Genomic DNA, 61,306 nt, shown 5'->3' with positions numbered 1-61,306 from the left:
CCACTTTTATTACTTTTACAAATAATTGAAAAGGCAAATCTATCCAATGCACCTTTCTCCTCCTGTTTTCCCAAAAATAACCTATGAGGTGGGTTGGGCTGAGAGTGAGTGACTGGCCCAGTCACCTATAGCTAAAACAGGACTTAAAACCCAGGAGTTTGGATAGAGGGTGCTTTAAATCTGACATAGTTGCTCAAGCCTATTTTTCAAACCACCAAGATATTTTCATTATATAATCTTATATAGGCTCATAAGATTTGTGTAATAAATTACCTGACAAACTCTGATCTTTTTATGTAGATTAGATCAGTGACTTAGTTATCTGATCAGTGATTTAGTTTCCTTGAACATAGCCAATATCTATTATACAGCCTGTAAAATTAGACATACCGTGACTAACACCACCTGTTCCAACATTATTATTCTGTTTTGTGTTTTTATTATTTTTAACTTTCTATCTGGACCATAATAAACTCTACATTTGGATTTTGTTCTCCTTTTTTCAGTTCTTCAGAACACATTTCCCATGAAATCCATGCCAATACAGATAGTCCTCACTAATTGAGTGCCTTGTCCAGAATCTTCAAAGTTATGATGGCGTTGAAAAAATAATTTTATAACTAATGCCCACATTTATGACTTTCACCGCATTGCTTTGTCACATGATTACCATTACAACCAATACAATTTTTTCTGTGCCTTGGTTTTTTTCCCCATTGCAGAGTGGAGAAATTAGGGATTACAGAGAGATGCCAGGGAAGGGATTTCAAGAAAAATCAATTCTTTGGTTCTTAAATACACATTTGAATGATAAACCCCTAGTAAAACAAAAACAAAATCCCAATACTTCAACATTTACTTTTTTCGAAAGTGTTTCACTTCTACTCTAAATCATTATTACAAATAAAATTAAATAATTCCAAGATTTAGTAACCTAGTAATTATAAAAATTTAACTACAGTAATTTCTAAAATACAATTCTTAAACACACAGTTCATGTAAAAGAACTTAGCAAAAACATTTACACAAACGGATTTTTATTTATTTTCTTTTGCATACACATAGCTTATATACAGGTCAGTAACATAAAATTACTGCTGGAGTTTGTACAGCAGACACCTATATTAGCACAGCCAATTTGAAGTGAATTTAAGTGTGACTAGAAACACAATAAATTCCATCTTTATTATAAAATGTTTCTTAATGAGCTGCAATCAGTAATAGTACTAATACACTGTTAAAAACCTCAACAGTTGCAACTGATCTATATATTTTTTAGCTTTTAACTAGAATTATTTTATAGAAATTTTTGGTAATATTGAATGCACAGTTTACCTCTTGATAGTTCAGGATTTATTATGTGAAATACACTAACAATATACAGCTTCTATTCCAGCATAAAAAATAACATTATACTTCAAAATATGACAAAGATGTTTCATCAGATTAAGTAATTGGATTCAGCTATATAGCCTTGTTTATTCTTTACATAAACGAAATAAAAAGAAAGAAATCACTGCACATAATAGAAAGGATAAGATGAAGTATCTTAATTTTTGTTACAGTAGCATTCCTTATTCTTGGCAAATAAGCGTTTCCATCGCAAATCTGTTCTCAAAATGACGAATTATCCGGCAATTACCTGCTTCACGCTTGTGAATGCCTATTATGGAAGAATGAACAAAATATTGAGTTATTTTATAAAGAAACTGTATACATTGTCTTGTATGGAAAAATATGCACTGAAAAAACACAATGTATATTTTGTTAAGTATGCAGAGCAGCTCTCCCATTTAAGGTCTAAATTAGTCTCTTGAATACAAGAAAAGAAACTGTGCAAAGAAACAGTGACTTTATTCTGTTCTGAAATGACAGGCCATATGGGAGTTTAGGTAATCCTCATTTGATGATCACTCATTCAGTGACCATTTGAAGTTGTAATGGAGCTGAATAATTGGTGTTTACAACCAGCCCTAAAAGTTTTGGCCATCACAGCATTCCATAGTCATATAGTTGCAATTTGGGTATTTGGCAATCAGTTGACACAACAGTTGAGGTGTCCTGCAGTGACATGACCACCATTTGTGACCTTTCCTGCCATCTTGCCACAAGCAAAGTCCATGGAGAAGCCAGCAGAGAAGGTTATAAGTTGCTTCTCTCAAGGAGCTCCGCTATGAGATCCCAGGGATCTTTCACTCTGTAGTATGTGCTCACACACTACAGCACTCCCTCCCACATACATAGCTGTACTCAGTCAGCACCTCAATACCTTGACCCCAGTCCACACGTACTCATACAATGTCACAGAATCTCCTATTATTAACAATGGGAAGACAGATGAGCCTAAACAAAAGCATTATAGGTTTTCTTAAAATAAAAAAAAAGCACTGTTCTCAGCAGGAAGTATATCCAAACTTTTCCATCTGCTATCTTCACTGGTTTCTTATTTTAAGTGTCTATTGAAATTTGTAGAAAGATACAAAGTTTAAGTTTGTATTATGAAGACGTTCTATCAGTTTCCATTCACTGCATAGATTCACTGGACAAAAGGTGGACAAAAGATGCATGAACTTATATCTGTGTCTAATTGGGTATAAGCCTCATGGAGCACTGTGGACTCTGCTTTGAAGTTGCATAGCACATCCTTCAGACACCCTATCTCCGAGAGAGAGAGATATCAAATAAATAGCTTGATTAAAATAATTTAAATAAGTAATCAAATCTTTTAATTTCAAGTTTCTTCACTATACTGTCCTAAGAAATACTGTAAAATAAGGCATTCTATCTAAATATACTGGACATGTTCAAACTTCTAATGAAATACTTTTAAATACGTTTAAATGTCCTTAATGTTAGTAAGTTAACCACATGCTTAATTTATCGTAGTAGTACATAACGTTAGGTTTGCCAAACGTTTGTGCGGAAAATGTACAAAAATGTTTTAATATATGAAAGTAATATTAGTAAAATTAATACACCATTACACTAAATAATTTAGCCACAGGTATAGCATCATTTCTTCGTATAACAGTATATTCATAATTTATTAGGAACCATTTTTTTCCAACCAGAACATTGTGCTAAGCATAGAATTACTGACATTGCAATCTGATATGAAATATTCAAAGGCAAAAAAAATCTGTTTTAAAGCTTTGCATATATTAAATATGCACATCTCTAACATTAAAAATTAGGTGCTATAAGAGGCATGGATATTTTTATGGACATTTTTATAATATAGGTAAATCCTCATGTAAAATCTGATTAGCTACCTTTTCATGTTATAATGGTACACCAAGTTCTAGCCTCCCCAGAATCACATGATCACATTTGGTGATTTACTCACAATTATGATGCTGCAACATCCCATGGACATGTGATCACCACCTGTGACCATCTCTGCTGGCTTTCAACATGCAGTCAATCGGAAAGCCAGCAAGAGGTTGCAAGTGGTAAATGCAGGATGCTGCAATCACACAGAACTCGCCAAATTCCAGCAACTGTTGTCACAGATCATCATGGTCACACAATGTCATGCCTTATGACCATATCGCTTAGTGATGGTGTTCCTGATCCCAATTAGCATTGGTAAGAGAAGACTGCATGTACCAGATTTTATTACAATGCAGCAAAATATATACAGACTGAAATATTAGTTTTGCATAGTTTCATGTGGCAACAAAACATTAATTATGGCTATCTTTATCATGTCATCTATGTTTATACCATACCTTTCAGTACTTCCTTGCGCTGCAATTTGTAAGTCTCTTTATCACGACAAAGGCGATAAATGAAAAAACCCAGTTGATCCACATTTTCAATGCGGTCAGTGACTATCATCTGCTCATGAATCAAGTATGACTGTGGCAAGTATGTTCCAGCCTACATGAATTAATAAAATCATAGAAGAGTTTAAAAAATATTAAATCTGTTTTATCCATTTTCATTTAACTTCTTTGTTATTAATTCAATTTATGTTATATCTACAATTGTGCCTCTGAAGAATATGGATCTTAAGAAACAGAAAGGAAGTAGCCTACTTCCTACTTTTTCAAGAGATCATAATTTAAATCATGGACTAAAAACCAATAGTCCCCCTACACAAGTCAGTAAAATATTCTTTACCAGAGAAGTTTGTCTTTTAAAAAATACTTCCAGGATGCCAACTGTTTTTTAAAATCCAAATGGCATACCATTAAGCTATTCAAGATCAACATTTTGGGTATGCTGCTGCTACATGGTACTCAAATGTGTAAGAAGATGTCCAACCTGTACTCTTTCCAAGCTGTTTCTAAAAATAGCAAAATAAAGGGCTCAGCTCAGGGCCATGGCAAAACTACAATGCTTAGGGTCTCAAGCAAGATAAATTCTTTGGGGTGATCCCTGTGGTTCATCTTAGCCACAGGGCTAAGATGAATAGATTTGTACCACCTTGCAAAGATAAATTGTCAATATTAGCTTTACATTACATTATATTAACATTATTTATTTTAGGCCTCACAAAAATCTGAGCAGAACTCAAAAGGAAGGTCTGTAATTTAGATCATCTAGTCAGTCAAGGCCCAAATCACCCATGTCTATAATAAAATTCTCCCATCTTCCTTGACTCTCCCTGAGTATTTTTTCTTTTATAATCATGCATGCTTCACATGAGAGACTTTTTTTCCTCTAGCCCAATTATGTACCCAACAGGATGACAATTTAAAGTTATTTCAATTATTTAAATGAAAATCTTATTTATTATTTCAAATACAAATATGGAATCTATATTCAATATTTTATTAAATGTCCACTCTACACACAATGGCAATTAAAACATACAAATCCATTTATTACAAACTCTCCCCATTACAAGGAGAGTACTGATTTCCTTTAAAGTGACCAATTTCTCAATGGCACTGGCAAAATTATTAGCTATAACTTTACCCCTTGGGAAGCAGCTGGTGCCTTTTTTATAGTTTTGGTCACCTTTTATGTAATTTATGTATATTAATTTTTTAAACTTGTCTGTTTGATATTTGTCTGATCATAAGTAAAGAACAAATTGCAAAGGTCTGGTTTTGTTCGGAGGGATTATTACTAAATGGGTTTAGTGTAAGGTAGTAAAAACATTAATGTAAATACCATAATGGGATAAAACTAGGTTCACAGTCATTCTAATCAACTGAGACATAAATTAGCTTAATAAAAATAAGGATTACTGAATACATTAAAAAAAACAATTTTAATCTTACTTTGATGTTGATCAGCAGTTCTAAGAAGTTTTTAGGTGGCATAACAACTGACGTATTCAGAGGAATGACATAGCACTTATTCAGGCTGAGGTCAAGATAAGCTGTAAGTCTCTAATAAAGAAATGTTATGAATCTCTTAATAGTATTAGAATATGTAACACTGTATATAACTTAGTGTAGTATACTGCTCCTTTCAAAGACAAAAATTTAAATACTTTACATATCATTTATTCTATTTCAGTCTCTCTAGTTATTAAAACATTATTTTCTGATAACAAGGGGAAAAAAAGAAATTAGCTTAAGGAAAGTATTCCAGAATAGTTTTCTACCTTATATGTTCCGGATACATTTAAAACAGATCAAAATAATACATGATAGGTATACCACAGAATAACAGAGTTGGAAGGAACTTTGGAGATCTTCTAATCCAATACCCTGGTCAAGCAGGAGACCCTAGAGGAGACAGACAAAGGTCTAGTCCAGTGGTTCCCAACCTTTTTTTGGCCATGCCCCACCTAAGCATCTTTAAAATCCTGATCCCCCCCCATATGACATATAATTCTTACTATTCAAAAAGTGAACTCCTACTCATGCGGAGGAAGCCTAAAAGGCCATTAACTTGGTTTAAACAAGGTTCCAATTGCCCCCATTAAAAATCAAATTGTCCCCCTGTGGGGCATGGGCCCCACGTTGGGAACCACTGGTCTAGTCTCTTCTTAAAAACCTCTAGTCATGGAACACCCACACCTTCTGGAGGCAGACTATTACACTGATAAATTCTTCTATAAGGAAATTTTCCCTAAGTTCTAGGTTGCTTCTCTCCTTAATTAATTTCCATTTGTTGTATCTTGTCCTGCCTTCTGGTACTTTGGATAATAGCTTGACTCCCTCTTCTTTGTGGCAACTCCTCAAATATTGGAACACTGCTATTATGTCACCCCCTAGACATTTTTTCACTAGACATACCCGATTCCTGCAACTGTTCTTCATATGTTTTAGTCTACAGCTTATTGTCCTCCATGTACATGTACATTGAGTGCGGTTTGTCAGCCAGTTAAAAATCTATCTTGTGGTGATGCTGTCTATCCCACATTTTTCTAACTTACTAAGAAGTAGGCTGTGGTCTATTCTGTCAAATATCTTACTGAAATTCAAAAATACTATGTCCACAGCATTCTGCTGGTCCACTAATTTAGTCACTTTTTCAAATAATGAAATAAGATTTGTTCGGCATGATATGTTTATGACAAACCCATGTTGACTTGGTTAAAACTTTGCTTGCTTCTAGGTGTTCTCAGATCTGTTGCTTGATTATCTTTTCCAGGTTCTTACCAGGTACTGATATCAGGCTGATTGGTCTGTAGTTTCCTGGATCCATTTTTCCCCTTTTTTGAAGATGAGAACCATGTCAGCTCTTTTTCAGTTTTCTGGTATTTCCCCAATGCTCCAGGATCTTTGAAAGATATGGTTCAGTGGTTCTGAGATCACATCTTCCAGCTTCTTCTGAACTCTGGGATATAATCCATTTGAATTTGAACTCGTCTAGAGTGGATAAGTGTTCTCTTATCGTTTTCTTTCCTACTTTAATTTGTATTCCTAGTCTGTCTTTTACAGTTCTGTTTTTGGTAGATTGGGCTATTTTTATATTTTTTAAATATTATATTAAAATTTTAGTGCAATATATCACAAGTAAAAGGTGGGAAAGAGTGTCCTTTGTAAACTCTAAATAGTATTAAATGTTTCAGCCTAACACTAATCCAGAAAAGGCATATTGTTTTTAGAAGCTTGGATACAAGCAGTCTTTTGCTTGTTCTTACATCATTAAATTATTTCCTCACTTGTAACAACAGAGAATTCAGAACTTTGCAGGCTTTAATAGCAATAGCACTTAGACTAATACCACTTCACAGTGCTTTACAGCCCTCTCTAAGCCTTTTTCAGAGTCAGCAATTGCCCCCAACAATCTGGGTCCTCATTTTACCAACTTTGGAAGGATGAGTCAACCTTGAGCCACTGAGACTCGATCTATCGAACTGCTGGCAATCAGCAGTCAGCAGAATTAGCCTGCAATACTGCATTCTAACCACTGTACCATCATGTCTCGTTATCCAATCTGTACCACCATGTCTCGTTATCCTTCCCTGGACCCAGCTGTTTTAGGAAGTTATCGTCCGGTCTCCTTTGGGTAGAGAGTGCGGTGGCACGTCAATTACCCCAGTACCTGGATGAAACTGTCTATCTAGACCCGTTCCAGTCCGGCTTCCGACCCGGTTACAGTACGGAGACGGCTTTGGTCGCGTTGGTGGATGATCTCTGGAGGGTCAGGGACAAGGGTTATTCATCTGCCCTGGTCCTATTAGACCTCTCAGCGGCTTTTGATACCATCGACCATGGTATCCTGCTGCGCCGGCTGGGGAGTTTGGGAGTGGGAGGCACCGTTTTTCGGTGGTTCTCCTCCTATCTCTCTGGCCGGACGCAGACGGTGTTGGCAGGGGGGCAGAGATCGACCCCGAGGCGCCTCGTGTGGGGTGCCGCAGGGGTCGATTCTCTCGCCTCTCCTGTTCAACATTTATATGAAGCCGCTGGGTGAGATCATCAGTGGCTTTGGGGTGAGGTACCAACTGTATGCTGATGATACGCAACTGTACTTTTCCACCCCAAGCCACCCCAACAAAGCCATCGAAGTACTCTCTCAGTGTCTTGAAGCCGTACGGGTCTGGATGGGGAGGAACAGGCTCAAGCTTAATCCCTCCAAGACGGAGTGGCTGTGGATGCCGGCACCCCGGTACAGTCAGCTGCAGCCACAGCTGACCGTTGGGGGCGAGTCATTGGCCCCAATGGAAAGGGTGCGCAACTTGGGCGTTCTCCTGGATGGGCGGCTGTCTTTCGAAGATCATTTGACGGCTGTCTCCAGGAGAGCTTTTTATCAGGTTCGCCTGATTCACCAGTTGCGCCCCTTTCTGGACCGGGATGCCTTATGCACGGTCACTCATGTTCTTGTTACCTCTCGCTTGGACTACTGCAATGCTCTCTACATGGGGCTCCCCTTGAAGAGCACCCAGAGGCTTCAGTTGGTCCAGAATGCAGCTGCGCGGGTGATAGAGGGAGCGGTTCAGAGCTCCCATGTAACACCCATCCTGCGCAGACTGCACTGGCTGCCTGTTGTCTTCCGGGTGCGCTTCAAGGTATTGGTAACCACCTTTAAAGCGCTCCATGGCTTAGGACCGGGTTACTTACGGGACCGTCTGCTGCCATCTTCTATCTCCCAGCGACCTGTGCGTTCTCACAGAGAGGGACTCCTTAGGGTGCCGTCAGCCAAGCAATGTCGGCTGGCGGCTCCCAGGGGAAGGGCCTTCTCTGTGGGGGCTCCCACCCTGTGGAACGAACTTCCCCCTGGACTTCAACAACTACCTGACTTTCGGACTTTTCGCTGCGAACTTAAGACTTATTTATTCCGTTTTGCTGGACTGGCTTGATTTTTAAAAAATTTTTTAGATGTTTTATGGGTTTGTAATCTTTATTAATTTTAAAGGATTGCTCGTATTTTAATATTCGGCCAAATTGACTAAGTTTTTTAATGTTTGTTTTTAATACTGTATGTGGTGTTGTTGTATTTTATTTTGGCTGTAAACCGCCCTGAATCCTTCGGGAGAAGGGCGGTATACAAATTAAAATATTATTATTATTATTATTATTATTATTATTATTATTATTGTTGTTGTTGTTGTTGTTGTTGTTGTTGTTGTTGTTATTATTATGCAGTCCTTTTACTTTCTCCTTTACTTCTGGGACCTACCCCGGTTTTCTTTGTGCACTTACCAGTATATATACAAATATAACAAAGACACTAGAAATAATCAGTAACTTCAAACAGTAACTTCAAACTCCTTTCCCTCCAATTACAATGTTATTCACAGCATTATTCCTTACCCTCTGAAAATCATGCACAATATCAGCTGGATCACTGTCAGCAAATTCTGGAACTGGCACACTAATGAACTCAACATCCTCCTCCTGAAGGATCTGGATACTCTCTTCAATTATCTGATAACGAGCTGAAGCAAATGTATCTGAATCAGTTAGGGTTAAGCCATCCTCAATATACTTAATTCCACAGAAGTAAACATTTTCCTAAAAAACAAAGGTAATACATATAAGCCAATGCAAAAGAGAGTTCATGAATCTTGTTGCAACATATATCCACCCCCACCTCATCACTGCTAAATCTCAAATCCGGAATACTAGCCACTCTATTCTTAAGCTTATTAGATAATATTATAGTTTATTTCAGAGCAGAATTTATCATCAGAGGAAGATTATTATCTATCATCTGAAAAGAGACATTGTAGTTTGAATTTACAACTTTTCGTACTGGCCAACCATTAAGTAATAATTACTACAAAACCTCAGGTTATGTTCCTACAAATTTCATGCATATTTGTTTAATTATTAAATGAACCACAGTTGACTACATTGGTGTTATTCAGATAAGCATAACCATTTTGGTTTTGGTTCAGACAACACAAAGAACAAAAATTAAAAATGAGAATCCATATTGTGGCTTAGCACAAAGGTAAGCATTCTGTAGGCCACAAAAGATAACTAGGATTTTAAAATTGCATCAGCAAAATTTGCCAACAAAAATGACCTAACTTTCACTGTATTTTTTCAACTTTTAAGAATGAGAAAGGAGGTTCACTGAAAGACAAGCTATTTTCCTCCATTAAGCTATCTCCAAATAGCCAAAATTGCTGCTTTCAATTCAGTTCCAGCCCATTTTTGCCATTTGTGGGATTTTTAAAGGAAAATGGTGGTTAGGAATGATATTATCAACTATCCAGAACATCTGCTGGTAAACAAGGTAAAAACTACCAAGGCCCTTCAGAAATCACCCAGGCCTCCAAGTCAGACCATTTTGTATCCATCAATCTAAAATTGACCAGTTGTTATTTGAAATTCTAGATAGCAGCAGCTGGAAATTCTGGTTGCCTCGGTAGACATGATATTCTGAAATTCAGGTCAACCACTAGCAATAATTACATGGCCAATAGAATGAAATTAAGATGGCGCCGGATAGCTTAATTTAACCAACCAACATTCTTCAGCAAGTCATACATATGCACTTTAACTTTATTGTGGTGAATATTGCCTTTTTTTTACAAATGCACAAGCAAGCTATGAGCAAAATGAATCACAACTTATTTTTAGCTCTAGCCTAGACTAATTGTGTATGAAATCACGAAGAAACAAACTCTATTTTAGCCCAATGTGTTAATACTAGTCCACAGTATTAGTTTGATTATATGCTGTGTACCTAGAAAATTAGATTAACTCCATAAGGATGTTAGATGAAGATGCCACCAGGCTGTTCAGATCGAATACTCAAGACCATAAGTGTCAAACTCGCCACATCATGTTGCCGTCACGTGACATACCGTGACATTTTACCCCTTCATGGAGCTGGGGTGGGAGTGGCCTGTGTGTGATGCATCTGGTCCGCCAATTGACAACCCTGCTCAAGATGATTTTATATCCTGCAGTTAACTTTCCAACATTAACCTGGTTTCCTATAGCTATTGAATTCAAAGCTCTTGTTAAACTGCACAGGTGTTCACAGCAAAGTAATAATACAGAAAAAATAATGCCCTAACAAAGAGCCCAAACTGCTGCATCCAGAGAAGTAAACTTTCTAGACAAGAAAGAAGAGCTAGTTAGCTAGCTGTCCTGAATCTGGCTGACAAAGAGAGGCAGTAGATACCCTTTCTGCTATCGTAACACTTGTTGCCACTTGGGAGAAAAAGGACAGAGGTCCTGGTCACTGTTAATTTCTCCCTTAGGTTTTGTATCTAAGCTTTAAAAATAAAACTGCTTAGAAGTGAAAAATATGCTGCTCCGAGAGTCTGAAGGGAAGGCGAGATAAAACATCACAAATAAATAAAAACACTTTTTTCCTCTGTCTCACTAATAGAAAAATTGAACAGCTTACATTTTACCCATAACTTAAACCAATTTCCATTTTTGAAATACAGTTAATATTTTATTCAGGTTAAAAATATGTTGAGAACATTTCTTCTGGAGACAACTGACAGTACATATCATATATTTGCCATTTGCAACATTTCTAACTAAAATCAATAAGAAACTTCAACAAGTTGAAAAACTTTTACCAATTGAAAACTAAGGAGATAATCTAGTTATCCCAAAAGACTTTGTTTTCACAGCAGGAACACTGGCAAATATTTCCTAATACTAAGCTTAAATCCATATGTATTTATAGAGTTTATCTGGTATTGGAGTTAATTTTCTCAAGTTTAAAAATATTAAAAATGAATTTTATATTAAAACTTAAGCTGATAAGCCAAGTTGGACAATTCCTAGTAAGTTAACAAAAACATTCAAAGCTTGGTCATATATGTATTTTCATCTTACCTGAATTCGAAAATACTTGCACATATAGGTACCGCCAAAGATTACAACACCAAGCATAAAAGCTAATCCAAAACACATACACCAGCACCAAGCTCTTCTCTGTCCAAGAGGCACCACCACTTCTGCTGGATCCTAGAAAGTCACACACAAAAAAGTAATCAATAGTGAGGTATATCCAGCTACATCATGTAGGTATAATGTAATCACCACTTGTGTCCATGCTGTGTGGACAGGCTTCCTTTCTTATCTTCTTTTTCACCTTGAACAAATACCAAATCTTCCACAGAATCCCTGAACTCACTTCTGGAGTGGCAAGTGGAATCCTAAAACAGAAGCTATTCCATCAGCAAAAAGTGGTTTCACTTATTTCTACCAAGGCAACAAATCTAATTATTTTTTCCAGGCAGTTTTTAATTATTAAACAGAAATTTATTAATAGAATAGAATAGAATAGAATAGAATAGAATAGAATAGAATAGAATAGAATTGTTTATTGGCCAAGTGTGATTGGACACACAAGGAATTTGTCTTGGTGCATATGCTCTCAGTGTACATAAAAAAAAAGATACGTTCATCAAGGTACAACATTTACAACACAAATGATGGTCAATATATCAATAGAAATCATAAGGATTACCAGCAACAAAGTTACAGTCATACAGTCATAAATAGAAAGAGATTGGTGATGGGAACGATGAGAAGATTAATAGTAGTGCAGATTTAGTAAATAGTTTGACAGTGTTGAGGGAATTATTTCTTTAGCAGTGATGGCCTTCAGGAAAAAACTGTTCTTGTGTCTAGTTGTTCTGGTGTGCAGTGCTCTATAGCATCGTTTTCAGGGTAGGAGTTGAAACAGTTTATGTCCAGGATATGAGGGATCTGTAAATATTTTCACGGCCCTCTTCTTGATTCGTGCAGTATACAGGTCCTTTATGGAAGGCAGGTTGGTAGCAATTATTTTTTCTGCAGTTCTAATTATCCTCTGAAGTCTGTGTCTTTCTTGTTGGATTGCACAACTGAACCAGACAGTTATAGAGGTGCAAATGACAGACTCAATAATTCCTCTGTAGAACTGAATCAGTAGCTCCTTGGGCAGTTTGAGCTTACTGAGTTAGCGCAGAAAGAACATTCTTTGTTGTCCTTTTTTGATGATGTTTTTGATGTTAGCTGTCCATTTTAGATCTTGTGACATGATAGAACCTAGAAATTTAAAGGTTTCTACTGTTGATACTGTGTTGTCTAGTATTGTGAGAGATGGAAGTATAGAAGGGTTTCTCCTAAAATCTACCACCATTTCTACGGTTTTGAGTGTGTTCAGTTCCAGATTGTTTCAGTCGCACCACAAGGCTAGTTGTTCGACCTTTCGTCTGTATGCGGATTTGTCATTGTCTCGAATGAAACCAATCTCTGTTGTTCATCTGCGAACTTCAGTAGCTTAACAGATGGATCGTTGGAGATGCAGTCATTGGTAGACAGAGAGAAGTGGGGAGAGCACACAGCCTTGGGGGCTCCCTGTGCTAATTGTACAAGTATTTGATGTGATCTTGCTTAGCTTCACCTGCTGCTTCCTGTTTGTTAGGAAGCTTGTGATCCACTTATAAGTCTGTTCCGGTACCCGTAGCTAGTTTAGCTTAGTTAGAAGAGTGTCTGGAATGATGGTATTGAATGCTGAACTAAAGTCTACAAAGAGGACCCTTGCATAGGTCTTTGGAGACTCAAGATGTTAGATTTATTACATTTATTCAATAAATATAAAATAAATTTATTAAATTATTAAACAGAAAGCACTCGTGTGAATGCTGTTCGTTGACTTCAGTTCGGCATTTAATGCAATCATCCCTCAGCATCTAGTAGACAAACTGGGCATTTTAGGCTTTAATACTCCTTTGTACAACTGGATTCTTGATTTTCTTACTGATAAATATGTGCGAGTTGGGAGTAATATTTCTAACACCATTTTCTTGAGCACAGGTTTTCCTTAGGGCTGTGTCCCAAGTCTGTTGTTCATCCTTTTTGACCCATGATATTGTGCTAGATTTACCACTAACCATATTGTGAAGTATGCAGACGATAGAATAGTAGTGGGCCTTATTCAAGATGACAAGGTTACTTACTGCAAGGAGGTAGAGGGTTTAGTGAACTGGTATAATAAAAACAGCCTCATTTTAAACATAGAAGAAACTAAAGAGATTATCAATTTTAGAAAAGGCAGGTTCAGCATACCTCTACATATTAATGAGTCACCTGTGGAGGTAGTTAGTGGCATCAAGTTTTTGGGTGTGCAGTTACTGAGTAGGCTAGCTTTGTCGCTCAAGAGTGAGACACTAGTTAAAAGGGCACAGCAGCTGCATTTTCTACATTGCATGAGAAAAGTTTATCTTCCTTCCCATCCTTACCACTTTCTATAGAGGCATGGTCAAGAACATCCTGTCATATTGCATTATTTTCTGGTTTGAAAGCATTACTGCTTCAGACAGGAAGGTGGTGCAGAGTGGTGAGGATGACAGAAAAGATCATTGGTAGTTCACTTCCTTCTATCCAGAATATAGCACATAAGCAATACTTGAGCAGAGTCCGCAGGATTGTCTGGGACACTATACGTCCTCTTCACAACCAGTTTTCCTTGTTAGCTTCTGGGAGGAAGGTTCGTAGTATCCAAAGCAGAATATCTAGATTCAGTCACAGTTTTCTTCTATATAGCATCAACCTTGGGAATTCTCAAGTTTCCTTTTTCTGCTACATATTCAAAATGGACAGTAATATATATGTATGGTACAAGTATATATTTATATATGTATACAGCCTGTGTATATGTGTGCTATGTGTGTGTTTGGATAGATATACACTTTCTCTTGAGAGAAGGCAAAAAGAATTTCATTTTTAATGTGGGCCAGTGTACTCACAGTAAAAAAAATGACAATAAAAAGTTACCTCTTATCTCTTAAATTGACCATAAAGTTTTCAGCACTTATGAAATCAAAATAATATAATCATAAATGTAGAACAGAAGCACGTAAGTCTTCACAATTATCTTTGAACAGCAACTTAATGTAATTTAATAATCTTGAATAATCCATGTCTTGGTAACTGCTTACTTAGATTAAGATAATGCAGTATATAGAAGGCTGCTCTGAAAGACAACCTGGAAACTTCAGTCAACATAAGAAGGTAAGCAAAAGAAATTACCAGAAGTGCTCAGTATGATTACATTACACCAAGCATGTGTTTAGTTCCAATTTCAACTTAATATATCATTACTAACCAATAAAGTCCTTAATCTTTGGGGGCAACAATATCTGAAGGAATTCAGTCCTCCCACTCAAGCTTGTCAATTTTATGAAGAGACTAGATAATTCCAAAGTCACTTTTAGAATCAATTAACAATAAGTCTGGGTTTCCAATTCACATGAAAACCTACATGCACTTCGATGTCTATATGAAGGCTTACCTGTTACAGACACATTCAGTGTGCACCTGCAGTATCCACAGTGGCTGAGATACTCAAATTATGTGGGCAAGAAATTGGGAGTACTCTAAATAATGGATTTTACTATATAGATCAATCTCAGACATAATGAAAGAATTTTAAAATGTATCAGATGATGTAGATAACATGTACATGTAAGATGTAGATAACATCTTCAAGTCAAGATCAGTTCCTGATATTATAGATGCATCCATTCAAATTACTTGGCATACCATTGCTTCCCTCCAATTGTTTAATTTCCTAGTTAAACTAACAGCTCTGGAATTTCCGGGGTTAGTCCTCGATTTACAACCCCAATTGAGCCCAAAGTTTCTGTTGCTAAGCAAGGCAATTGAGTTTTGCCCCATTTTATGAACTTTCTTGTCACAGCTGTGAAGTGAATCACTGCAGTTAAGTTAGTAATACAGTTAAGTGAATCTGATTTCTCCACTGACTTTGCTTTTCAGGTCATAAAAGGTGAGAGAAATAGAAAGAACAAGAAAGAAAGAGAGAAAGAAAGAAAGAAAGAAAGAGAGAGAGAGAGGAAAGAAAAGAACGAAGGAAGGAAGGAAGGAAGGAAGGAAGGAAGGAAGGAAGGAAGGAAGGGAGGGAAAGATTTCTGTGCCACTCTCTCTCTTGTCATAACAATTACATGAGTCTTTTTGTACTTACTTGCTAGGATAGATGTCTGTGAGCAAAAAAAGTTTTCAAAATTAATGTCACTACTACTACTTTATTTAGAAGTCTATTATCTAATAGACTTTTCAAAATGCCACAACGCATTTATACTTACTTTAAAAGTCATTATTCTTTATTAAAAGATACTGTAAACCAGTAACATGACATATAAAATTGAAAATGTGCTTTTAAAATACACTTTGCATATGAAAATCATAACCATTAAAAAGGATGCCATATAACAATGAAAAAACAAAAAAAACCCTCCCAAAAACATCAGTGGAAACCAGTGTCCTGAATGAACCTGAATCATGTAAGAAGTTTGCTAGATCTCCCAGGTAAGGAGCTCCAATGAGAAAAATCTGCAATCAAGTGAGCAACCCCTGACAAAGAATTGGGACAGCTCTAGGACTGTCATAGTTATGACAAGCACAAAGCTGGGTGCCCAAGGCAGCTTCTGCAGGGACCTGAAGCCTTGCAGTATCACCACCTCTGAATATTCCATTGCTCCTGCCAGCCCTAGCTGGGAATGTTTGCACTACATGGATATACATGGTATACCAACCAAATTCCTGTTCTAACAAGGAGAAAATCTTGAAAATTGGTTCCTGGATCTTGGTCACAAACAGATAGACCTTGAACTGCATTTCTCCCCTGACCATTCAAATCTGTGTTGAATACAAAATACCTACACAACACACCAAAATTAAATTTAAGGCACATGGTCTTATTCACGCAAAGCAGATTAGTCTCTTTGTTCACAAGAATTCTTGGATTGCTGCTCTTTCAGCAACACCATCACCAGGGAGGAAGCAATAGACCAATGTGATTGCCCAAGTACTGATGGACAGGCAAAATCCAAAGAAAAGAGATAGCTATTGCCTGAAGCCTCTTATTGCCATCTGGCCTGTTGTCTCCTGAACAAATCTCTTTCAAAAGTATAGAAGAAATCCTAGGAAATCCTTCCTAGGTTCCAGGAGTAAGTATCATGCCATTTTTAATCTCTTACCCATCAAGACTGACCCACAGTTTTTGGACTAATTTGAACTCCAAATGGTCACTGTTGCGACTCTCTTTACATCAGATGGTATACTTTAGGTTGATGTAAGTTATAGTATCTGGACAAAGGACAACCAAGTGTTTCAATGAATACTTCCTTCACAAACCCACACTTAATCAGCTCACTTAAAGAACTAAAAACTGCATACATATAGCATGCTAAGCTTTGATAGTTTTAACAAATTTGATTTCCCCTTTTGGTTGATAAGCTTTTCAAGGTAGTCCAGACAAGAAGCAAAACAATACTAGCTCTGTATTTATGTAAGGTTAATTAACAGAATCCTGTAAGTCTGAAAGTACTTATCCTGTCTGCTACTTTTACTCTCTCAAAAACTAGGGAGGATCCTTCTGAGACCCTTTCTCCACCCCTCTTTTGAACTCAGATTATTCTTATCAGACCATGTAAACTCCAGATCTTCCTCCTGTCTTCCATGGTCAGTCCCAAGGAACATTACAGGTTAGAATGTTGTATAGTATAAATCCAGCACATCTGGTTAGTTTATGGTTCAATGTACTGCATACATCCAGATAATGGGTTATGTAACAGGTATTGTATGATCAAGTTATACTGGATCTGAACTGAACTGAAAAGAAATGAAATGAAATCCAAAATCACAATCTTCAGACAAGTAAGCCATGCCTGCGTCAGTTTGGATGCCTGGCAACTAGACAAGTGCGCACGATTTTTATTATTGGTTTATTTTTGCCTTCTTCCTTGGGCTCAGGGAGAGTGACTGGAAAAGGTTACCCAGAGAGCCGAACAAAAATACGTTTTGAAATCAATTGCCATTGCCCCTTTTTTGGTATCTGCATCCAGTATCAAAATATGATTTACTTTTTTTCCCTAAATCCCAGGTCAATCTAGTCTTGGGAGTTCCAGGTGATCTCCTAAGTACTAATGTTAGTACTATGTACTAATCAGGCCCAACTATTTAGGTTCAGAGCCCAAGCAAAACCCAGATGTTGTTATGCAAAAGAAAAACGAAACGCCTTAAAAAATGCAAGGCCGAGCCGGTCCTGCGAAACTGAGATAAAATAAATATAAAGAGAGGCCCGCGATGTTTAAAGGCTGCTCACGCGTCAGCCATTTTTGATTCATAAACTGATCTGCCAAAATTGAGGTAATATTTCACTTTCCCACAGTCGCGCTCCGAGGCAACTCTTCGCGCTAACGCACATTAAAAACCCATGAGAAATACACTCGTCTCCAAAGCCCCAGCCGGCTTAAAGCTACTTCCGGAGCCTCACTAGGCCCTTAATTTTGAGCAAACCCCCCTCCACACCCCAGTCCCTTCTTGTTTCGACCCCATCTTTATCCCCCCGGACGATCACATCGTTCTCCACCCAAACTCGTCGCTGCCCTTCTCGATTGCTCTTTCAGGCCGCAGCTTGCAAGATAAGCTGCTGCTCCGCGCCCGGAAAAACTGCTCGTTTCTGCTGCAGGAGCACTGCTGGCGCCAATGCGCCGGACGCCTCCTCACCTTTGTGTCTGGGGACAAGATGAGCACTTGGTTGCTGCAGCTGTTTTTTTCATTCTGTCCCCCTTCCTCCTCCTCCTCCTTCTTGGCTGCGTCTTTCTGCGCCAAGGCCGAGTTAAACGAGACCTTCACCATGGCTGCAGAAAGCCCTCGGCTAAGGCTTCAGAAGGGATACAAAGCGTCAGGCTACTGCGGCGAAGGTCCCCTGCTTCCTTCTCGCCGAGCCCCAGGGGCAGAACCGGGGCAGCTGAAGGTTCTGCGCGGCTTCCCTTTTCCTTCTCTATCGCCCTCAGGTGCCAAGCCTGCCCCACCGAGCAAGGGAAGCCGAGAGGCAGGGGGAGGATTCGCGAGGGCGGGAGCCAGCCAGCCAACTCAGCATCGACGGCCGGATCGAGCAGCCAGCCTCCGCCGCACGGCAAGCGGGAACCAGACTCGATGGGCCAGAAGTCGGAGCTGTTGCGCAGGAAACCAAAAGCTCCGACACAGCGCGAACCTTCTGCGGAAGTTTGCCCGAGGCACAAAAACAAACATGCCCACAACTACTCAGGTTCGCCTTCATTCCGGTTATATCTGAGATAATAACTTAAGAGCACGGTGCTAGATTGTGGCTGTCTGAAACCTGGTGAATGCAGCTGACGTGAACTCGCTGGCTTAGCTCGGAAATTGCTCATAAAGCTTACTTGGTTCCGACCATACTCTGTAATCTTGAGCTACTAGAGGAAATAAGGCAACCATGCATTATGTCACAAAATGTCTCCTAAATGCATTCACCTGAAACCTTTCATTTTACTCCCACGGTCATACCCAGGCTCATACCCCCCTCCAGGGTTTTAATGCAGATATTTACTTCTTCTAAAAGGCACTTTCTGCTATTACAGATGTGCTCATCTTTGGCTAAGTAACTGTCTGAACTGTAAATTAAAGACCAGCCAGTTAGCCCAACTCCTAGTAAAGCCACAGAGGTATAATTTTTGTTTCCCTCTGCATATGTGGGGGTTTTTCTCTTTTTCTGCCTGGAGAGGTTCCCAGTTTTCTTGGCAAAGTTTTTCAGAAGTGGTTTGCCACTGCCTGCTTCCTAGGGCTGAGAGAAAGTGACTGGCCCAAACTAAACCAACTCAAGGACTCCTGGTTTCTAGCCTTGATGCCTTAACCATAAACTGGCTCTCTTGGTCCAGTTTACCCTTCTATAATTCCCTGTGGCCTCCACCTATCTATTAATCAGGTTTGACAGTGCTTAATTTTTGCAAAAACAGCCAAGGGTGCTTTATTCAGATTAGTTTGTGGCCTAGTGCTTGTGCAAATTCAGTAAATCATGATTAAGGTAACAAGGTGTACATTGCAAAGTCAGAGCCAGTCTCTTCATTTGAAAGTGAAGTTTGGCGTTTTTACCCCTATTGATATTATTTTGTGCTCGTTTACCCTGAATTGCACCCACCGCCATTGTTCGATTAGTTGATTTTTATAGTCGGCTTTCCTTTCGTTCTCAGTGGAGAGTTTAAGACGGCTTCTGTCCTTTTAGAAAGTTTTTTTTTTAATCGAGATAATAATTATCCTACTTGAACATCTTTGCTACCAAATTGGCAGTTACCACCGGCAGCTGAGCCCTGAAAAGACTGCCAAAAACAAAAAAGCCTCTCCCACGCAGATTGGCTGCGCGACCGTCTGGCCGAGGAAGGCGGAGTTAAACCGAACGTAACTCAGCGGGACCGGGCATGGAGAAACTGCTGCGTCCAGGGGTCGGAGTTGGGGTGGTGATCACGAGCCTCAGGCACCCTGGTTGCGTCCTAGTAGGCAAGCGGAGAAGTGTCGTCGGGAGGGGCTTCTTCCAGCTTCCCGGAGGACACTTAGAGTTTGGGTGAGTTGGAGGCGTGCCTCGTGACGGTGTCGCGCGGCCCGTTCCTCTTACGCACGTGGAGCTGGCGGAGGGGCTTTGGCTGCTTTTGAGATATTTGGACTCCCAATTTCCGGAATCCCACAGCCAACTTTCCGGGAATGGAAGTCCACACATTTAAAGCTGCAATCTTTGAAAAACACCGGGATAAATAGATGGGGTGCCTTCAGAATGAAGGGAATTGGGAAGGAGACAGTCGTCATCAGTAACAGAATAACAGTTGGAACTAACCTTGGAGGTGTTCTAGTCCAGAGGTCTTCAACCTTGGCAACTTGCAGCCTGGCGGACTTCAACTCCCAGCTGGGGAATTCTGGGAGTTAAAGTCCACCAGGCTGAAAGTTGCCAAGGTTGGAGACCTCTGTTCTAATCCAACCCCCTGCTCAAGCTGGAAACCGTTTTAATTATATCAGGGGTCTCCAACCTTGGCAACTTTAAGATTGAGGAATTCTGGGAGTTGAAGTCCACAAGTCTTTTTTTTTTTTTTTGCCAAATTTTTTTTATTTTTTTATAAACATAATAAAAAAAGATCATTGTGAACAAATTATTGGTCAGGTACATCTTTAAACACATCAAATTTCACCCAAATTTATAATCTAATACAATATATTTCCCGCTTCTTCTTAAATTTAATTATTTATTTGCGCAAATCTAATTTTAAAAATATATATATATATTCCAAATTCAACACATCCTGGAGTTTATTTAAATAAAGTTTAGTCCCCGTGCTTACTTCCCCAAAACATCAATAATAAATCTTCTGCTTACATTTTTTTAAAATTATCTATCTCAATTTTGCATCTACATTATTAATCAGAGGTCAGACCACCTAAAATCTCTTCCTTAACAACTGTCCAGAGATCACATAATTTCTTTCCTTTTCATCGTCCTCTGCCTCTAGATCAGTGCTTCTCAAATAGTGGGGCGGGGCCCCCGGGGGGGCGCGAGGCTCCGTAAAGGGGGGCGCGTTTGACCTCGGCAAACACTGTCATAGCAAGCTAAGCCCCGTGTTTACAATCGCGCGGGGGGGGGCGCGAAAAATGTTTTCTTCTTCCTAGGGGGGCATGACAGAAAATAATTGAGAAGCACTGCTCTAGATCAAGTAACATATATTAAAATTCACATCTAATCTTTTGTGATAATCAACACCAAAAAAAAAGATTAACAATTAAAAGGGGTACTCTCATTATTTCCAACAATTATTTCTCCAATATATTTAATTATTTCCTTAGAAGTTTTAGTCAAGTCATTTTATTACCTTCTCTATTCATAAGAACAAGAAAAGCAAAAAGCAAAAAAGAACAAAAGAAACTTTCCCCAAACATAATACATTTATTTCCCTCTTATCCCAAATTGTTCTAATATCTTTCCCCCCATTTCCCAAAGCATCAATTTATTTTTATTACATTTGTCACTTATATTTTAACATAGATATTAACATTTTCTATTTTAAATTCTTAAGAAAATTCTAAAAGCAGCCGTTAGTTCCTTTCAAAGCGATGTTGTATGCCCACGTAAACAGTACTTTCTTTGGGGGAACAGTCTGCTATTCCATTCTTACAGTCTGCCTCTGCCTTTGGATCCGCGCTTAAATAACAATTTCATCAGATTTATGATCCAAAAGCACACCATCAAAAATTCTCTTCCAAAACTGTTACGCAGTCCCAGCAACGCCAAACATCATGGGAATAGTCACAAGAAAGCTATTCGACTCTTACTAACTTCCTCTACCTCTAGGTGTCTCATCTTGAAACAATTACAGCTCCCAAACAATAAGTGGCCATTTTGGTGACAAAGCTCCTTTGTTCTCAAATGCTTCAGTACATGGAGTTTAATTTTCCAAAAATTTTCTTTAACTGTATTAAAAGTTGAATTAAGTATTTTAAGTCCAACACAACATTTTTTTTCTTTCCTCTTTTTCTTCTATTTTTACTTATCTTCTTTTGAATTGCATTCTCAATTAAAAGTGTTCATTTTATAGTTTCCAACTTATTCCTCCTCCAAGTTTTTATCTCTTATAAGTTCTTTTAATATTCCATAGATTTAGGATAGAGGGAATAGAGACATTTATTTAAAAAACAGTTCAATATTTTCTTTAATACTTTTCTCGTTATTTCTTTAGTTTCCATTATAATCCATTAACACTTCCAGGTTTTCCCAAGCCATTGCTTATTTAAAAGATTTATTTTTCTTTTCCTTGATTAAATAGGGCCCTACTTCCATTCCAAGCCCCCAAAATTAATTCATTTCCAGAGTGTGTATTCATTACATTGATTCCTTCCACTTTCACTTCCTCTTCAATTAGCCACCCAACTAAGGTTTCTCCCAGGGCTTGCGCTTATTTTAAAAAATCTTTCTTCGTGAGCTCACAACTCACCCGACTTCAACAATTTGTCCTTTCCTGTTGATTTCCCTTCTACACGCTCCTGTAGCTGCCACGGCTTTAGTGCAGCTGCCATGGTGGATTTATGGCACTGCATTCCTCCCCGCTGGGTCGGGGGAAAAGTCCGGAGCTATGGGGAGTTTGCTGCCTCCCTGTTCACTCCGGCGGCTCCCCCGTTCTTCGCTGCCCCTTCGAGGCAGCTATGATCCGCTCTGTAAATTGGAAGGACCCCCTGGGCGGGGGGATATCAGTGCAAACCCCGGAGACATTGGGGTTTGCGACCTTCTTGCCCGCGATGCTAGCCATGCCTCTTGAAGTCCACAAGTCTTAAAGTTGCCAAGGTTGGAGACCCCTGCCCTAGACCACCTGGGAATTGGCAACCAATCAGGATACATTTCTTATACAGGAACAGGAAACACTAAGGTGGGGCCCCACAGAGGGTATAAACTCAGGCACTCAGCATCTTGGTCTCTTCTCCTTCCCTCCCTGGTTCTTCACCCAACACCTTGAAGCATGTGATCGCCTTTTCTGCTCAAAGAACTCAAGCCATGTGATTCCTCTCCACCATTAAACCATCTTTCCAAGCAGTCTCCATGTTTCCAGTATCTTTTTCCTCACTTGGAACTGAACCCAGAAGGATATTTCTTCCAACAAAACTTATTAGTGGTAAAGCTTCTAGATTTTGGTTGCACAACATCAAATGACAGTGGTAACAAATAGATATAGTAGACCAATATTTGCTCTTTTTTGTAGGCCAAATCTGGTATTTCTGTTTAATAATTTTATTAAAATGGGGGATTTTGCTATTGGTCTTATTGCAGCACAAAATTGAGGGGAAGGGAAGGAAAGGCTTTGATCTGAATAATGGGTTGTCAGAGCTTTGCTTGACTTTCTAGTGGCAGTAATAGTAACAGAATAACAGTTGAAAGGGACGTCAGAGGTCTTCTCAAGCAGGAGACCCTATACCAGTGATGGCGAACCTTTTTGGCACTGAGTGCCCAAAACGGAACATGCGTGCACGGCATTCCAGAGTGTCGGAAACCCGAAGACCAGCTGGCTGGCATGCGCATGCCCGTTTTCAAGCCATTTTTGGGTCAGAAATGCTGTTTTGGGGCAGAAACCGGGGCGTTTTTTTCGGCATTTTTTGGGCCATTTTCCGAAGACCAGCTGGCCAAAATGTGTGCCAGAAACCACATGCATGCCAGGAACCAGAAAAGCAGATGGTGATGGCGCGCATGCCCCCAGAGAAGGCTATGCGTGCCATAGGTTTGCCATCATGACCCTATACCGTTCAGGCAAATGGCTGTCCAATCCTTTCTTTAAAACCTCCAGGGATGGAGCACCCACAACTTAAGAAAGAAAGCTGCTACACAGATTAATTATTGCCATTGAAAATTTCTCCTTAGTTCTAGATTGGATCTCTCTTTGATAAATCTCCATTCCTTCTTATCCTATCCTCGGGTGTTTTGGAGAATTGGTTGACCCTCTCCTCTCTGCGACAGCCCCTCAAATATTGGAAGACTGCTATCTAGTCACCCCAGTCCTTCTCTGCATTAGGCTAGACATACCCAGCTCCTGCAACCATTGTCTTTCATCCTAGTCTCCTTATCATCTTTGTTGCTGTTCTCTGAACTCTCATTTTTTTTGTATTGTGGTGATCAAAACCAGATGCAGTATTCCAAGTGTGGTTTTACTAATGTAGTATAAAGTGGTATCATCACTTCATGTGACCTTGATACTATACCTTGGTTGATGCAACTTAGGACTGTATTGGCTTTATTCAGCAATTGCAGCACCCTGCTGGCTTATACTTAAGTGGTTATCTACTAGGACACAGAGATCCTGCTCAAAATTACTGCTGTTAAACCAGGTACCACTTGTTCTATACATATGCATTTGGTTTTTCTTGCCTAAATGTAAAACCTTATTTTTGTTATCACCAAATTACATTTTGTTGTATAAGTGTACGTATCTGTCAAGATCCTTCTGGACAGACCTGGACATTCTACGGTCCGTGACTGTCTTTATCCAGTCCATGATAGTGTGGGGCACTGCAGCAGCCCCATTGGTTCAAGCCCTCCACAACAGTCCCAGTTTTGCATGTGGCCCCTTGGGAAAAGTAATTGTCTACCCTGTTTTAAAGTGCTGGCTACTGCACCCCACTTGATGTCATCTGCAAATTTGATGAATTCCCCTTTTATCTCCTCATCTAAATATTTATGAAGATGTTGAAGAGTACTGGGCCTAAGACAGAACTTTGGAGTACTCCACTGTAATTTTCCCTTCATGTACATGTAGTTTCATTGAGGACTACATGTTGAAAGTCATTGGTCAGCCAGCTACGAATCAGTCTGGTGGTGATGATGTCTACCCAGATTTTTCTATATTGCCAAGAAGTAGGCTGTGATCTACTTTGTTAAATTACTGAAGTCCAATGCATTTCGCTGGTCCACTAATTTAGTCACTTTGTCAAAGAATGCAATAAGGTTTGTCTGGCATTCACAGATATGTTGCTTGATTATCTTTTCCAGGATCTTACCAAGTATTGATGTCTGGCTGATTGTTCTGTAGTTTCTTGGATCCATTTTTTTCCTTTTTTTGAAGATAGGGCCATATCAGCTCTTTTCTGGTCCTTTGGCAATTCCCTGGTGCTCCAGGATCTTTGAAAGTAGTTCTGAGATCACATTTGCTGCTTCCTTCAGAACTCTGTAATTCATTTGATCCAGGTGATTTGAAGTCATCTAGAATGGATAGGTGTTGTCTCACCATTTTCTTGCTTATTTGGACTTGCATTCCTATTCTGTCTCCTACAGCGTTGCCTTTGATAGGTTGAACTATTATTTTTCTTCTTGTGTAAAGATCAATGCAAAGAACGAATTCCGCAGTTCTTTCTTCACTGCTGCCTGTCACCTCGCCATCTTCTCCCATTAGTGGACTGATTGATTCCTTCATTTTTTTCTTGTTTTTTACATATTGAAAGAAACTTTATTATTTTTGACATTTGTTGCAAGTCTTAGTTCTTACTTCTGAGCCTTAGCTTTCCTGGTGTCACCTGCAGATTCACGCTATATGCTTTTTATTCTTGTCGTTTTTGTCTTTCAGTTTATGTTTTTTTAATGCAACCATGCTGGTTTTGTCTGGGGCTGATATGTTTTAATGCCTTTTCAGAAGACCAGGAAAGTGGGGGCCTGCCTCACCTCTGAGGGGGAAAATATTCCACAGGGTGGGGCTGTGGAACTCTTCCTTGACTTGCCAGTAACAGTTTCTTTAACTGACAGAGTCTACAACATACCTTCCCTTAACTGACTGTGGGATGGGCTGGTGTAATAAGACAAAGTGTTTCCATAAGTAGCCTAGCCCCATGCCATGTAGGGCTTTATAGGTCACAATCAACACCTTGAATTGGACCTGGAAGCAAATTGGCACCCAGTGCAGCTTGCGAAACAGAGGTATTACATGCACCCCTTGGATACCTAAAATTGCCCATGCAGCTGCATTTTATACCACCTGAATCCTCCATATATCTTTCAAGGATAGCCTTATGTTGTGCATGTTGCAATAGTCCAAATTTGAGTTAAACAGGGCATAAATGATCAAGCAGAGAACCTCTATATACAAGAAAGGGCATAACTGGCACACAGATTGAAGCTGAACAAAGACCTCCCTAGGCACCTGCTCTGACCATCTGACCCCCAGGTTATGTGGGGCAGTGCAACCCCACCTACAACTAAAGATGAAAAACTCCAGCATATAAAGGGGAGTACCCATGGCCAGTCCATGTTACAGGGTTATAAAAGTACAATAAATAAGAAAAACAATCTGAAGCTACTGAAACACCAAATATTTTCCACTAGCTCAACATACAAAAAAGCTTTACACCAGTACATAAAAGTATGCTACACAGAAAATGAATTAATGAAAATAAAGTGCTTCTACTTTATAACCAATTTCTTTGAGAATAAGGGCAAACAAAGCTGACAAAAATATTCAGGCCCTTTGTTCAGAGTAGATGCCTGCTAGTTGTCATATAAACTGGATTCTTGTGATATTTCAAACCAATAGAACCACTCTTGCTTTCTGACTAACTCATATTTCCTTCACTTTTCCTCTGTGCAGTGAAAGTTTGGTAGAATGTGCAAAGAGAGAAACTTTAGAAGAAACTGCTTTGCATCTAACAAATGTGCAGTTTGCTTCAGTTGTAAATGCTGCCAGTTTAAAGGACAATTACCATTATGTCACCATCCTAATGAAAGGAGACATTGATATGAATCATGAATCCGAACCAAAGAATCTGGAACCTGATAAAAATGAAAGTAAGTTTTTAAAAAACTTTGTATCCATGTTGTCTGCATATATGTATGTGAGAATGGTTTTCTGCTTTTTTTGTTTGAACATTTGTGTGTATATGAAAGTGCAAATCATATCCCTTATTTGTTATATTGTGTTTAGGCAAGACTTGGGCTACAAACTTCTCTAATTTATCTTGAAGTAAACTGAATTAATTTCCAGGGTCTAGAATACTGAAAATGTGTCCCATCTTTTGAGTTGTCTACTCAATATTTATCTTTAGATTTCCTGTAACAAAATATGTCAAATTATAAGACTCCAAAATAATTAGGCAGATTGCAACTCTGATAGTATTCTAAAATGTAATAATAAAACAGGAATGCTTAAACCTAGTTTTATGCAGAACAGTTTGTTTCCATCCTTCTGAAGATATCTTGGTAACAAGTACCGTATGAGAAACAAAATGCTGGATTAAAATGCCCATTGACCTAATCCTTCAGGGCTACTGTATTATACAGGGCTGGGCTTGTGCTTATGTGTGTTATTGAGATCAGGGCATACATCATTTTTGCTGGGATAGATTTGATAATTATTAGAGATTGGCATTTACATTTACATGTCATCTGCATGCAATAGGTCTTCTCTGCCTCTTGATAGGTACCTACATTTTAGATGTATGTATTTTTTTTCTTTGTATTTTTAATTTTTTATGCTTTTAATTTTCTTTTTTAAAATTGAACATTATATGCACCACTTGCAGTTGTCACAGCCATAGAGAGCATTGTTTTGTTTCTGGGTTAAAAAATCATTGTCTTTGTATCACAACACTGGGAATTTTAGGCATATGTGAATTTCTTCCTCTATATAAACTCCCATTTCCCAATCTAATGTTACATCATCCTAGCAATCATTGACAGATTAATGTACTTCTTATGCTGAAACATTTGTTCTTTTTTTTGTAGGTTGGGAATGGATAAAATGGGATGAGTTTCCACCAGCCAATAAACTCTTCTGGCCCCTACGCTGCTTAAGAGAACAAAAATATAATCCTTTCAAAGAAGAATTAAATCACCTGAATGGGTACACTGGAAATCTATAAAAGTTATATTTTCTGCATTTAAAAAAATTATCAATAGGCCCCGATGAAGAGACTTTTGTTATCAGTGTTATCAGACTTTTGTTATCAGTTGTACATTTGCTCTAAATACTTGAACCAACCTCTGTCAATAGTGCATGACTGGCAGTAATCATATTCCCTCCAAATGCTGTATTTTGGCACACAGCTTCACATATTTTTCTTTACAATGTATTTTAATACAGTGATGTATCCTAGTATAGGGCTTAATGCATGTTTGTGATACTTATGGTTTTGTTATTGGTCAAAGCAGCTTCAGTAATGTATTCTATATTTTATGTTACTTTGCTCTGTAAGAAAAGATGATTGTATAGTAAAAGGATTATAGTTGACTCCATAATTGATATAATCCAGTCTAATCACAAAAGGTCCATATTTTAAACTCTTCCCATTCTATTCCATTTTGCTCTCTGACTTAGGAGTACCACCATTGGAAAGAAGAAAAATTACTACCAGTTGCAAGCCTTTTTTTATCATGAAACCTGTGAAACTTTTCCAATAATGTGAAAAAACCTTAACATGTTTTTATGTAACTATATAACCAGTGGTGGGATTCAAATCATTTAACAACCGGTTCTTTGCCTTAATGATTTCTTCCGACAACCAGTTCACCAAACTGCTCAGAAAGTTAATAACCGGTTCTCCCGAAGTGGTGCGAACTGGCTGAATCCCACCATTGTATCTAACCCACATTGTGTTTAGTTTTCCATTAGTTATTTTTGTATTATACCCTAAAACAAAATTTGTTCAGCCACATTAATTCAATATATTGTACGAATTTTGCCTCTGGTTAACTGAGTAAACCAGTCAGTAAAAACAAGACCAGGAGCTGACTATGGATCAGATCATGAGCTGCTCGTTGCAAAATTTAGGCTTAAACTGAAGAAAGTAGGGAAAAGCACTAGGCCACTCAGGTATGAACTAAATCATGTCCCTGATGAATATACAGTAGAGGTGACAAATAGATTTAAGGAATTAGATCTGGTAGACAGAGTGCCTGAAGAACTATGGACGGAGGTTCACAACACTGTACAAGAGGTAGCAACTAAAACCATCCCAAAGAAAAAGAAAGGCAAGAAAGCAAAAGGGCTGTTTGAGGAAGATTTGCAAATAGCTGAAGAAAGAAGGGAAGCAAAAGGCAAGGGAGAAAGAGAAAGGTACACCCAGTTAAATGCAGAATTCCAGAGAATAGGGAGGACCAGAGATCTCTTCAGGAAAATTGGAGATATGAAGGGAACGTTTCATGCAAAGATGGGCATGATAAAGGACCAAAATGGCAGGGATCTAACAGAGGCAGAAGAGATTAAGAAGAGGTGGCAAAATTACACAGAAGAACTATCTATACAAGAATGAGCTTAACATCCCTGATAACCACGATGGGGTGGTCACTGACCTTGAGCCAGACATTCTAGAATGTGAAGTCAAATGGGCCTTAGGAAATCTGAGCAAGAAAGCTAGTGGAGGAGACAGTATTCCAGCTGAGCTATTCAAAATCTTAAAAGACGATGCAGTAAAAGTGCTACACTCAATTTGCCAGCAAATTTGGAAAATCAACAGTGGCCACAGGATTGGAAAAGGTCAGTTTACATTCCAATTCCAAAGAAAGGCAATGCCAAAGAATGTTCAAACTATTGCACCATTGTACTCTTCACATGCTAGTAAGGTTATGCTTAAAATCCTACAAGCTAGGCTCCAGCAGTATATGGATCGAGAACTACCAGAAATACAGGCAGGATTTTGAAGAGGTAGAGGAACTAGAGATCAAATTGCCAACATATGCTAGATCATGGAGAAAGCTAGGGAGTTCCAGAAAAACATCTACTTCTGCTTCATTGGCTATGCTAAAGCCTTTGATTGTGTGGATCACAAAAAATTGTGGCAAGTTCTTAAAAAGGGGGGGAGTACCAGACCATCTTTTTTGTCTCTTGAGAAACCTGTATGCGGGTCAAGAAGCAACAGTGAGAACTGGACACAGAACCACTGATTGGTTCAAAATTGGGAAAGTTGGAATTAAGATTGCCAGGAGATATATCAACCTCAGATATGCAGATGATACCATTCTAATGGCAAAAAGTGAAGAGGAACTAAAGAGCCTCTTGATGCGGGTGAAGGAGGAGAGTGCAAAAGTTGGCTTGAAACTCAACATTAAGAAAACTAAGATCATGGCATCCGGCCCTCTCAATTCGACAAATAGATGGGGAAGAAATGGAGGGAGTGACAGATTTTATTTTCCTGGGCTCCAAGATCACCGCAGATGGGAACTGGAGCCAAGAAATTAAAAGACCTTTGCTCCTGGGGAGGAAAGCTACAGCAAATCTAGACAGCGTACTAAAAAGCGAAGACATCAACTTGCCAACAAAAGTGTATTATAGCCAAGGCTATGGTTTTCCCAGTTGCAATGTATGGCTGTGAAAGTTGGACCATAAGAAAGGCTGAGTGCCAAAGGGTCCTTGAGTGGCTCAGACTGCTAAGACAGTCTGTTATTAACAGCAGCTGCTTGCAATTACTGCAGGTTCAAGCCCCACCAGGCCCAAGGTTGTCTCAGCCTTCCATCCTTTATAAGGTAGGTAAAATGAGGACCCAGATTGTTGGGGGAATAAGTTGACTTTGTATATAATATACAAATGGATGAAGACTATTGCTTGACATAGTGTAAGCCGCCCTGAGTCTTCGGAGAAGGGCGGGATATAAATGCAATTTTTTTAAAAAAATTGAGGCCTTTGAACTATGGTGCTGGAGAAGACTCCTGCGAGTCCCTGCAAGGCAAAAAAACCAGTCAGTCCTAGAGGAAATCAACCCTGACTGCTCTTTAGAAGGCCAGATTCTGAAGATGAAACTCAAATCCTTTGGCCACCTAATGAGAAGGAAGGATTCACTGGAGAAGAGCCCAATGCTGGGAAAGATTGAGGGCAAAAGAAGAAGGGGACGACAGAGAATGAGGTGGCTGGATGGAGTCACTGAAGCAATAGGTGTAAGCTTAAATGGATTCCAGAGGATGGTAAAAGACAGGAAGGGCTGGAAAAACGTCCATGGGGTCACCATGGGTCCGACACAACTTTGCAACTAACATCATCATCTCTTTTTGTACATTGGGCTACAATTCCCATGACAAAAAGCCTAGGAAGTAGGAGTGCCAGTAGAGTATTACAAACTAATGCACATGCAAAGTAGCAGGCTGGAGAAGTCTAATCTAAATATTTTTTGATTTTATACAATCTGAAAGATTATTGGATCTAAAGTTAGCAGTCTTTTACTCATAGAATGCTTTAATGGACTTGAAGAATAGAATTTTCTCCCACATCTCTGCTGCTTGAAGATCTATTTGGAAGACTAGAAGACTTACTACAAAAATGTATTAAGGAATTGGTGACAGTTGCTCCTTATAATTCTTTGCTGTTTATAGAAGTGTTACTCTACTCAAAAGCAACAGCTAACTTGCAATTTCATAGATATTTATTTTGTGCAAAAACATTTTTATGAGTAAACACATACCAAAATAAATTATGTAAGAGCATAACACATTTCCAGTACCTACCTCCATCCTATTTCAACAATTATCTGAAATTCTGGGATAAAGTCATATTCATCAAATACAAGAGAATGATTCTCATGAATTTTTAAGTTTCTTCCTTGATACCACAACCTCTATCTGGAATGCAGAATGTGTGTATTCGCTGGTACGATCAAGTGAGTCAGATGCAGACCCTAATCTGAGTCACTACTGCTACTCGAGGAATCTGTTGACATAACCTCTACATCATCCTCGTTCTCCTTATTATGTCCAGGAGGTTCCAGCATAAAGTCATTGCTATGATTAGGAGGAAGCATGTTCATTGATATGTCACTTGATTGCCAGGGATATTGTGGTGCAAGCACATCTGAAGAAAAAAGAAATATACAATTACTTCATGCTCTTATTTATTTTTTAATAATATATTAAAATGACATGGAAGAACCTTCTGACTGACAACCAGAAGTTTACAGTATAAAATTATACATCAATTTTACAAAAATCAAGTAAACTAGCCGTATATTTGTAATTCCCACTGATTTTAGAAGAACATATCTTTTTCCCATTAAACCCTCTGATGCTAAGAGTACCTTGTAAAGGTAGTCCCTGAACTTACAACCATTCATTTGATGAGCGTTCGAAATTACAACAGCACCGAAAATAGACTTATGACAGTTTTTCACATGACCATTGCAGCATCCCCATGGTCACATGATCAAAGAGCTAGCGTGGTCATACTCCACTATCAAGGATGCAGCTGTAGAGGTGGTCAACAGTATTAAGTATCTGGGGGTGCAGATAACTAACAATCTGAACTGGTTTTTCCACGTAATTCTTAGTGAAACGTGCAAACTAGCGTCTGCATTTCCTCCATTGGATGAGGAGAGCACATCTTTTGTCCTGGGCACTTTTTACAGAGGCACAATTGAGTGTTTTAACAAACTGCATCACTGTTTGGTTTGGTGGCAGCAGTGCCTCAGATGGAAAGGTCCATACAGAGAGAGGTAAGGATAGCTGAGAAAATTATAGGAAGTTCACTTCCTGTTATTCAGGATACTACTGATAAGCGCTATGTATTGTATTTTTCGGAGGATAAGACACACCTTTTTCCCCCCAAAAAGAGGGTGAAAATCTGGATGCGTCTTATACTCTGAATGTAGCCCTGCCCAGTTTCTCAAACGGAGGTTTCAAAGACTGAAAAAAGCATCAGAAATGAAGCTACAGAAATGAAGCCTCCAAACAGAGGTTCAGAAAAGAAGCCCCCAAACAGAGCTTCAGAGGCTTTTTTTCTGAAGCTGTTTCAGAGGCTTTCAGAGGCAGAAAGAAGTTTTTTCTGAAACAGAGTTTCAGAGGCACAAAAAAAAAAGCAAGGCACAGCTCACAACCATTGCTAAAATTCACCTCTGGGAACAGCTGATTGGGGGTATTCCGGGAGGCCAATCCACCTGCCAATCAGTTTTCTTCTTATTTTCCTCCCCAAAAACTAAGGTGCGTCTTATACTCTGGTGCGTCTTATACGCTGAAAATTATGGTACTTAGAGCTCAAAGCATTGTTAGAGACCCCACACACCCACTTCACGGTCTGTTGCTCTCCTCTGGGAGGATGTTTCAAAGTATTTCTAGCAAGACTGCCAGATTCTGTAATAGCTTTGTTCCTTATGCCATCCATCTGATGAACTTGCAAGATTCGTTTTTCTCGCTATATACATGTATAGTGTACATCCAAAATAGACTGTTGTTTCTCCATGCCATATATGTGGGTATAATTTTGTATTTATTTAGTACTGTTTATGTAATGTATATTGGAGAGGGTGATTTTGAGAGCTGTATGCAGCGAAATTTCATTTTAATATATGCCGATTAGTGTAAATTCAAAGTGAGAATAAGGTTAGTCTAAGTCTAAAATTCAGACTCTTGGCAACTGACATTTTTTATTATTGCAGTGTCCCAGAGTTATGCGATCACCTTTTGTGACCTGATAAGCAAAGTCAATGGGAAAGCTAGATTCACTTAACATTTACGTTACTAACTTAACAACTGCAGTGATTCACTAAACTGTGGCAAGAAAGGTCATAAAATGTCCTTTTTCAAAACACACAACTCTCATTTAGCAACAGAAATTTTGGACTCAATTAGGTTTGTAAATTGAGGATTCCCATAATTTGTTAATCTAAAAAAATATCAGATTCCTGATTTCAAACCATTCACGTGCTTAGCAGATAAAAATAATTGAACCAACTAATATTCCTGTTAAACTTTTTAACAATTGATCTTCCATTAGGGCACAACTGTTTAATATATACTTTTTCCCTTTGCAAACTGAAAGAATGCTTACTGTGGACAGCAAATGGATAGTATTAAATAACTGGACAAATACCCTCCTCCGTATAAATCAAATGACCTTCTCCAGGCACCAAAACTGGATTTCCCAAAGTAAAACAAATTTCTCTCATAATAAATGCAACTGATATGTATTTCCCATGTACAAGGAAGTATAAACCATTGGCCATAATTTTATTTTCTGCCAGACAGCTCATAAGCTTCCCAATAAACATATCAACTGCCACAATGGGTTCTCCTGCAGCATTCATGTTATCCTCTACCACTTTGAGCCAAGATAGCACAACCTCAGAGCATACAAAATGTCAAGGTGTAGGTAATGGTGAAATGATTTGCCAATGCTAAAGGATGTGGATGCTTTGAGGGAATACTAGTGATTCTGCAAGAACTCATTGGCATTTGCAAGCAATGTGCTTTCAATCTGGGCTTTAGAAGAACTTCAACAAGCTCTCACAATAAACAAGACAGCAAATAAAAGGTATTCTTTATGCTATCTCCCATTTATTTTAATTGGTCAATAAGCTTATTTGCTTTTCTCTCTCACTCATATCAACCCTAGAAATTTCTACTATTTTCCAAGCCACCTATCCATCCTTTTGTTATTTTTGTCTAATTTATTTCTCAGGCTGTTACCTCAAACTACCAGAATCTTGTCTTCTTTAGAAAGTCATGTGCTTAACTCTTCTCACCGTCAGTAAAGCTTTGTTTTTTCCATTTAAAAAAATCACAGGATTAAATTCATCCTTCAGAAGTCTTCTTTCCTCTAAAATTAGCAGTGTATACAATTTCACCAGAAAAGCATCTTAGAGAAAAAGAAGGCAACCTTATTTCCTCCCTATATTTCAACTTCAGTGGTAAAGTGATGCTGATATTCCAAAAAAAACCAGCCCTGACGGTGCAATTGTTAGAATGCAGTATTGCAGACAAATTCTGCCCACAGCCTAGAGTTTGATCCTGATCGAGCTTGAGGTTGACTCGGTCTTCTGAGATTTGTAAAATGACCCAGATTGCTGGGGGAAATATGCCGACATTGTAAACCACCCAGAGAATGCTGTAAAACACTATAGGGTAGTATACAAGTTTCAATGCTGCTAAGTACTAAAACAGCTGAAGACATCCTGATCTTATTCCTCTCTACTGCATTTCATAACATCACTTGTTTTTCAATTACAGACCAGCTTTGATTTAAAAGTAAGAAATAATCTTCTGATAAAATACTGTTTTTTTAAAACAATTTTTACTCGAGCCTGTGCAAACACTGTACACACATTTCATTACAGTGATGTAAATGCTTTTAATATTTTCATTTTTAATCTCTTTGAATCTATTTCAATCTTTTTATTTTAAATAAATTCTTAAATAATTTATTTCAAGGGACTTGTCTTGATTTTCTTAATTTCATTAACTTCTGAGATTTACAACATCTGTCATGCCTAAGGTTCCACACTGCGTATTCCATACGTATATATACACTTTATATACATAAAGTGTGCATATAAACACACTTGACAGCAGACTCATTTCTCTTAAATTTCTATTACCTGGTAATCTGCCGGCTGCAAGTGCATCTCCTGGTAAGTGTCCATTAACTCCATTTGCTGAAGGATTGTTCATCTGACCCAAAAGACCACTCCTCATCTCCAAATCAGTTGGATATGGTCTTCGAGGATCCCCTTAAAAATAATGATTTTGTTTGCAATTCTGAATAAGCAAATATAAGTCAAACAGTGTTTTTTCTTTTGTGATCATTTTTACTATTGCTTTCATTTACCTTTATTACTTGTTTTAACCTCCTGTAAACTTGAAGTCATTCATGAGTGGCCAGCTTTAAAAATAGCATGAATGAACAAATAATTTATTTTCCCTGTCATACTCTTCATTAAAAAAATCTTAGATAAGTTAACAGCTGCTCACTTGGTAGCACAAAGCATGCATGCATTCAGTAGTCAGAAATTCAAAGGAAAAAAGATTCAGCACTCAAAGAGTATTGGCAATACTCTTAATACATCCTTAAAGCAGCTGCACCTTTTCTCAGGCTGCCTCTAAAGCTATAGCTTAATTCTAGAAGGCAGATTCAAGGAATTGCATGTTACATTCATATGCATGTGTGCCCCAAAGCATCTTTCACCTTAATAATCCCAAGCACTGCATAAACCTCCCATGTTAGAAAATATGTATTTTGCATTACCTATCTTATCAAATTTACCAAGTAGTACACATAAACATATTTGCAGTTGCCAAAAAATATGTAAATACCTACTGTAAGTAAAAATAAGATGATATATATTTATTATTTACCTGGCACCCAAGTTAGAGGAGCACAAACAGCATTGCTGGCACTAATTCTATGAGCATATTTAATTATTTCTTCAGAAGAAATAGCTCCTGTAAGAAACATAGATACAATGAATACACGCAGCCATCCATTCTGTAACATAAAATTCACTATTAGTCCTTTCAAGTAAAAAAATGTAGAAGCACTAACATTATAAAATGATTGTTTCCTTTTGTTTTCCCAAGCTCTTTCTTTTTTGGGGGGCAGTTCTATGTGCAATTCAATCTCTTTTCTATAGTGGAAATTTATCTTATAAGGTGCTACATTTTCATATGGTATGATGGTTCTCATGAGAAACTTTTTGAAATACCCAAATGAAAATAATTCCTGTGTCTTCAAATTAAATTCTTGTGCAAAAATAATTCAATAAAAGCCAAACATTCTGAACATTCCTCCCTACTGATTCATGAATATATTACAGACAACAGAGACATTCCAGTAGTTTTACTTTCTGTTCTGCTCTATTATTCACCATAAATTACAATTCCCTGTTGCTCTAATGTAAATAATGCCAGGAATTGCAATTTTCAAATCTCCAGGCGGCCATTGTTTTCCCTTCTCATAATTATATCTAGCATCCCATGAAGCACCAAAAACTATCCTTACAAAGCTGGAGAAATTAAACCAGGAATATGTATGTTGTTCAATTGCTCCTTTTAGTTTCACCTCAAACCTCTTGTAAATAACTGTTCAGGAGAAATCTATTGTTGGACTCAAAGATCTCACAGAAGATTGCAAGATTTTATTTAATTAGTTTTGGTCACAGCTTTATTAAGGTGCAAATGACCGAAAACACCTTGAAGTGAACAAGAATAAATGATATGTAAATCTACTGAATTGTCTTGGCTTGTACCATGAATTTTTAAAAATATATAATTATTGAAAAAAATAAATTAAGACTGAAACCAATGTTTATAAATTTTATGAGACATGCAATGTTCAATTTATGGTTGTGGTAACAGACTTCTTAAGAAATAATTAAAAACAATACTTACCTTTTCTTGCCTTTTCTATTGATTTCAGTTTTTCTTTTGCTTGATAAACAGCTGTAGCCTATATGTAAAATACTATTCATTATTATGCCGATTTATAAAAAGTGTATTCTTTCATAAATCCTCTTTACAGAAATTAAAATTCGTATAGGAAATATGCAAGTTATCCTAATCAAGGGAAAAGTCTAAGAACAACAGCTTGGTTATTTAATAGGATCCCAAGAATGTTTCTGCATTTCTTTAGGGCTATCTTTCTCACCAATTTGCTAACAAAAGAAAATCTTGATCTATTGCCTGGTTTAAAATTGTACTAAACCAGAGTTAAATAATGGGCTGTTAATTAAATAAGAACCAGCTGGCTTCATACAAAATGCTAAAGAAAAAACTAAATTGACTGATTTTCTACAGCATGCTAGCCAAAATATGGTTTTGGTCCAAAGAATTGTACAATTCAACCTCTTGCTTAATTACTGTTCCATATGCCAGCCACATGACCACTTCTTCACATCTTCGGACAGTGCTTGCTCTTCGGCTTTGAAATGGAGATGAACACTGCCCCCTAGAGTTGGAACGGCTAGCACATACGTGTGAAGGGAACCTTTACCTTTTTTATGCTGTATAAATTCAGACAATAATTTGCTAACCGGGGGTTTCAGGCTCAAGGAGCCATTTTATCTTTTTTAGTAACATGCTGTAGGATTCATATAAAATATTTACATGGTTACCAGTTATCGCATCCAAATATCAAGAAAAAAAACCTGCAAACTAGCACAGAGAAAGAAAACAGAATTCAAGAAAGTACAGACAACTGTGGCTTGCAGTAACATAGCAACCAAAGGAAAGGATTGAAGATATTAAAAATAAAGTAGCCTAATTTGCATTTACTAGAACATTTAATACTAATAAACTATACCAACTTTCTGTATGACTGATTTAATAGGCACAAACATCAAAAGATATCAAGCCGTTCACTCACCAGAATATGCTCTGCTTCTTTCAGTTGTTTTTGAAGCTGCTGAATATCACTGTCTCTTTTCTCTACAACTTTTTCCAATACCTGCATTTCATGGTGGATTTTCCCTTGATCAAGAGCTAGTTTCATCAATTCTTGGAACTCTTTATCCCGCTGAATTAACAATTCCAGGATCTGTGCAACAAATAATTATATATTACAGGAAAATGTAACTTGTCAATTTCAGGATTTCCAATAAAATCAAATCTTGTAGTAGCTATCTAGATTTTCTAATAGCTCTAGTTATAAACCTCAGGGCCCGGATAAAAAAAAGTATAGAATTGTTTATGTGACATAAGTAAAAATGGAGAAACAGACATACTACTTTACTTTTCAGGTTGGTCAACCTGTAGATAATTAACAAAAAAAAAATATTCTATAGTTTTATAAGATTTTTAAAATCTTTACCTGGCTCTCTTCCCCAGGTTGTGCTAGCTTCTGATTTCTTGAAATTGCCAAAACTTCAATCAGTTCTCTAAAGCAAAACAATATAAACGTGTTAGCAAAAAGGAGACAGTTTTAGTGTATTACTCATTCCTCCAAAGCAAATAAATTAAGTCTTCTTTTCATCTTAAATTTTGCTCCCGTTGTTTCAGCTAATCAGTTAGATTTGATATTTGATGGAACTAATTGTTATAAAAATATGATTAATAAATAAATGAAGTTAGTAACAAAAATTAAACAATTTAAGTGGTCTATAGTAAAAACATAACAAACAGGGATGGGGATTCTAGTTTTAAAAATATATAATTTGTGAAATTGAGCTAGAAAGGGCATGTTGTTTAAAGTGGACATCCTGTCTGTGATCGCACCAGTGGGCTATTTTAGGTAATTTTTTTTCCTGATCATCAATTACTAATAACCATGGATTATCAGGTGAAGTAGCATCTGCAATGTAAAGCAAACGTTTAAAATTCTGCTCAGAGGTGCATCAAAATAAATTACACTCAATTCAGAAAAGTAATTTTTGCACCTTAGACTTGAACATGTAAAATGTTTGAAGAATCATTTTCACACAAGCCAGCTTCAAAAAAAGAACAAGAGTTATATCCTGTCTAATATCTTGAGCACACTTCCCTCAACTGATGCTTCTCAAGTTTGTTCCTGCAAGTCTGCCAGCCCTTCACAACCGTTTTGCAGGGAAATAGAAAACTCCACTTTATGGTTAATCACTAGCCAGTTTGGGCTACTGGCAAAGGCACCAGGTTAGAAAGCAAGTGAGTTGAAGTCACCCATGAAAGCCAGCTGCGTGACTTTGGGCGAGTCACTCTCTCTTCTCAGCCCAACCCACCTCACAAGGTTGCCGTCGTGGGGAAAATAGGAAAGTGTGTGGGACGTGTTCGCGTCCTTGAGTTATTGGTAAAAGTAATAAAGGCGAGATATAAATAGTTCTTTTGTCACGTGAGCCTAGAAATCAGTAATTTGAAATTGGGTACTTATTAACCGTCCAATAACGTTATGTTGCACGTCGGGACGCCGTGCAAACCACCCCCTTTGGCCGAGGATAGGAGCCCGGAACACAAGAAGAAGAATACTAGCCCAGAACATTCATTAATTCATTCCTGGTTAGGCTCTTCCGCGACCAGCGCGAAATCCCGCAGCGGAACGCCAAGGGCGGCCCCGGAGAGATCCACGCCGCGACGGCCAGCAGCGCCCACCTGGCCAGCAGCTCCAGATCGTCCAAGGCAGCCAAGAGCCTCTCCCTGATGCTGCTCTGCTCCCCGCTCGCTCCGGCCGCCATCCCGCCGCCTCTGCTGGCCGGAAGACGAAGCCGCGGGTGAGATCGGAGGAAAGTACCGCAGCCAGCGAGCTGAGAGCGGCCCTTCGTGACCTGCGCAGGGGAAAAAAGGGAGAAGGACATGAACGCGGCTTTAAGCCCCACTTCTGTTCTGGAGCCTCGCATTATATTCAGCGAGGCCGCTTTCTTCCCTGCAAGGGCTCCCGCTGGGAACAACGACCCCGTTTTTAAGGGGGTGGGCGGCCCATGACGCCCGCATTTCACCTCTTCATAAGTCTCGGCGAAGGGGAGGCCTCTTTTTTACCCTGCATGCCATTCGTTGGGGGAGGGGGGCGCGTTTAAAATGTTCACAATAGCATAAATAAAATTAAAACTCTTTGGATAAAAGGCAAGGAAAAGGACGTTTTCTTTGCAGCCGCTGTTATGGTGGGAAAGGTGGAACGAAAAACGACATCAGCGGCAAGTTGGAAGGACTCGGTGATAGAGCCGCGACTCCAAAGGCCAGGTAGATCGTTATGGAGGAAATCTGTCTGCGGTCGCTAGGAATCGGAAACAACTTGACGCTACGTAATCAAATCCCTAAACTACTTCAAAGGAGGGGCGGAGCAACCGGGGCATCAAAGCACCACTTGAGCGCTTTCAGGGTAACGTGCCCGCGAAGTAAAGGCTAAGGGGCTCAAGACGTCTTACGCGCCTCCAACGCAGGACCACCGTCTCGGGCGTCTCCGCCGGTGGCTTCCACTTCCTCCCTGGAGCAGGAAGAAGAATAAACGCGCCAAGAGGCTCGGCGGCCTTCGGATCAGTTCCTCTCTTTCTGCGCAGGCGCCGGGTGGACGGGCGGGGCTGTTCTCGGGAGCGGCGGGGCCCCGCAGGAAGGAGGTCGATCATGGCCGCCTCCATGATCTGTACGCGGGTGGTCGCCGCGGCCGCCCGGCAGCTGAGCGGGTGCCCAGGTGGCAGCGGCCACGCGGCTTTGAACGCTGCTGCCAAGGTGAGCGGGCGGGCAGGTGATCCCTGGCAGGGAAGGGGCATGGGGACGTCCTTCCCACCCTCCCACCACCCGCAGCTTCTTGGGAGTTCAGCTGCAAGAGAGACAGACTGACCCGAGGCGCCCCGAAAGGGATCGGGTGCCTCCCTCCGCCCCGCCTTGTCTCCTTGCTTTACAGGGAAAGGGCGCAGAGGGAGGGTAACTGCGGCCCCGGCCATTCTACCCACCCTCACCCGCTCCTGTTCAGGTGTCTCTGGCCGCTACACTGGCTTATTTCAGCACCTTTCAGGGGTTGGAAATACAGATGAAAGCAGAGAGGGCTGGCAGGAATGGTGTTGGGGAGCCTGCCAAGGAAAGTTCAAACTGAATCTCAGTTTGAAGGATAGGGAGGAGAGTTGTGATCACTTGGCTAAAAGCAAGGTCATTCAGAAAGATCATGGCCTGTGTACCCTTTCCGTATGCTTCTGGCATCATAAAGGGAAAACCAAGGTACATTATTAAGGGTTGGCTTTATATATTTTGGATGCAGATTTTGCTCATTTACCAGTGGAACAGCTACAGTAAAGTACTTGTGAGCATTGAAATGCCATATGTTTTTTTTTAGAAACAAGAAATAGGACATTGATAACTGCAGCCCCTTCTGCACTTGTGGGATAACATTTTCTGGGGCTGTTGATTGCCATTGTTTATTGATAGTTGGGGGAAATGTGTGTTGAATTTTCACTTAGATATTTTTTTAAGTATACAGTCCTGAGATGAAGTTGGTGCCTATTCATATCCCTGCAATACTGTGACTCACTGTGTTTAGAGTTTCATCCTGTTAGTAAGAGATTCTTGCAACAGTGTACAGTGTCTTTATTGAACATGCTAAGCCAACATGCACTGTTTTTGTTGGAAAAGATATGTGGAACCTTAGGATAATCAGCTAACTTAGGGATACATTGAATCAAATTTCAGTGAGTGAGGCAATCAGAGTTTAAGGACTCCTTCCCTATAAAACAAATATTGATTGTCATCACTGGAATCTTCATATGTTTGTAGAACTGAATCTTGCCTGAGTCAAAAGAGATGCAGGCAGTCTTCATGTTGATGTTCAGGAGGCTGGAAAGTGCTGCCAAATTCTTGCTAAAAATTTGGCCTCCATGAATCAACAATAAGACAGATACTGTACAAATGGAGAAAATACAGCATTTATTGTTCCTGGGGATGGATATACAGCAGGAGGCATCCCAAAACCAACGCATACAGTATTTCATGAGATCACAAACAAGTATCTAAGTATCAGTATCTAATGTCAGCATCAACAAACTTTCATAAGGAAAATACTGAACAGGAGTAGGAGCAGGGGCGGCTGTGGCTAAGGGGGGGGGGCTTTGCTCACAATCATTCATATTGCTCCTAGCCATAGTCATTTATTGTCATCACTCTTGATTACTGTGACATGCTCTACATGCAGCTGCTATTGAAGACCACTCAGAACTGAAGCAGCACATATTTCATTATTTGTTCATGTCACACCACAGTTGCATGAACTGCATTGGCTTCCAGTTCATTTCCAGATGCAACTCAAGGTGCTGTTAAAACCTTGAATGACATGAGGCCATGTTCTGCAGGATAGCATCTCTCTGAAGAAATTTGCTCACCCCAAGTTAGCTCCAGCTTCTTTTCATTAAATAGTGTCATCTGGTAAGACTATGAAGGCACATGTTTTTTGAGGTGGACCCAGTCCTTTGGAACAGGGGTCTCCAACCTTGGTCCCTTTAAGACTTGTGGACTTCAACTCCCAAAGTTCCTTAGCCAGCTTTGCTGGCTGAGGGACTCTGGGAGTTGAAGTCCACAAGTCTTAAAGGGATCAAGGTTGAAGACCCCTGCTTTGGAACAGCCTTCCCACTCCCCCACTAAGATTCAAAGAGCCTCCTCTATTAGCCTTCTCAAGGGTTGTGAAGATCTAGCTGTTCACTTGATTAGACTGAGATGGAAACGAACCCAGCAAATGTAGGTGGAAATTTGTGATGCTGACATGGGAAGTATAGTTCTTTGGGGATTTTGTGAGTTTAGATTACTATTTTGAATTGCCTAGGTTTATCATTTATAAAATAGATAGCCATGTAATTTTTTAAATAAGTAATTTGAATATGCAAAAATATTTTAAAATTTCAGTAACAGTACATACTATTCTACTATGCAAAATTAGAAGTTATTGTAATTACCAAGTTTAAAAAATAGAATGCTTACAGAACCAAAGCAGCAACTCATACAAAACAAAGGCAAGAAAAAGTACATTTTTGCAGTCTCTGACAGATCATAAATTTAGATGTACAAATTGAATAAAGTATTCCCAACAATAAAACTTCCCCAACAAATAATTTCCTGCATGTAATCAAGTATCTTCAATTTTCTGCTTGTCCTTTCCATATGCTAAAAGTTTCTTCATATGCATGGCTTGCACATTGTCATTAGCTACATTACCAAGGAAATGTTTCTATATTGTTTTTTGCCTGATCTTTATTAGACTAGTTTAATGGCTTATCTCCATTTGGAAAAAAAATACTCCTTTTTTCTTATTTCCGAGTTGCAGATTTATATCTGATAATGCTGAAAATATGGCAGTTTATACTATGTGCAGCAGTTTATGATCGCTTGTAAGGGGAAAATATTTACAAAGTATTTGCTAACCTGTTGAACAAGAACTGGGAAGAACCAGATTCACATCCAGCCATTGAAGCACAGTAAAAGCTTTGGGGCCAGTCATTATCCCTCAGCTTAACCCGTCCCACAAGACTGTTGTGGGGACAATGCAGATGAGAATAATTTTCTGCATCCTATTTGACCTCCAGGAGGGAACGAAAGATGCAAATTTAATACATGCATTATAATAAATATCCATGAAAAATACTTGAATGATATTTGCTATCTAAACCTTTAATTTAGAGAATGAATGTACATTCAATTTACTTAACTGTTCTCAGAGAAATAATGCAAAACAAGTTACTAGAGATGAACTGTACCCTTTAAAACTAGCCTAATAAAGGTTTGAAATCACTTTAGGAAGGTTCTATGTTTCTTATATATGAGCACTTAGAATAGATGGCTATGTAGATGAAAGAAAATGCGCCTTTTGAAAGAGAAGGGGTTTTCCAGAAAGAAGAAAGGGGGGGAAAATCATGCTTAATGTATTCTCATTGCTGTCAGCTTGAACAAGGGTGTCCTTGAATATCCTTGGGATCTGTCCTTAAGCTCTGTTCTGTTCAACTTTTTATAAATTGCCAGTCCAAGAGAATAGATCAGTTCATGATTTCAGCTGTCATGTTGAAAACTGTCCCATCATCTTTACTTGCTTCCACTTAGCTCTAATTGCTCAGCTCTAATTGCTTGCATGTTTTTTACTAGGAAAAAAATGGAAAAAATTGAAGTCTTTGAAAGGCCAAAGATAAGCCTAATTCTCTCTCCCTCTCAATGATTCAGCTCAGGACAATACATGTGGGACAGAGTCTTTGGGAAGAAGGAACAGCAATGAGGCAATTCAATTTCGAGTGGAAACCAACCTTTTACTGTCAGCCAACTGATTATACATTATTGAATGGCTGTTCTGCACTTTAAAAAGGGTTGGCATCATTGATGCAGGTTGTTGATTTATAATGTAAAGGTTTGTTTATCAGACATATAGATGACATCAGACTATAAAGTGTAGTTAATAATTTAGAAGACAGATTCTAGTTTGAAAAGGATCCTGACTGTAGAAAATAGTATTAATTACAAATATATATATAATAGATAATATTTTTAAGGAAAAGCTTAACCTGCTTTTCTCCCTTTGCAAATTGTAGTATATGTTCACCAAACATACTCATGTTTAATCATAACTGTTTTTCTCTGTTAATCTGATTTTTTGGATTTGTACAACACATGAATTGTAAACTAAAACAATTAAGTTTACACAATACATTAGGTTAAAATCTGCTTAGTTAATTTATGATTCATGATATTATAATTTATCAGAGAGTGATTATTAAGTCTCAGTGCCAACCTGGACTCAAATATCCAAAGGATGCTGGTGGCGATTTCATTGACTTTGCCTTTCCTTATTTTCCTTATTTTTATTTAACATAAGTTTTTCACAACCCAACCGATAAGAGTATTTCTTTAAAAAATTCTGAACCACCCCTTCTTCCTCATAGGGGATGCAGTATCTTCAAGCAGTTGTCATTGCCCTAACATTAATTGTTTCAATTTAAAGTTACCACAGCACATAGTGGAGTTACATTTTGTACTTCTCATTTTCTTGTTATAGTAGTCCAAATGGAATCTACGCATATTCTGCTTTCTTGTATAATTATTTCTCTTTCAAATAGGATAAAGGTTAGTGTTTTTCACATCTCACATTCTAGACTCTTTCAAGGCTTTAGTAAGCTTACAATCAACAAAACTTTTACTTGATTGCGAAAAATAAACAGTGCACGCTGTAGAGACTCAGGTGCATTCATTTTGCATACATGCCACATTTTAATGACTGAATATTCCCAATTGTTAGACTTTGAGAGTTTGTAGCTTTTTTCAGTATGTTGAAATTAACTCAGTAAAACCTAGTGTTTCTAAATAAATGTGTGATATGTGATACAAATATAGCCATTGAGATTGTGGGTAATTCTTTAGATGCTGGAACGTCACTTGTTCCCAAAGGATTTACAGAAAATGAGGTAGGATGGAGGATGGCTGAAGCACAGACAGCAGAAATGGCACAAAAATAATCAAAAGAGGCTAGAACATACTTTTACGCACATCTAAGATTTGGACTTCTCTGGTTATGTTGAATTATCAGTTCTTTTGACCTGAGAATATGGACAAGAAACTTGTGCTAGACTGTATCTCAACTCAACTCCTACACATCACGGCTGAGTTAATCAAGTTTTGGAGGATTAGTGAACAGGTTGAAAGAGAGGTAACTTCATCCTTGAAGAATGAAAAGTTGCTGAATATAAGTGCGGTATAAATCAAAAAAATAACTCTGGTTTCTTTGGATCCTAACAGTAATTAATCTGTTAATATCTCCTTTATGTGAAGGGAATTTAGAAGGTGATAGCTACATAACTGCAGATGCTCTTGGAAGAAGATTATCTAGTTCTCTTTTGATCTGGTTTCAAGTCTTGGTTGTGAAACCTATTGGATAAGCTGTATAGGAAGAGAAGTATAAGGAATGCAACCTAGTTGGTTTTTCTTGACCTCTCAGTGGTTTTTGATTCTGTTAACCATAATATTATTCTAGACCAGCTTTTTGCATTGGAAATTGGGGTGTTTTTTTTACAGTGGTCCCATTCCATTTATGAAGCTGTGGTCATAAGGGGACCATTGGGTGGTTATACCATGGTCATGTGAAAGTCAAGTTTTTATGGATTCTATACTGTTATAAATGCTGTTTGAAATCTTTATGCAGCTTTCAGGAGCAATTATCAGAAGAAATGGAGTGACATTAAAACTATTCTAAATATCTCATATTCTCTTTTTTAATATTATGATAAACTGTGCTATGGATTAATAACTGGAGAAAGTGGTAGGCTAGTTGAAATCCAGTATGTTGAGGTTATATCCCAATAAGCAACATAGTTGTCTAGTTTGGGAATTTGCCTATTTTGGACAAGAGAAAGCAGTTATATAACCTGGAGGTATGCTTATACCATTGCCATCATTGCTTCCAGGAGAGAGAGAGAGTCCTCTTTTCTTACACCAAGCCACGAATGGCTTCCAGGACAAAGAGTGACTGTTTCCGGTTACAGTTGTTCCTGGACACAGATTGCTCTGAATTACTTTTAGATTTGATTATTGCAGCATGCGATCTTTGCTATTACAATTTAAAAATATTTGTTCTAAAGGAGCTGTCATTTTGCTACCAAAACAGATTAAGCATATTACTCTGACGAACAAAACTCTCTATAGAATCTGGCTATTGGATATAATACTTGTGCTATAACTTGATGCTCCTTATCAACTAATCTTAGTCTTATGCTATCTTGAGGGTGCAGCATACACTAGGAATTCGTTTACAGAATTTATATCAAGAATGCCGTCCATTATGGCATTTGCTTTGCTTAGTTAATTTGAGCCATAGGCATTTGAGATTTAAGGTATATATGTGTCTTTATCCTGACCTTTGTCTATATGCAGTTGCTGAGTGTTTTTGTTTGGATAGTATTGAGAGAAGAGTTCCTTCAGATCAGTTTTGTCTCCTAGCAACTACTAGCCAGACAACCTTAGTTTTCTTGGCAAGATTTCAGAAGTGGCTTGTCCTTGCCTTCTTCCTAGAGCTGAGAGAGAAGGGCTGGCCCAAGGCCGCCCAACTGCCTTCATCCTAAAGTGAGACTAGAACATTCACTCTCCTTGTTTCTAGTCCTGATGCCTTAATCACTACACCAAACAGACTCTTTTTGAACAATATTGTTATAAAATAGACACAGAAAATTAAGAAATGGTGGTTTGCTCTCAGAGATTTTCTTTAAGTAATCATTTTTAAATGTGGTTGTATTGAAGTGCTTATATTTTAATTGAAAAGAATCCCTGCTTTTGAATTGTTTAAAAAAACAGAATAAATGAAGATTGCTACACAAGTTGACACTGGGGTGATGACATAAGAGTTTATACTTCAGTGAGATGGGGTAATAATGTGGGGAATAATGTGGAGAATCAATGCATCTCTAATCTGCTAAACAATTTGTTTCCTGACTGGCTTCTAACTTCCCATTATCTGCTGGATGTGTTTTCCTTTCCCCTTTCTTTTATCATCTAGAGAGCATCATTAGGGGCTTTTTCAATGTACTGAAGGGGTGGCGTTAGGCACTTCTATTTCTGCAGAAGGCTATGGGGGAAAATTGTTACAAGTCTCCTCCACTTGTAACCTTCCCTGCTGGCTTCCCAAAATGTGGACATGTCACCATACAGGGGAGAGTGACAGAGTAATGTTTTACAGTGGCCAGATGTGCATGGAGGCAAGGGGAAATTCTTCAGCAGGCTGCCAAAACAGAATTGAAATCTCAAAGATTTCAGTTCCACTCCTGCAGCTTCATGAAGGATTTCCCCTCTGTGACTGGAAGGGAGCTGGGCTGCAGGAATATTGGAGACCAAATAGGCTGCTGCCAGGAGGATTTCTGCTTTTCTTGGGTTTTGCTCCATCCATTTAATAGCCTGGGAGATTGGTTAACACAGCCAAGGATACAAGGATTGCAGTTGCTGAGTGTCACATGAGTGTCTCATTTAATGGCCACTCAAGGACCAAGATTCCAATCCAAATTGTGGTCATAAATCAAGAATTACCTGTAATGGTATTGCAAATTAGTGATACAATTTATCAGTGGATGTTGCAGTGAGGCAGATAGTTAATGTAATTTCTCTACTATATTCAAACTGTGTTTTGGCTTAATAATAATAATAATAATAATAATGATGATGATGATGATGATGATGATGATGATGATGATGATGATGATGATGATGATGATGTTTTAATTTGTATACCGCCCTTCTCCCGAAGGACTCAGGGCGGTGAACAGGCAAATAAAATACAAACATACACAATAGTTAAAACAACCCTTAAAAAACTGATTTAAATTTGCCAAAAAATTTAAAATAACAATACACCCCATAAAATTACAAAAATTTAAAAACCCATCAAATTCAATTAAAATTTAAAAGTAAAATCAAGCTAGTCCAGCCATACGAAATAAATAGGTTTTAAGTTCGCGGCGAAAGGTCCTAAGGTCAGGCAATTGTCGAAGCCCAAGGGGAAGCTCGTTCCACAGGGTCGGAGCCCCCACAGAGAAGGCCCTCCCCCTGGGGGCCACCAGTCGACACTGTTTGGCTGACGGCACCCTGAGGAGTCCCTCTCTGTGGGAACGCACCGGACGATGGGAGATAGAGGCCGGCAGTAGACGGTCCCGTAAGTAGCCCGGTCCTAAGCCATGGAGCGCTTTAAAGGTGGTAACCTTTAAAATCTTACAGTGATGGATCTTACAGTAACACAGCAGGTTCCCAGGAAGGAAAGCGGGGTGGGGGGTGGGGGGGAGGTAAAATAAGACATGGCACAATCCCAACCTGGATCATGAGAAGAGGAAGAGATTTAGGATAGCCACTTCCTAGAATCTCCTATTGATTAAGTTTAGTTTGGCAAGGATCTGTTTACAAGTTGGAAGAAAATAAAGAACTGAACTTTGGCTGGATTATGTTATAGCTTTCTTTGGCTAGGACTGATACTTACCTATTAAATACTTCATCTTTTGATACTTCTAGAAAGGGTCTACTGTGGATGTTCAATGGGAAGTTTCTTTTAGTCTTAACTCTCCAGTTTTGGGAATCTCTGCCATTAAGAAAGCCATCTCAATCTTGGTTCCTAGATGTTCGGGCAGTTTCTGTATTTAGTCACTTTGCCATCTTAGCTAGGCATCCTAGGAAATTAAGTCAACTTATAGTAGTGTAAGGTCCAATAATAATATGTTTAGGCTCATAAATGCCAAACGAGAAACTTAAACAGAGGCTTGAGTAAAATAGCATATAATCTTGATCAAGCTTAGTTGTTCTAAACACATATAAAATACATGCAGGTAACAACTGCAAACAAGGGGGAATGTGAACCCCTTTTATATTGTTTAGGAAAGTCATAAACCTCCAATTCTGGCATCTTTGATTTATGTATTTCCTGGAATTTGGTTTGCATATCCCCCCCCCCAACAGGGTAGACCCTCTTAATGAGCATCATCAGCGTTATCTCTTCCTGATCATCATCATTGTGTTCACACTTGGCTATTTAGCCCCCAGGAGTGGAGGGAACTCAAAAGATCAAAGGTGAGATAGTTCTTAGACAGGAGGGGGAGAGATAAGGCTCTGATCAAAAGGTGGAACATATAGTGTGACAAATGCCAGATACTTCACAACAGACCCCCAAAACAGTCCAGGAAGTTAGTCAATGTGGCATGTTTGTGTACAAAGGGCATAATATATATGTCAGTGTCACAGGAAACGAATATTTATAGCATGCAGGTATACAAAGACATATCATATATACAGGAAACAATTAACAAGTTTCTACTAATTCTAGTATTTCAGTATATCTATTTCTTTACAGTAGATATTTCAAATGGTTCCGTAAGCTTTTTAAAATTTTGTCAGCAAATTGCCATAGATCCATAACCATCTGAATTAAACTGAATTAAATCTGACTTCTCTGGGGATAGTTAGAATGGCATACAGTGGGATTTTAGGAGATCTTAAAGATGTTAATAATTGCCTAATCAGTAATTATGTCAGTGCTCTGGTTGATAAAAGAGCAAAGGGAGTGATGTTATTGCAGTTACTCTTTGGTGCATGTAGAATAGAATAGAATAGAATAGAATAGAATAGAATAGAAGGGAACGTTGTCTTACCTGAACGTCCCTTCTTAGAGAGGGGAAAACGGCCGTCAGGAATGGGTTAAATCTCCTCGTTGCTGATTGGACCGAGTCTTTAACTTGTTGCTCATAGCCCCCGCCTTCTCTTTCCTTCCAGCTTTTTCGGCGAGGATTCAAGTGTAGGCCATCGTGTAGTACTGAAATGAAAAAGAATTAGTGCCCTCCCGCCCCGAAGCCCGCTTAGACAGTCGCCTTGGGTGGGGCTGACGGCCGTTTTCCCCTCTCTAAGAAGGGACGTTCAGGTAAGACAACGTTCCCTTCTCTCTGTCGGGAAAAGCGGCCGTCAGGAATGGGACATACCAAGCTCAATGTCCTACCGGGAGGATGATGGCGGCCTGTCATTGTTGTTGAGAGAGGACCGTTTGCAGGACTCGTCTGCCAAGCGCCGCGTCGGCCGACGCAAAGGAGTCCACACGGTAGTGTCGAGCGAGCGAAGGCGGGTGGACCACGTCGCTGCTCTGCAGATCTCGTCAATTGACGCCTGGGCACCCCAAGCGGCCGAAGAGGCTGCGCTCCTGGTCGAATGAGCCGTAATATTGCGCGGTACCGGAAGAGACAAGTTCTCATATGCTGTGGCAATCGTTGCCCTGATCCACCGTGCCAGAACCGATTTGGTCACCTTCTGACCCAGAGAAAGTGGTTGGAACGACACAAAAAGGGCCTCCGTCTTGGAACGACGCTGTTCGATCAATGTAGATTTTCAACGCCTCCTTACATCAAGGGTGTGCCAAACTTTTCCAAGTGGTGCTTGGGATTGGGACAGAAATCCGGCAGAACTATCTCCTGAGCCCTATGGAATTGACTGTTAACCTTAGGAAGAAATGTAGAGTCCAGTCGTAGAACTACTCTATCGCTGAAGAACTTGCACAGATCCTGACGGACAGACAGGGCTGATAGTTCTGATATTCTGCGGGCTGAGGTAATGGCAATAAGAAATGCTACCTTAAACGACATAAACCGAAGAGGCGAGTCCTAAGTGGTTCAAATGGCGTCTTGGTCAGAGCATTGAGTACTGCGTTCAATCGCCATGTTGGAAAACGGTGTACCACCGGAGGGTTGATATTAGCCCCCTGAGGAACTGTTGAATGTGAGGCTCTTTTGATAGGGAATAAGTGAACCGCATCTCAACACCGAGGAAAGAGCCGCCACCTGCCTTTTGAGTGTATTGGTCGCCAACCCAGAGTCGAGACCTCGCTGTAGGAAAGCCAGGATGTTCAAGACGGAAGCCGAGATGCTACTATCCCTGAGATGAGCACCACCCATCAAAGGTGCGCCACGTGGCCTCGTAAATCCTCTTTGTAGAGTCACGGCGCGAGGCCAGCATGGTCGGGATGGCTTGACTTGGGACCTTCGCCTTAGTTAGGATGCCCCGCTCAATCTCCACACGGCTAGACGAAACCATTGTGGATCGGGGTGCAACACTGGTCCCTGGTGAAGACACACTTGGCTGTCCGGGATCCTCCACGGGTCTTGGATTGAGAGGTTCATCAGGTCTGCAAACCAGGGTCTCCTGGGCCAGAAGGGGGCGACCAATATCAATTCTGCCTTCTCCTCGAGGAGCTTCCTTATCACTCTTGGGATCAGTGGGATCGGCGGAAAGGCATATAGGAGGCCCGGGGGCCACCTGCTGCGTAGGGCGTCCACTGACTCCGCCCCCCGTGAACGGAACCTTGAAAAGAACCGAGGGACCTGCTTGTTGTTCTGGGAGGCGAATAAGTCCACCAGGGGAAGCCCGAATCGGGTTGATAACTCTCGGAAATTCGCTGGGGACAACGACCATTCTGAATGATCGATAGTCTGACGACTGAGGGAGTCCGCCTTGCAATTGTCCGTCCCCGCAATGTGTTCCGCCTTCAATGACCGTAGGTGGGATTCGGCCCAATGACCGAGGGAGAGCGTCTCCTTCATCAGTCTGCGAGAACGAGTGCCACCCCACCTGTTTATATGCGCCTTCGCCGTCACGTTGTCCGTGAGGACAAGGACATGTCTGTCCCTGATGAGATCCTCGAAAGCTAGAAGAGCCAGGCGGATGGCGCGCAGCTCCAGAAAGTTGATACCATTGCGGATTTCCGGGAGAGACCACTTGCCCTGTGCTAGATGTTGATCGAGATGGGCTCCCCATCCCGAAAGACTGGCGTCTGTGGTGATGATGACCCTCGCTGGCTCCCTGAATCCTGAGCCTCTGGCTACCGTCTGTGGATTCCACCAATCCAGAGAACCGAGTACCTCCCTTGGAAGAGTCACCCGAAGCCTTGATGAACTGCGCCGATTCCTTTGATGTGGCAGGAGGAACCACTGCAGAGGCCGACTATGGAGGCGAGACCATGGAATAATACCGTATGATGATACCATTTTCCCTAAGAGTTTGGAAAGTTGGTCCAAGGGAACGGACCGTGACATTCTGGAAATACCAGCTAACTCAGCTAAACTAGTCTGGCGATCTGCCGACAGAAAAACCATCGACCTACGTGAATCAATTCGTGCCCCCAAGTGGACAATGGAGTTGGAAGGGACCAGATGGCTCTTCTCCCAGTTAATCGAGAACCCATGTAATTGTAATATGTCTGTGGTCAAGGAGTTATCCCTGTATGCCCTATCTTGAGAAGTCGATAAAATGAGAATATCGTCTAGGTAGGCCTGAAGCGGACAGGAATCCCGAATATGGGCCATTAACACCGCCATAACCTTAGTGAAAACCCTGGGGCGAAGACAACCCAAAGGGTAAAGCTCTATATTGAAAATGAGAGCCTTTAAAACAAAACCGAGAAACTTACGGTGATCTCTTCTAATTGGGATATGCAGATAAGCCTCTGTTAAATCAATGGAAGCCATGTAATCCCCTGTCGAATGCACTCTAAGATGGAACGAATGAGTGCATTTTGAAACGATGGTAAACAATATATTTGTTCAGGGCCTTAAGGTCAAGAATGGCTCTCCATCCCCGGACGGTTTGCTTACGAAAAGTCTAGAATAGAAACCCTGTTTATGCTGATCAACAGGGACCTGTTGGATGGCCCGGATAGATAGAAGATGCTTGACCGCAGACTCCACCAGGGAAACGGAGGAAGAGCGGTTAGAAACGGGACACTGTAAGAAGACCGTCGGGGGGGTGGAGAGGAACTCTAATGCTAGACCATGTCTGATGGTCTCTAGGACCCATCGATCTGAAGTGGACGACTCCCATTGGGAATAGAAATAAGCTAGTCTGCCTCCAATGGGTAAAACTGGTAAGGAATTATTTGAAATGGCTAAAAGGTTTATCTCGCCCTCCCCGGAATGGTTTACGGGAGGAGAATTTGGACCCTGTTCTAACCTGGTCTGCCCGTTGGGAGTTTCCTCTGAACGGTGAATATCTTTGCCGTCGTGATCCTCCGAATTCCTGGTTACGAAAGGAAGAAGAAGAGGCAGTCGAGGGACGAAAATAGGGTTGTTGTCGCAGCTCGCCTCTGCGCGACAAAGACGGTAACACCTTTTTCTTGTCTTTAGTTTCCACCAGGATTGGGTCCAGGGAGGCTCCGAATAACTTCGACCCTGCGTATGCGGAAGATGCCAGCCGCCACTTGTTTCTAGTGTCTGCCTTCCAGTGGCGCAACCATAAGAGTCGGCGGGATGTGACCGTAGACCCAATAGCTTTGGCTGAAAATCTAGCAGCGTTAAGCGTCGAATCAGCCGAAAACTCTAAAGCTGCAATAACCTTGTTAAGGTCCTGGTGGGCCCTCACGTCAGATGATGATAAACGACCCTGAAGCTGTCTAAGCCACATAATGGAAGCTCTATTAAAAAATGAAGATGCCATTGAAGATCTGATAGCCCAGGCCGAGGCTTGGTGGGATTTGACTAGGGATTGGTCTGCCCTTTTGTCTTCCGGGCGAAGAGCCTCATTCTCAGGACCCGTCACGTGAGAGGTCGTCGTGAGGGCGACTACGGGAGCATCCACTGTGGGCACCTGTAGAATGTTTTCTAGATCAGGAGCGCAGTTAAAGAACTTTTTGTCTGTGGCACTGGGGAGAGGGCCCGAACCTGGATAAGACCACTGCCGCTGGACCACGCCCACAAACATCTTTGGCGCGGAATGGCTTCTGCCACCACCATGGGTTCCACAAAGAGACTAGATGAAGTACTAGGTAAAACCTGGGAATCCGTCAAAGGAGCCTGAGCAGAGCCCAGCCCTGTGGTAGCCAATGCTTTAAACAGAAGGGAACGAAACAACTGCGGCTTAAAGAGTCCCACAAATGAGGGTTGTTCTGGCCCCAGGCCTTCGTCCTCTGACAAGGCTTCTCCAGCATCTTCCTCTCCAGATATTGAAGATTGACTGCCCTCCTCCGAGGATTCTTCCCTATGAGGCCTAAACATGGCTGATGCAGAACTTGTAGACCTACTCTGTCTCTCCTTATTTCGGGATTTAGCTAACTCCTGGCGTACCGCCTGTTGGATCATCAACCCAATGGAGTCAGGTAACTGAAGCACTGGAGCTCTGGGAAAACTAGTCTCAGGTTGTAGAGCAGATGTCCCAGTCCCCTGAGACACAACCACCGCCTGGCCTGGAATGGAACTAGGAATATCCTGAAATTCCATCTCCGACAGGGTACGAAATAAAGGGGCAGTCCCCGTCTGCATAATGGACAACTGTGATGTCCTATCCGGTGACCAGGCCCCAGATCCCTGCATGGTCTGGGCGCCACATTCTGGGCTAGGGGGGTTAGGAATGTCAGTCCTGATCTGCTTCCCCTTATCAATAGGCGAAGGGGACCTGTGGGCCCTCTTGGAGGCCCTGGAAAAAACCCTTTCAAGGGCCTTGTGGCGCCTTTCTTCCGCCCTCACCCCCTTTTTTGCTTTGGCCCTGGTTACTTTCCGCCCCCTAGAAGGGGAAACTTGAGGGGCTGAAGAAGGACCTTCCCCAGGATCTTCCTGACTTAAATAATGAGGAGGTGAGACCGTTAAATCAGGCTGATTAATACTGGCGTCCGCCATGTTGCAATTTTTTTTTTCCCGCCAATTTACGGCCTCTACGGCCTACTCACAGTTTCTTGTTGAATCCACCGGCTCTTTGAGGAGGCTGCCGAACAATGCCCAGCTTGGATCTTGATCGCTGGCAGTCAAGCGGCTAATTATAAAGTGACCCTTTTTTTTTTATTTTTTTTTTTATTATTATTATTATTATTTTGCCGCTTGAAATATGGCCGCTCTACTTCTGGCCCCAATAGCCGCTGGCTAGGCTCATCCAAGCTTCCTTAGCCCCGAAAAGAACTTTCTATCGATGGGCAGGGCGGCCGCTCACCTCGTGGCTTCTGGCGCGGCTTAGCAGGGCTCCCTGAGGCAATCCCGCGCAGCGATCTCTGCGGCGAAGCGGGGCGGAAAGATCGAGCCGCCGATAGAGAGAGAGCGTCGGGGACCTGCCCGTGAGCTCCTCCAACCGATGCCTCGAATTGCTGCTGCTGCGGCCTTAGCACGGCGGGAAAAAAAAAAAAAAAGCCCGCTAGTGCTTCCCAGCTGTTCGGTAAGCCGCCTAGCCGCCGTGGCGGTCTTCAGCGGCTTGGGAGCCCGTCTCCTCCACCGGATTCAGAGAAAAACCAATAAAATAGGAAAAAATCGGAAAAAAATAGAAAAAAAAATGTAAAAATGCAAAAAATAGAAAAGCAACAAGTTAGGAAACCTCAAGCAATGTAAAAGAAAAGGCCTGAGGCAATTCCAAACACGACTGGTCCTAGCAAAACCGAGTCGAAAAAGCTGGAAGGAAAGAGAAGGCGGGGGCTATCAGCAACAAGTTAAAGACTCGGTCCAATCAGCAACGAGGAGATTTAACCCATTCCTGACGGCCGTTTTCCCCGACAGAGAGAATAGAATAGAATAGAATAGAATAGAATAGAATAGAATAGAATAGAATAGAATAGAATAGAATAGAATAGAATAGAATAGAACAGAACAGAACAGAACAGAACAGAACAGAACAGAACAGAACAGAACAGAATAGAATTTTATTGGCCAAGTGTGATTGGACACACAAGGAATTTGTCTTGGTGCATATGCTCTCAGTGTACATAAAAGAAAAGATGCATTCATCAAGGTACAACATTTACAACACAATTGATGGTCAATATATCAATATAAATCATAAGGATTGCCAGCAACAAGTTATAGTCATACAGTCATAAGTGGAAAGAGATTGGTGATGGGAACTATGAGACGATTAATAGTAGTGCAGATTCAGTAAATAGTCTGACAGTGTTGAGGGAATTATTTGTTTAGCAGAGTGATGGCCTTCGGGGAAAAACTGTTCTTGTGTCTAGTTGTTCTGGTGTGCAGTGCTCTATAGCGTCGTTTTGAGGGTAGGAGTTGAAACAGTTTATGTCCAGGATGCGAGGGATCTGTAAATATTTTCACGGCCCTCTTCTTGATTCGTGCAGTATACAGGTCCTCAATGGAAGGCAGGTTGGTAGCAATTATTTTTTCTGCAGTTCTAATTATCCTCTGAAGTCTGTGTTTTTCTTGTTGGGTTGCAGAACCGAACCAGACAGTTATAGAGGTGCAAATGACAGACTCAATAATTCCTCTGTAGAACTGGATCAGCAGCTCCTTGGGCAGTTTGAGCTTACTGAGTTGGCACAGAAAGAACATTCTTTGTTGTCCTTTTTTAATGATGTTTTTGATGTTAGCTGTCCATTTTAGATCTTGCGATATGATAGAACCTAGAAATTTGAAGGTTTCTACTGTTGATACTGTGTTGTCAAGTATTGTGAGAGGTGGAAGTATGGAAGGGTTTCTCCTAAAGTCTACCACCATTTCTACGGTTTTGAGTGTGTTCAGTTCCAGATTGTTTTGGTTGCACCACAAGGCTAGTCGTTCGACCTCTCGTCTATATGCAGATTCGTCATTGTCTCGAATGAGACCAATCACTGTTGTGTCATCTGCGAACTTCAGTAGCTTAACAGATGGATCATTGGAGATGCAGTCATTGGTATACAGAGAGAAGAGAAGTGGGGAGAGCACACAGCCTTGCGGGCCCTGTGCTAATTGTACAGGTATTTGATGTGATCTTGCTTAGCTTCACCTGCTGCTTCCTGTTTGTTAGGAAGCTTGTGATCCACTTACAAGTCTGTTCCGGTACCTGTAGCTGGTTTAGCTTAGTTAGAAGAATGTCTGGAATGATGGTATTGAATGCTGAACTAAAGTCTACAAAAAGGACCCTTGCATAGGTCTTTGGAGACTCAAGATGTTGTAGGATGTAGTGCAGAGCCATATTAACAGCATCATCTGTTGATCTATTTGCTCGGTATGCAAATTGCAAGGAGTCTAACAGCGGATCCGTGATGGTTTTCAAGTAGGAAAGCACTAGCCTTTCAAAGGTTTTCATGACTACAGATGTTAAAGCAACTGGTCTGTAGTCATTCAGTTCCTTGATGGTGGGCTTCTTTGGCACTGGGATGATGGTAGAGCGTTTGAAGCAAGAAGGAACATAACACATCTCTAGTGATTTATTGAAAATATGGGTGAAGATGGGGGCCAATTGGTCAGCACAGACTTTTAAGCAAGAAGGAGTTATCTTGTCTGGGCCTGGAGCTTTTCCTGGCTTTTGTCTGTGAAATAGGTCCTGCACTTCCTTTTCTGTGATCACTAGGGGTTGTGAACCCAATGAAATGGGGTCAGTTGTAGGAGGCTTGGCTGTTGTTGGTGTGTCTGAGATGGGGGTTGTGGAGATAGGTGGCTGTAGTTTCCTTTCAAACCTGCAGTAAAACTCATTCAGGTCATCTGCCAGTTGTTGATTACCTTCAGCCTGGGAAGGAGGTTTGCCATAGCCGGTGATATTTTTAAGAGTTTTCCACATGTTTGCTGGTTCATTTGCTGAAAACTGATTCTTTAGCTTTTCAGAGTAGCTTCTTTTCGCTGCTCTGATCTCCCTTGTTAGTGCATTTCTGGCCTGATTGTACAGCATTTTATCACCTTTTCTGTAGGCTTCCTCTTTGGAATGTCGTAGCAGCTTAAGTTTAGGTGTAAACCAAGGTTTGTTGTTACTGTATATTCACAAGTTCCTTGTAGGTACACATAGGTCTTCACAGAAGCTGACATATGATGTTACAGTATCTGTGAGTTCATCCAGGTCTGCAGAGGTATCTTTAAAAATATTCCAATCAGTGCAGTCAAAACATGCCTGTAGCTTTAATTTTGATTCTTCTGTCCAGGTCTTCACTGATTTAATTATTGTTTTTGTGGCTTTAAGTCTTTGCCTGTAAGCAGGTACTAGGTGAATCATGCAATGATCAGAGTGTCCTACAGCTGCACGTGGTAAAGACCGATAAGCATCTTTTAGTGTTGTGTAGCAATGGTCTAGAGTATTCTTGCCTCTGGTGGGACAATTGACATGCTGAAAGTATTTTGGTAGCTCTTTCCTTAAGTTTGCCTTGTTTAGATCTCCCAAAACAATGGCCAGTGAATCAGGGTGTTTGTCTTCAGCCTCCATGATTTGGTCAGCTAGAGTTCGTAATGCCTTGTTTACACAGGCTTGTGGTGGGACATAAACAGCAATTAGAAGAAATGAGGAAAATTCACGAGGCGAATAGTAAGGTTTTGTAATGTCATTCTACTTCAAATAATGGTCCTGTGGTATAGAAACAACTGTATGAAGCAGCTAAGGTAACCTGATTCAAATCAGTGAGATACAATGTAAAGCCAATTTAAAATACTGTGGCAATATCTATAGCCCTCTTTTGTGAGGGCTAGTTGAACTTACTGTCTTTTAACTACACATTGAGAATTCAAGCAAGCTCTTTTTCCTTTGATCCCCAGTTGCTCTACTCAAAAGAAGACCACAAGACTTTCATCCTACAGTCTGCTCAAGAGGAGCAGCTTTCTAGGACACAAGTGGGCAATTTCCCATTCTTTCCATTATGCAAAAAGACTTTTGCCCACCAGAAATCAAAAATGGGCAACATTCACTATTGCTACACCATCTCCACTATTTCGGAGTGCCCAGTTCATCCTAGAACCTCACCCAGAAGCTTCATTTTAAAGCTTTTAGGATGTTTTAATCTGCTAATTGATACATTTCGAAAGGAACATCTGGAAAGGGAAATGTTTTGTCTTGTGGAAATGTCTTGTGGAAATGTCTTGTAACTACCTTTTCAACAAACATGAAATGTTATTCATTACATCAAACTAATTAGAATTACTATGTGTATGTATGTTATCATATATATACATACACATGTCCATACAGAGATTCATAACAAAACAGCACTGAAATATATGGGGGAGGGGGGAAGGCATACACATTTTTCATCTACAAAAATCATAAAATACAAGCAAATTGATCATATTTCCTCTTTTAGCCTTTGTCAGAAGCCTCCTCAATTCATATATTGATAGTTCATATGTATCTGCAATCCATTCAAGCCAGTAGATTCAATATAAATTATTTATGTACAAAGAAACTAAAGAACTATAGGAAGTGGTAAAAGGCATTGTGAAAACTGGAACAGAATTTTTTTTTTCCAAATTTCAAAGACCAAAAGATTAAAGTCCAACACAGGACCTGACCTGGATTAAAAAGCATTTAATCACATGATAGTTTGTAATCATATATTGTTTATATGGATCCTTCAGTACTGGAAATGTTATATTTGGGGAAACAGAGCTTCCATCTAGCCTGTTAATTTCTATGAGCCAGAGGTTTTTGGTCCAGTTCATAGTTATACAACTTGTTATACTTCTGCAAATGTCAGGCTGCTTATTTGAAAGAATAATGCTAAAGGATCAATTTAAATTTTTGTTCAGTTGAAAGCTGTGTTCTAATTTCCACAGGTTATAGGTGGAAATCCAGTTTTATTTAATAGACGTGTATTTCAAGTTCAGCAACGAAGGAACTTATCACTGCACGAGTACCTGAGTATGGAATTACTGAAAGATGCTGGCATTTCTGTTCCATATGGATTGGTTGCACAGACACCAGAGGAAGCTTACAACATTGCAAAAAAAATAGGTAAATGACTAAAGGGAATATATACAGTACAATTTGTAAGTTCATGCAGCACCCCATTTTCATTCTTCAAATGAAAATACCAAAATCATGAGATTTGGGCCATTTTAAACATATGTGTTTATTTTAACCCCCATTCCAGAGTCTATCCATATGAATTTAGCTATTCTAAGTTAACTTAGAATAGTTTAGCTATTCTAGTAGATGTTAGGAAGAAGCTACTGTAAATTTCAAAAATACAGGTCTTCAGGTTGGAATTAATTGGCATTAACAGATAAATGCTACTAAAAATTTTATATTAACCTAATTAAAATTATTAAAACACCTAAAATTAAAAATATTAATATTAAAAATTACTTAATTAAAAAGCCATTAAAAAGTAGTGCAGCTTTATGATAGAAGCTGTCTCTGCATAACAAACTTTATGACTGAGGTTCTTTATCATTCAAGTGTTGATAGTGACTGTTTATTATTATATTTTTATCCTATCTTTGTATATATAACTCAAGGCATACCCAATACTCCTTCCTGCTGTTTTCCCCACAGCATCAATCCTGTGAAGTGAGTTGGGTTGAAAGAGATTGACTAAAAGTTAAGTTTGATTCATTCAGGCGGTAGGGATTTTATTTTGCTATATTTCATGATTAAGCATACTAATACAAATGTGAACCCTAATTACTTTTTAATTGAGAATGATGTCAAAAGGAAAGGCAGCAAACTTTTTGTTAACACTTTTTTTTTTGTTCCACAAGCACTAAAATATTTTGAGCATTTTTAATGCTCAAACAACCTACAACTCTATGCTGCTGTTTTAAGCTTATCTAGAAGTGAAATATTGGTCTCAGCTGACTGTTTACAGAAGCATTTGTGATAGTAATCTCCTTTCACTAACAGCTAGTGCACTTCTGACCTGTTTTAGTTAAAAAGCAAACAGCAAAGTTACATCTTGAGGAAC

At 39.8% G+C, this 61,306-nt stretch overlaps 4 protein-coding genes across 5 annotated transcripts in view; 2 read left to right on the top strand and 2 right to left on the bottom strand.

Annotated features, from left to right (window-relative positions):
* Positions 1-1,020: 1,020 nt before the first annotated feature.
* ITM2B (integral membrane protein 2B) lies at positions 1,021-18,795 on the bottom strand. The gene is made up of 6 exons (XM_058184108.1): positions 18,348-18,795; positions 11,664-11,795; positions 9,165-9,365; positions 5,235-5,345; positions 3,732-3,882; positions 1,021-1,663 (listed from the first exon to the last, which is right to left on the bottom strand). Exons 1-6 carry the CDS (start codon positions 18,477-18,479, stop codon positions 1,575-1,577), a joined length of 816 nt encoding a protein of 271 aa, XP_058040091.1. The 5' UTR covers positions 18,480-18,795; the 3' UTR covers positions 1,021-1,574.
* A 1,226-nt stretch (positions 18,796-20,021) lies between these two features.
* Positions 20,022-28,377, top strand: NUDT15 (nudix hydrolase 15). Its single transcript, XM_058184169.1, has 3 exons — positions 20,022-20,199; positions 26,732-26,928; positions 27,865-28,377. Exons 1-3 carry the CDS (start codon positions 20,057-20,059, stop codon positions 27,999-28,001), a joined length of 477 nt encoding a protein of 158 aa, XP_058040152.1. The 5' UTR covers positions 20,022-20,056; the 3' UTR covers positions 28,002-28,377.
* A 3,095-nt stretch (positions 28,378-31,472) lies between these two features.
* Positions 31,473-40,772, bottom strand: MED4 (mediator complex subunit 4). 2 transcript variants are annotated; one of them, XM_058184128.1, is made up of 8 exons: positions 40,660-40,772; positions 39,886-40,058; positions 38,636-38,702; positions 38,192-38,362; positions 37,219-37,276; positions 36,187-36,273; positions 35,430-35,561; positions 31,473-31,915 (listed from the first exon to the last, which is right to left on the bottom strand). In XM_058184128.1, the coding sequence occupies exons 2-8, from the start codon at positions 39,966-39,968 to the stop codon at positions 31,743-31,745; spliced, it is 771 nt and encodes a 256-aa protein (XP_058040111.1). In that variant the 5' UTR covers positions 39,969-40,058; positions 40,660-40,772; the 3' UTR covers positions 31,473-31,742. The 2 variants fall into 2 exon arrangements, with proteins under 2 accessions (XP_058040111.1, XP_058040104.1); XM_058184121.1 differs by lacking the exon at positions 40,660-40,772 and adding an exon at positions 40,230-40,642.
* The window catches only part of SUCLA2 (succinate-CoA ligase ADP-forming subunit beta), a 33,307-nt gene continuing 12,759 nt past the window's right edge, over positions 40,759-61,306 (top strand). The window contains exons 1-2 of the mRNA XM_058184073.1: positions 40,759-40,956; positions 60,177-60,354. Coding sequence (XP_058040056.1) covers positions 40,852-40,956; positions 60,177-60,354 — 283 coding nt within the window. The 5' untranslated portion in view covers positions 40,759-40,851. The remainder of the gene's footprint in view (positions 40,957-60,176; positions 60,355-61,306) is intronic.

This window comes from Ahaetulla prasina, chromosome 1 (genome assembly GCF_028640845.1).
Source record: "Ahaetulla prasina isolate Xishuangbanna chromosome 1, ASM2864084v1, whole genome shotgun sequence".
Taxonomy (NCBI): Eukaryota; Metazoa; Chordata; class Lepidosauria; order Squamata; family Colubridae; genus Ahaetulla; species Ahaetulla prasina.
Note: the sequence above shows the minus strand (reverse complement) of the source record. Positions and strands in the feature narration are given on the sequence as shown.

Bases quoted from the DNA above. Each gene is read 5' to 3' on its own strand.
- NUDT15 (XM_058184169.1), top strand. From the start codon at position 20,057: ATGGAGAAACTGCTGCGTCCAGGGGTCGGAGTTGGGGTGGTGATCACG. The intron at 20,200-26,731 runs GTGAGTTGGAGG...TCCTCTGTGCAG, and splicing joins GGAGGACACTTAGAGTTTGG to TGAAAGTTTGGTAGAATGTG. The intron at 26,929-27,864 runs GTAAGTTTTTAA...TTTTTTTTGTAG, and splicing joins GGAACCTGATAAAAATGAAA to GTTGGGAATGGATAAAATGG.
- MED4 (XM_058184128.1), bottom strand. From the start codon at position 39,968: ATGGCGGCCGGAGCGAGCGGGGAGCAGAGCAGCATCAGGGAGAGGCTC. The intron at 38,703-39,885 runs GTGGGCGCTGCT...GTTTTGCTTTAG, and splicing joins GATCTGGAGCTGCTGGCCAG to AGAACTGATTGAAGTTTTGG. The intron at 38,363-38,635 runs GTAAAGATTTTA...TTTGTTGCACAG, and splicing joins AACCTGGGGAAGAGAGCCAG to ATCCTGGAATTGTTAATTCA.
- ITM2B (XM_058184108.1), bottom strand. From the start codon at position 18,479: ATGGTGAAGGTCTCGTTTAACTCGGCCTTGGCGCAGAAAGACGCAGCC. The intron at 5,346-9,164 runs GTAAGGAATAAT...TTTCTTTATTAG, and splicing joins TTGTGCATGATTTTCAGAGG to AGACTTACAGCTTATCTTGA. The intron at 3,883-5,234 runs GTAAGATTAAAA...TAATTCATGTAG, and splicing joins AACTGCTGATCAACATCAAA to GCTGGAACATACTTGCCACA.